Source organism: Cinclus cinclus, chromosome 5, assembly GCF_963662255.1.
Source record: "Cinclus cinclus chromosome 5, bCinCin1.1, whole genome shotgun sequence".
NCBI classification, from domain to species: Eukaryota; Metazoa; Chordata; class Aves; order Passeriformes; family Cinclidae; genus Cinclus; species Cinclus cinclus.
Window position 1 is genome coordinate 51461255 of NC_085050.1, and position 72089 is coordinate 51533343.

The 72089-nt window shown below is 38.0% G+C and overlaps 1 protein-coding gene across 1 annotated transcript; it reads left to right on the forward strand.

Annotated features, from left to right (window-relative positions):
• The first annotated feature begins 14759 nt into the window (after positions 1–14759).
• On the forward strand, positions 14760–52198 carry TACR3 (tachykinin receptor 3). The gene is given in 6 exon segments (XM_062493809.1): positions 14760–14850; positions 15091–15547; positions 29528–29716; positions 31441–31591; positions 48756–48952; positions 51883–52198. Coding segments are annotated over 6 exon segments (1401 nt in total).
• The last annotated feature ends 19891 nt before the right edge of the window (positions 52199–72089 follow it).

Here is a 72089-nt window from a genome sequence, read left to right on the forward strand (position 1 = left end):
CAAGCACAGCCAATTAGACACCATGATAAACTTTTTTAACATCAAAATAGGATGTTTCTGCTCTATGTTTCTCACTGGTCTCAGGCAGCTATTTTCATAATATTCATAATTTAGAGAAAAAAAATATTGCCACCTTTTACAAAAGACAGTAAAGTAGCTTGACTAACATTTAATAAAAGTTTGACTATTATTAATAAGAGCTTGGTGGTGGAAAGTCCTTCTTTGAAATTAATTCTGCTACTCTTCCAGAGGCTTGCTTTAGTAGACAGCAGTTACACAGTGAGCTCTGTCCTTTGTACTTCTATATATCTATCAGCTGCTTCTTCCTCAAAACTAGCACCTTTACATTTCCTCAGCTCTCCTTCTCTCTAATTAGCACAAATCTTACAGGTGTCGTGAAAGAGCTGGAAATGCTGCCTTCAGAAAGGAAATGCCACACACAAGTCACTATAAGAGCAGTGGGGAACCCTCCCAGACTTCACGATTTATTCACAGATGTCCGTATCAGTGGCTTTGAAAAGAATGACTAGGGTGTGTTTTCCCAAGGTATAAAAACAGACTAACAAAACTAGAACATTTCATCACCAGAAATGTAGTACTCTCTTCCAAGAAGACCCTGTATACCTCAGTTTAGATGCTTTTGAGATTATCTGGATAACTGCTCATGATTTTGTTAATTCTGGGCTCATATGCAGACAAAAGCTCCTGAGCAGTTGCTTACAGTTTTGTTGGTTTCCACTGGACCAGCTGGGCTGATAAAAGGCTCACTTCAGCTGTTCTAAATCAAAATTCAGACCCAAATGCCTGAAAGGAATGCCCTTACTGAACTGCAAATACTGTCACTCTCCTGAAAATATCACTAACTCTTATTAATGTTTGAAAATACATAATTTTCCCTCTTCAGTGTTTTCCATTGACTCCCCCAACATCTCTTGCAAAATGTCAAGCATTCTTCTTCAATGACAGTATATATTTTTATAGTTTTCTATGTCTTATTGCTGTATTACTTAATTGATTGTTTTCTTAAAAAGAAACTGTATTGACCTTTAAGAATTAGGTATGACAGACATAAATGTAAACAGCCTCCTGCCCTTCTGAAGCAAATGCCATTTTTTTCCCTTGTCATTTAGGCTGTCTTCAGTTTTCTTTTGTCAGTGTAATTCTTAGATTCTTATCCCAAGAGAATAACAGTTACACAGTCAAGGTGTTTCTGCCACAGACTTTGTTTTTCAGATAAAAGGCAGAGTAAAAGATGAAATTAATCAACCAGCCCAATTATCACAGAATCAAAGTTGGAAAATACCTCTAGTATCAAGTCCAATAGTTAACCCAACACCACTAAGTCACCACTAAGCTACGTCCCCAAGTGCTACATCTACCTGTCTTGCAAATACCTCCAGAGTTAGGAGTTAGCAATTCCATCACTTCCCTGGGCAACCTGTTCCAATGCTTGAAGAAATTTTTCTTAATATCAAACCTAAACCTCCCCTTGTTCAAGTTGAGGCCATGTCCTCTTGTCAAATCGCCTGCTGCTTGGGAGAAGATAATGACCCCCCACCTATCTACAGCCTCTTTCAGGCAGCTGTAGAGTGATAAGGTTCCCTTTGCCTGAGCCTCCTCCTCTCCAGGCTAAACAGCCCCAGCCCCCTCAGCCACTTCTCACAGGACTTGTGCTCCAGACCCTTCCCCAGCTCCACCGCCCTTCTCTGGACATGCTCCAGAACCTCAATGTCCTTCTTGTAGTGAGTGGCTCAGAACTGAACAGAGAATTTGAAATGTGGCTTCCCCATCCTTCTGGCCACAGACACAAGCCAGGATGCCATTGGCCTTCTTGGTCCCCTGGGCACAGCTGGCTCCTGTTCAGCCCCTGCTGACTGGCACCCCCAGGTCCTTTTCCCTGGACAGCTTCCCAGCCACTCTGTCCCCTGCCTGAGGCACTGCCTGGGGCTGCTGTGACCCAAGGGCAGGACTCGGCACTTGGCCTTGTTGAACATCACACAACTGGCCTTGGCCCATGATCCAGCCTGCCCAGATCCCCTGCAGAGCCTTCCCATCCTCTAGCAGATTGATATTCCTACCCAACTTAGTGTTGTCTACAAACTCGGTTGGGGTGCACTCAATCCCCTCATCCAGTTTTTGAACAAAGATATTAAACAAGACTGGCCCAAATACTGAGCCCTGGTAGGAAACACCACTAGTGACCTCCTTTGTCATAATTAACAAGGGACTAACTGTATATTCTGCCCCTTTTATTTCTATGTTAATTTTGCCAAGTAAAGGGTACATTTATTCATTCTAATCCATGCCCCTACCAGTTTGGAGACATATTACTTAAAACTGTTGCTTGCTTTCCATCTACCATAACACATATTCCTTATAGAGAAATTATGCATTTTACTCATGATGATCATCCTCCAGAAACTTTAAACTAACAACTAAAGGCCGAGTTGGGGTTGTTCAGCCTGGAGAAGGCTCCAGGAACACCTTATATCAGCCTTCAAGTGCTTAAAAGGGGCTTCCAGGAAAGCAAGAGAGAATGCTTCAGACTAAGAGGGTAGGTTTAGATTGGATACTTAGCAGAAACCTTCGAACGTGAGGGTGACAAAGACCTGGAAGAGGTGGCCCAAAAAAGCTGCAGATACCCCACCCCTGGCAGTGTTCAAGGCCAGGCTGGATGGTGCTTTGAGCAACCTGGTCAAGTGGGTGTCCCCACCAATGGTGGGAGGTTGGTATTAATTGACCTTTAAGATCCCTTTAAACCCAAGCCATTCTATGATTATTCAGTAGTCTTCTTCTACATTTTGTACTCCCTATAATTCTGAAAGGCACTGGTAAAATTGCTATCTAAAGCCTACTAAGAATCTAATTTAAAAATTCATCCCAACTAGAAAAATCTTACAGGATTTAGAAGAAATCATCTTATTTTTGTATACAGTAAAAAAACTAGCAGCATGTTAATATGGAGCGATACTTTTCTACAGGTTTTGACAGTTTATTGATGTTCCTTTTGTTTTTTTAAAGTCCTACAGGAATCCTATATTTTCTCCTAATAATCCAAGAAAATACAAACAGGTGAAGCCATGTTACTGACTCAATTATAAATGACCAATTCATCATACAACAAAAACCTGCCCTTTCCTATCTCATTAGCTGATACACAGGTAATTCTAAAAGAAATTAATTGACAGGCACCCCAGCCTTCTTATACCAGGACAATTCCTGTGCCTCACTTATCCTAGTCTATGATTTACCCCAAGGGATGGCTGCTTCAAAGATTTCTACAGCCAGACTACTATCCACTCTCTCTGGCCACCCATTCTTTGCAATTCTCTAACACAAGGACAATCATATCAAGAAGCCAGAAGTTAGGATTCTGCTCTTGGAGGGCAAAATTTCTCCAGTGAAAATCCTTCTCATTTGCCTTCTGGTTTCTCAGGGTGTGTTTACAGCTCTTCAAATTGCCTTCTGCAAGACTTCTTTTATATTACTTTAATGAAAGAAATTTTACATCTTGTAAATAACAACACAGCATGTATAGAAAGAGCCTTTACTACCAAAAGAGTCATTAACTTTCACAGAATAAAGAGCTTTTCCCTGTGGCTATGGGCCCACCATGTTAGGCTTTAAATTGCTGCTTGACTCTTAGAAAGCATTGGCTTATAGCAACCAAAATTCACGTATTAACTATTTATATTAACTACAAGAAAGGGTACAAGAACAAAACACAATTATACTGCTCCATTAATATACAATGCAACTATAAACATTCAGATAAAAAGATGCAGGTAACTATAAGATTTGCAGAGAAAGGCAACAATATTTAACAGAAATGAGGTTTATGGTATAGTTCATAATTGGGAAAGTTTAAAAATATTACTAATCCTCTGCTTGCAAGAGAAATGCATCTAATACATCTTAACAGGATTTGGAGAATATAGAGAATGGCTATTTTTTGAGTTTTATAAATGGCAGTATTAGGAAGAATCCAAAGAAATTATCAGGCCACAAATTTAAGAGACAAGATAGAATACCTTTACAGGGCTGGATATTATTTACTTTTGATCTACCAAAAGTATAAATAAAACCCCCTTTTTCTAGGTCTCATAATGACTACTAAGAATGGTACCCCAGATCTGATCTCTTCAGTAAGTTCCCAGGACATCATAGAACAAAAAGTTGAATGGCACACCAGGGCAAAGACCGTAATACACTTCTTCAGTTCTTTATATCTCTGACATAGAAAGCTACAGCTGATCATTGTCATGTAGAGGGTTCAGCTTTATCCATCTTTGTACTGGAAAAGACCTGGTGGCCAGCTCTTCACCCAGAAGCCCACCTTTCAAGAGTCATCCTGTACCTACCTGGAACAACTGAGGCCTTTTTACTGGATAAAAAAAACCCAGCAGCATCATTCTATTTGAAACCCTCAGTGGCTGTTGAATAACATTTTAATTGCAGCAGAAATTCAGGACAGTAATTTACCTCCTGAGTCTCCTTTCTTTTAAAAATTGACGGTTTTAATCTCTACATCTAGTATCACATTCTTTGCCAACCAGAAAATACTATATATAGATTTCAGAATTAGAACTTTTGGATACATGTGCTTTTCAAGACTTAACATCACAGGATTGAAGAAGAGACTTCCACTGGAACAATTGCTCAGTGAAGCCAATGGTAAAGCTACAAAAGCCTATTCATATGTATACATATAGACGTATATATATATATATATATATATATATATAAAGCAGCACCTCAGCACGGGATTTGGAACTAGGGCTGGTAACAATTTATAATGATAAAATACATCATAGATGCATCTAAGAGTCTATGATTCCACCACAGACAAAAGATGCAGAGTATATGTAGCAGAAAAGATGATGTCAGTTTTCTATGCTGGGAGATGATTTAATGGATTAGATGATTAATTGCATTAGCAAAGCATCTTGCAAAAAAACAAAGCCTCTGGGACAAAGAGCCATTCTGACAGGAAAGAGTTCAGCACAAAGGTGACAACATACATTGATTAGCATATCAATATGAATTTGTCAATCATATAAACCTGCAATGCCAGGTTGCACTTTGCTTTACAAAAAGAACAGTTTGCTCTTTTCAAACAAGAGGTGACAGCAGAGAAAAACACACTTGACTGCTGCAGATTGATGGCATTTGTGGTGAGGGAGTTGCAACTGGATAAAGAAAATCCTTTTTTTATATCCATATTATCAAAACACAATTTCCTGACATTATGATTTTGGTAAAGAGATGCCATAAGCTGGATGGTACGCAAAAAAAAAAAAAAAAAAATTAAAAATAAAATAAACAAAATACCAGCCTCCAGCATGCAGCCATAAGAAATTCCAGTGTATACTTTAGTCCTGAATTAAGACAAAAATATCAACACGGAGCTGGAGATTTTTCCCAAGTGGAAATTCTCAAAAGGTTAGACTTAAAAAAAAAATAAAAAACAAACAATGAAAACCTCACCCCCATGCAATATGCTTTGCAGTATTTCACAAAAGAAACAATTTCAACAGTCTGCAAGTCAAATTCTTTCATTTCAAGTCTGGAGACATGAGAAGCAGCTGGAATCTGTGGTAATGGAGGATGAATAAAATTCTGCTGCTGAAAGACAAGGGTCTAAACAAGGCTGCTTTGTGCTGACAGATAAAACTGCATCTATCAGTATGGATGCCTGTCGGAATTCATCATTATATAAGCCTTAATATAATCACAGACAAAAGCAGTGTTTCAGTCCTTCCTCCTATCCCTCATCACCCAAACAATTTGGTTCAGTTTCCAATTATCTTCAATGCTTTCTTTCCAATCACCTATTCCAATCTGCTATTCAGTGATTTTTCTTTTACCCTTTAGTCCTTTCTTTGGATTCTTTCTCTCCAGTTTTCTCTCTTTCTGTAGTGAATGTAAATTGTTTTTAGTAGCTGTCATTGTCTACTTCCACAGGTTCAGACTCCAACTGCCCCTTGCTTTTCCTTCTTGGGCATCCCACATACTAACTCAATAAGGAACAAGAACATGAAGGAAAAACATTGTTTTGCAGAGGGAACATTGGTTCATCTTTCTGAGACAGCAGTATTTCATTAGGGCAATTTGTACGCCAGCCCAAGATTTCCCTGTCTTTATCATCCATAAGAGAGGATGTGTACTCTACAGCAGGAGAGATGGAGGGCCCTTTCTCCACCAGATAAATCTGGAAATAAATCCATTAGATAACACTCCGAATACATGAAGTCAGACACAAGAAATTAGTTTCTTCAGCCTATAAATGCTACCTCTACACATTATTCCTACCACTACAAATTCTACTTGATAAAATTAGATTATCTGAACAATTAAGGGAGACAACAAACATTTTATCAACACCTACCATCTGGTTTTAAAAGAGCAGAAGATTTATAAAGTAGCTTCAATCCCCAGTGCTTGCTACATGAAAATAAATTATTTTCAGACAATAGCCTGAAGGGAATGTAAGAGATTTAATAGAAAGATTTTTTTTTTTCTGTCTGCCTCAGGAAAGGTAAGGAAGACTTACATTTTAATTTTTACAATTCCAGTTCCCTGACCTCCTTTTATTGTCTTTTTATCAGCTACTGTCTTTTAAGAGCCATTGCATCAGGCAAGGGTATTTTTTAAATAAAAAAACATCTGTTTTTTAAAAAAAAATCTGTTTTTCTACAGTGAGGTTTAATTTGTAAGTTTAAAATTCTGTAAAACTCCTTTTCATTTGTCATTTGTTGGAGTTAAACATCATATTCAACCATAGGACACAAAAATTATCTTCAAAACATCCTTGTCTGTATTTCTTTATGTGAACAGGGGTGTGCACATGTGTGAAAAATTCAGGCTGTGAGCCTTCTCCTTTGCTGCTTACCTATACAGGAAAGGCTGTTCATCTTTATTTTAAAAGAAATCCAGTAAAGCTAGAAAGGATTTTTAGCGAGATATTGTTACCTGCTGCCAACTCTTTACCATTCTTTAAAGAATGGTATTCTTTAGAGAGAACAATGTTGTTGCCAAATCAATATGGTTCAAGAAATCACCAGAGGATCAAATACCATCACTGTTAACACATTGTCATGTTACAGGTGTAGACACACTGTCACTCCACCTGCCTTGAATCTGGAATCAAGAAAGCAAGCAGTAGCAAGGCTACTATTTTTTTTATCATTTCCACATAAAAGTTGGTTTTTTTTGGTCTAAAACCAGCAATGAGGATCAGAAGTAGCTTGTTACATGAGAGTTAATAATTGTAAAAGAACATGATGACAATAAATCCAAGTACTTTCTATCGTGGTCAGAAGTTATTAGTCACCAAATATAAATGCTAATTCTTGGAGCCAAATAATTAAGATGCATTCTTTACAAATTATATTTAGTTACTACATTTTGCTTTCATGCCTCTCCCTCTTTGCAACTGCTTGTTCAAAACTCATCTAGTGATATAGGTCATATCCACAAAAAATAAATTAGCCTAAGCCATTTCACCTCAGAAAATTAATTGCCTTCCTTTCCGTTGCCTTACAATACCTCTGGAACTTGCTGAATTATTGAGAAAGGTTAGGTCACTTGAACTCTTGTTCTCACTTAAATAATCTCTTTCAACATGAATATAGAAAATCAAATTAATAGGAACTCCATTGTAAATATATGTCATAGCAGAAATAAGATAGCGCAATAGTTTGCAGAAAAGGTGCAAGAGACTGAATGACTTCTTGAAGCCACAAATTGAATTTCACTGATATGGCAATAGTTGCTTTTCCCTTTCATTCCAATTCCAAAGGAAGAAGAAAGAGAAACAGAACCTTAATATTAGGGAGAAGGAAAAAAAAGCCACATTTTGCAACAGATAAACTTTCGGTAAAAAATACTAGTTCTTAAGACACAATAATTTCCATAATAAGCTCCATAAAAGTTTACGTAGGTGGTTCATATGGGATTTTGGACAAATAAATGAATTATTTTGCTGAACACCAGCTAACTAGCAGAACTTTTGGCTTAAGAAACTCTACAGTTTAGAAATAGAAGGTGTATGACAAAATGTCATAAGAATACCACAATCCTTGTTTGACAATCAGTTTTGACAGTTGTTTCTTTTCCACTGACAGTCACACAGGCAAATGCACAAGATATAAAAAGACATTGTCACCATTTAGGCTACAACAGTGGTTTAGGATGTGGAAAAGCCAAGTTCAGATCTCCTTTCCACTTTTATCTCAGATTAAGAACTTGATTCTAAAAAACGCAGGGCACAAATCAGATTGTAGATGTGAAATGTAGAACAGAACACAAGTGGGTTTGCATATTTGAGAGAACAGCTGAAAATATTTTCATTTTATCCTTTACTTTCCAAGCAAAATAGATAGTATTTCAAGACAAAAGTTTGCTATGTTGCCAAAGGATTCCTCCTATATTTATTACACATTGGCAGATACACTTTTTCTGAATTAGAAAATTGAATTTAGACACGCAATTACTAAATTCACTTTACTGCGATCCTGCTCTAGCATGTAAAATAATTTTTGGTCAAAAGTCATAAGAACATAGTAATATCATGTGTAAATTTATACATTTTTTCTTTTTTTTTTTCTTGTACAACAAAGAGCAACCATTTCTATGCTGACAGAATGCAGTTTCATACAAACATTCCAATTAGTATTCTAAAGTAGATGAGATGATTTTATTTTTTTTTTTTTTTTAGAAATACTCTCTAGACAGCATTTTAAATCTGTGAATTGCCTGTAGTGCTCAATATGAAGACCAAACCTTAAAAATTTTATTTTAGTTAAGGAAAAAAAAAATAGAACATTCTCTTGATAACACAATGATAATACAATATCTCCTGTTATTAAAAGCCAAGTCAAAAAGCCTATCTGTTTTACTTTACAGGTAACAGTGAAACACAGATGTGTCTATAAATAACACAGGTAGAGATATTGGAAAATCTTATTTTCTGATTTTACTCAGCACTGAATTACTGCAGTTCCATTTGTGCCTTTTCAACTTGCTCAAGACCTTAAAATATGCATTTTATTCTGTAAGAGTATGTATGTAAATATATTGTATGAGATATATGCGTATAACAGAGTAAGTAGCTTCAAGAATCAGAAAAGTCACAAAAAAAATCCCCCCTAATTTGGATGTTTGTAAGGAAACAAATTGCTGGAAAGAGCCCTGTAGGAGACAGAGGAAATAGTTTTGCCAGTGGGCGTCTTTTTGACTGACTTCAGTGGACTTGCAATTTCAGATGGCTACAGCAGCTACCCATTAATTTCAAAGCTGTAGGTTCTGAACCAGCAAGACCCAGTCAAACACATTCTGACTTATGCATAATTCTGTTGTAAAATGTAACTCATACAAAATTTATTAAAGCAATTTAAAAGAAGAGAAGAATATGGGCACACGTGTACTAGTGCACACACAGAAGTCAGATGCTAATTCATCTCGCCTATGATATTAGACAGGAACTTGAGAGGTAGGAGAAAGATGAAAAGGAAGAGGTGCCTGGATTTACAATTGCAAAGATATTGTCTCCCACTAGAGAAAATAGAGACTTTACAGCAGCTAAGGAAAAAAGAAGTATCAGTGAAGGTTCCCCACTAATTTGTGTCAAGGATTGTCATAAAGAATGCAAAAAGGAAAACAGTAATAGCAGGAAAGAAGACTAATCACAATAACCCAAGAAAATATTTATTATACCATGGTCCATTTCACTTTGCCTTTATCTCCTCTCCAGATATACTGCTATCAGGTAGAAGAACCACTTGAATCAATCCACTTAATTTCTTCCAAAAAATTGCTAGTATCACATGCTGTATAATGTATTTTCCTCTCAAAGCCCTAGCTGACCAGGAAAGCAAATGAATAAGAATTACTTTTCACAGAATGACTGTGTCCTACAATTACATTTTGGCACAGGCACTGCACAGTGCCAGCAATTTAGCACTTTCAGTCATGTCCTATTTGTAGCAGCTAAAGAACAGAGGGATAAGTCATGCTGATGACCATAGAAAACACATATATTTAGCCTTTCAGAAGGACCAGAAGATCAAACTCTCAATGGCTGAAGAAATCTTTCATGAAGTAAAAAAAGTCTTCTCCTACAAAATAATTTTAGTATTATCTGAAATTCAAAATAGTCTTCATTTTTATTTATTGTTTATTTCTCATAACTCATCTCTAGATACACTGAGTTTTACTTTATTCTACAACTAATTCCAGTGAAGTTGCATCTCAGCTTCATACTCCAGAAGAAAACTTGTCTCTAATCAGTTCTTTGGCTTTGATTTTCCTCACCCTTTAGCCATGATGAAGAGCCAGACACTATATTTCTGGTTTTGGCTTCTCCCCTTTGCTGCAACATCCTTACTTCCATGCTTGTGAAGCTGCTAAACATCCTACTGAGTCATTTGCAGTTAGTGACAGGAATAAAACTTTTGCCTTCATAAACAATTATCAGAAACCAAGTTAAAACTGAGTTTTCCAGCTGTGTTTTAAGTTATACAAATAAAAGCAAACTGTTCAGAATCTAGCACTGTCATGACAGCAGCACAATGCAAACACATAGCCATGATAAATAGGACAGTGCTGAGCATCCTTAAATTGTGTAAATTCTGCTGCCCTAGCTAAACCTTTTCATTACTGACTGATGAATGGAAACTACAAAAACTGAAGAATTAAAAAAAGCTCCTGCTGAAGGATCATTTCTTTCAGCTGGGCACTGGAGGAAGGAGGCAGAGAAAGAGGTTATTAGGCTAAGCCTAATCAAACAAGCAAATCCAAAACCAAAAGCAAATTTCACAATGCCCTGTTCTACATACAAAAGAAAGGACAGAGGACAGGCCTTGTGAAATAACTTAATGATGCAGTTATCACTTACACTAAATAGACATACTACGCAGGCTACTATTTTACCACAAATCCCTACTTGTGCAATAATGATGATATTCTTTGTCTCCCATTCCCATAGAACACAGAAAAATCTAGTGGATGGACAATTTCCAACAAAAACTTCAAGTACACCAGAAGACCTGTAGAAAATTAAATCATAATCTCATAAATAGCTAAAAAATAGTAACTTCTAAAACGACCTTCTAGTCAAGATGCTAATCAGGAGCTTAGCTTCCACAGTGGCTAAGTAGGAGCCAGCTAAGCTGGAACTGTGAAAAACTATATACCACAAAGGAAGAAGTAGAGACAATCACAGCTACTTTTCTGTTCATGCTTCAGGTATTTCTTTTAGATTTCCTAGTGTTTCTGTGAAGCTGGGAATGGGGAGCTGCAAATAGTAACAAGTTTAACCACAGTTTAAAAGTACAACATGCTTTTTACACAAGCACAAAGTAGCAGTCAGTGGAAAAGCAAAGGAGGAAATTATCATCAGGAAATAGCAGATGACCAGAAGAAAGTCATTCTAAAAATGAGTAGCCTACAGAGTGGAAAATTAAACACTCCCACTGCAAATATGCATAAGCTGGAATGGACAAAATTTAACAAAAGAAATCACATACCTGTAACAGTTCTGGTAGAAAACAACAGCACAGTTACCCTCTATTGTCTATGAGAGACTGAATAAAAACACAGATCCTTGTCTTTTGTGCTACTGCTTTGCATAAGGTGCATCCCAGTCAAGCAGATTATGCTCCTTAGAAGTTATTAATACAATGTTTTCACCAAAGTTGCTGTGGAACCTTTTTGAGAAACTCAATGCTGATGGCCTTCAACTGACTAAACTTCAATCAATACATGTGTAATCAATACAAATTTTGATGGAGAAGCACAGCTGACATCACTATATATGTGAATTTCCTCTATAGATAAGATCCAATTAATGACTGTCTGCCTAACATCTTTTCTTATTTAGTTAAGTAAAAAGTTAGCAAGGCTGATCACCTTATTTTTTTGCTGTAGCCTTTTGGATCGGGGAGAATCTGGTTTTGCTCCAGTTGACTGTACTAAACTACTTCTCTGTGGTTTCAGTAAAAATGAAAGCCAGAACACAGAGAATTTATTCCAGCAAATTTTTACAGTCATCTCCAAAAGGAGTCATAAATATTCCCCATGGGAGAATGATCCAGCTGCCTAACATTTGTCCCGTGCTGCTCAGTTTTCCACTTCTCAAAACAAAATAACTCCAGGTAGTCAGCTACCTTTTCTTCCAGAATCAGATACTTGCTGCAGGCTGATAAAATCCATCTTACTGAGCATAAAAAAATCTAGGTTGTCCTTTAATGCTAATGGTACCCCACAATTTTTCTTCTCATGTATGGGGGAGACGGGTTGGGAAAAGCATAGTGTATAGAAATTTCCATACAGAAATCCCTTATTTCCTCAGGGTACCTCTGAAGAGGAAGACAGAATCAATTACACTTTGATTTCCACACTGCAAAACTGACACTTCTATGTTAGTGGCCTGTCTGACATTTCAGAAACAGACAACAAAAAGCTTCCTGATTTGTGTTTAAAGTAAGTCTCAAGGACTCAGTTTACCTATACTTCTGGAATAAGGCGATGTTGCCTTGTACTGTCTTCTCTTGCTGTGACTAGGAATGCACTGCAACAAATTCCCTTGGGGACGTAGATGATTAGGGAAAGACATATGGGAATGGTCTCTCCTGAACACCTGGTGAGCAGTGGCAAGCAATTTTTCATGACAAAGATAGAACAAGCTTCATTCCAGAACAAGAAATTAGGCTTCTGCTTTCAAACTCAAAATCCGGCCCCTAGTTTGCAGCACTAGGGGATATTGCACATTTTTCAGGGAGACCTGAGACAGAATTTATACATGTGACCAGAATGTGATTCCATGAACTACAGCAAGTGGTTCAAACACAGATCCTTTATGTTCCTATACAGGGGAAGTTACCACAGTGCTCTACAGGACTCTACTCCTGAATGTTTGGACTACTGCACACTTCTCAGTACTGTGTGCTAGAAATAAGGTACCTGGTCTCTGCTAAAATGAAGGAAAAGGAATAATAGAGCTGAGGTTGGGAGAGCTGGATGGAAGCAACAGAAGCATATGGGACACTTGTGAACTGGTATGTGAATGTGAAAAACACATCCACTTAGTAAAAGGATGGAGTCTGGAGTTCCTAGTTTGGGCATAAAGGTGGAAAGCTACAGCGCACAGGGTTAGGTTTGTACTCTGTGGCTTACAGCCATAAGAAAATCTTGAGTGAAGCTGGTGGAATCAAGAGCTGAGTGTCCAACTCTCTGCTGTAACTAGTCAGTCCATTGTTCCTCACTCTCTGGAACCACTGTTTGAATTTTTTCATCTCTCACACTCACAGAGATTCTCTACCATGCCTTTCTTCAAGCTCACCTCCAGGGAGAGGAAGAAAGAAGAGGTAGGTGCAAGATCTCGAATTCAAAATGGAACTGTGAGATTAACTCCAGTGACTTTCCTATTACAGTGAACTGCAGTGCATGGGTAGGTTCCAGATATGCTGTAGCACCAGGTGATTTATAGCAGAGCTTCTGTGGCTTTCGGCAAAGCTTCTAAGCCTGATGTGGGCAGCTGCATGCACGGGGTAAGTTGGTAAAAGCTTATACAGAAACACCCACAATTACATTCACTCAAATTAAAACTGCAATGGAGACCTGAAAATTAAAGTGCAGGCACTGATTCCACAAGGTAAATACATCAGGGAGGAAGTGGTACACAGGAGTATTTAATTTTTGAAGCTTTTGTTTAAAAAGTACTGAATGTGTCAGTGGTGATAGGGATATCAAATAGCTCCTGCTGCTGCGATACAATTGAAACCTCTGCTGATGAGAAGTAGTAGCTCTAAATTGTTGAAACACGAAAGATTGGCACTAAAACACATTTTCCCCCTTAAGACTGCAGCCTATTGAATAACAAAGGTTTGTTAGCAGAAGCCCCTTGCAATCAACCCTTGCATAAAACATGCATTCCTAATGCCAGCTGTTGTTAACATACTAACAAGAAAACTGATTTTGAATGTGAAAACATCGGATGTTAGATTTCCTCATTTGCCCTTTTCTATCATTATAGAAATCACTGCATATTAAAATATTGGTTGCTCAAAATAATAATAGTACTAAGTGTGAAATACATGCAAATCAGGAAAAAGAACTAAAATATTTTTCCAAAGACACAACAAAAACAAATCCCTAATATTCTGCCTACAACTAGGGACACCTATGTTTAGGGCTGCATACTTTTTCAGTAAAAATCAGTAACTGCTGAACATGCAAACGACTTTATAAGTCTTGATATCTATTATGTATTACAGAATGAAAAGTGACATTAGAGAGCAGCAGAATGTATTTGTTTGTCTGAAAGAGTCACTATCATAAATCCATAAGTAACAGAATGGTTTAAAGGAAAGTGTGTACTAAATGAAAAGAGAGCAGCAAAAAAAGCAGCTCTGAATTGATTTGGAATAAATTCATCTGGAAAGAGCTTCAATAAAAAAGGCAGCCTCAGTCCTGGGAATTTCTGATTAGCCCTGCAAATACAGGGCAAAAAGACTATTTTAAAAAGGAAGCACAATAATGAAACTTCAAGCAAGACAATATAAAACAAATCTATCAACATAAATGAGATGAGAATTCATTTTCCCTGTGATGCTTTCCACAGCTCCTGAAAGTGCCTGCTACTGAAAACGAATGAAATAAAAGGGGAGGGAGAGCAGAGGGAGAGGTGTTAGCTTACCAGCCGATGGAGCTTATTGCTCCACTCCCTTTGTGACGCTGGGAACTCACAAGCCTATAAAATGTGCCTTGGCTCCCAGTCCCCTTCTCCTTAAGCAAAATCAAAAGCAAGAGGCTGTACAGAGGAGAAACAGGATACTGTTCTACTCCGAGGTAGCTCCCCTGACATGTCTGTTAGAGCATTTCTAACAGTTTGAACAGCATAGCCAAAGATTTTTTTCTGGCAGAGCTCTCCTTCCCAGTACCTGCTGTGCTGCCTTACTTCCCCTTTTCCCCCTTCCCTCTTCTTATCTGTTTGTGGGGATTTTGGAGGGTTGGGAGAGGGAGGTGGGAGAGGTACATCATTCCTGGAAGAGAGGAGAGAAACACCCAAGAGGACTTCAGTCCCCACAGGCAAGTGGAACATGAGCATGAGTAGCAGGTGGAACGTGAGCCTTGCTGAAGCAGGCGATCCCTGGGGACAGGCTCTGGAAGCACCAGCTGCAAACGCTTCTGCCCCTGTAACCTCCTCAGCAGGCAACTTCTCCAATCAGTTCGTACAACCTTCTTGGCGCATTGCCCTGTGGTCTCTGGCTTATGGTGGCGTGGTGGCAGTGGCCGTTTTTGGAAATCTTATTGTCATCTGGATTATCCTGGCACACAAGCGCATGAGGACAGTGACAAATTACTTCCTGGTGAATCTGGCCTTCTCTGATGCATCCATGGCTGCTTTCAATACTCTCATCAACTTCATCTATGCGCTGCACAGCGAGTGGTACTTTGGAGAGGCTTACTGCCGCTTCCACAACTTCTTCCCAATCACAGCCGTCTTCGCCAGCATCTACTCCATGACAGCGATCGCTGTGGACAGGTGAGAAAAAAGTTTAGGAGGGAGAGATTGAGATCAGATTCTCTGTCAAAATAAAATACAGATATAACAATCATAGTGATGAGCTGAAAAGACCTCAATAGTTCATTCACTGTGCTCCTCTGTGTTTCTTTAGGATCTCTCCCTAACACACTTTTTCTCCTGGTCTTTGGTCTTTCTCCTTCAGTCTTCCATTATTTTTATTCTTCTGCTCTCTTTTATAACAAACATTTCCTCTCTCTGACTTCAGCTGTTTTCTGTGCTCCATCTTTCAATACATATTCTGTAACAGCAACTCAGGGTTTTGCTTCCCACTGTGAAAACAGTCTGTCTCTCAGCCAGGCATCTAATATATACTGATAAGGAGTTGTAGAGATTGTGTGTAAAGGGAGAGGATTTCAAATTTCCCTCTTCTCTGTATTTCTGCAGATGGCAGAAGCATTTGCCTCCTCTTCAGAAATCACTTCAGACCCTGTTTTTAATAGCTTTTCTCACAGTCAGCTCTGAGATGCTTTGTGCCTGCTGATTTTAACTAATGAGACTATTTACATTGCCATCTGTGCATATCTGGAGGGCTGATAAGAACATAGTTTCAAAGTGCTCGGGTGTTTTTTTCTGATTTCTTGAAGCAAAATAAAGCTTTGTGATTGTCAAAGAAAAAAGGTCAGGGAAAAACTTTACCTTTGTACTCCTCACAATAATGGAATAAGACAGATGTAGCATCCATGCAGCAAAGGGGATACATAGCTGCCAGGTTTCCTACACAGATGAACTGAAGGACTCTGTTTCTCAGACAGCGCTGTGAGAAAGAAAATGTATGTTTCTTTTTTATTGTTTTCACACTTGCTGTGCTGGAGAGATAACTTACTGATTTTTTTTTAATTTTATTTAAAAAAAAAATAGATTGATTTATATTTCAGGTCTTTTATTCCTTTTGGCAATGCACTGAAATTACTCACTGAACTCCTTTCTACATATTCAAATCACATTATACATCTTTGCTGAATTGACTTGTCAGTGCTGCAGTATTTTCAAGTGATGCTAGTTACAATTTTCTGAGGTTCAGTCTACCTTCTGAAATGTTATTTGTCATTTCCAGGTACAAAGACTGGGAAACATTGTTGTGCCTTTTGTGCTTGTGGACAGGTTCATAATATTACTTTTCTGTTTGCCCTAATAATTGCAAGTTTTTGGTGGCATTGTCAGCTAGATGCATTTCTGTTCTGTAAAGCTAGAAATGAAAGAGCAAATGAGATTCTTGGCAACTCTTCTACTTTTCTGTTCTGGGGATGGGAGAAGACATGAAGAAATCATTACACTTTCCTCCAGTGATGTATCTTTTCAACTGTTAATCCCCATTAAAAATTGAGAAGATAGTGCAACGCCAGTGCTACAAGCTTTGACCAGGCAAAGATTTCATTCATTGTTTTTCTGAGTTTTGCTTAAGATTCTCATCTAGCTTGAGGTTTTCAGAAACAAAAAAGGGCTTTAGTTGAAGTATTTAACAGTTGGAGCTGCATATTTAATAGTTTCTGCTGCAGTTCATCAAGTCATTAGCTGAGCAGTTACTTGGATGCTCTGAGAAATGTTTTATTTCATTTTTCCAAACAAAATTATCCACAGAGATGTAGTACTTTACTCTGGCAGTTCCTACATTTATGCTACGAAACTGGGAACAAAAATTAATGCAGTTCCTTAGGAATCCAAACTGCATTTCTAGAGTGAGAGAAAACAATTTTGCTCCGCACTGACTAAAGTGCAATGGACAGATACATATATTGGAAATGTTTTCCTTGGTTTAACAATGCAAAATGCTGGTGCTCAGAAGTAAGTAACTACTGTTACTCTGATCTAGTTCTTTTCTCAAAATCCCCTGAAGAAATCACAATTTGCACCCCATTACATCCTCCAGGTTCACCTGCCATCAAAGGCAAATTAAAATCTTCCCAATGAACAATGCCACAGCTATGTTTAGGTGAGCTCTCTGTAGTACCATGCAGCATCAGGTAAAATAAACAGAAGAGCAGCCTATCCCTCCTTCCCTATTCTCACTGCTATTCCTTTTTCTTTTATTCCAAATCACACCTGTTGCATTCAGTGCCTTTAAACATTCCCTGGCTACCTCTGCAAAACAATTCTGCCAAGTTAAGGAAATCTAAGGGTCAAAATGGATCCCAAGCAATGTCCTTGGATGTACAGACTGCCCTGTTCCAGGCAAAGATCTGCTGGGTGGATGTATTAAAAAACTTTGGTTCCCATTTGCCTTTAGTAAAAATTCAGCCATTTTAACCCACTAAATACATCCTTACACATTCTTTTAACTAAAATATTTAAAACAACAAAAGCTACAAATTAGGATAAACCTGCTGAGGGAATTGAAATGATAGGATCAGATGATTTTCCTTCAGAAATTGTTGCCATCCCAAAATACTAAAGGTCGTGGATTGTAAACCACTAAAAAGTATGTTGCAATATGCTCCACTGGTTGCTTTAGAGCATCTAAATGTTCATAGAGTATAAATGTGTGACTGTCAACCTGGACATCACTGAGCAGAGGTCATGGGCAGTACATGTTTCCTTTCACATCTGATTCTGTAGGACATTCTAAGTTGTGTGAATTGTGAGATTACAGGATTGACACAGAGTTTTGTGGACTAGGCACTTCCTGCAGTGGGAGTGAGCTGCATCTGGAGCTGAGGATGAAAGATCTGAGACTGGATATCCTGGTCATTGAACACAGACTCAAATTTGTATGGGGTTATTCACACTTCTAACCATCCCTTCTGGGTGGGTTTTCTTCCCCCTGCTTTCTCCTTCTTTTCCAATAGGCTGCTTGCAGTCTACTGCAGAGATGCCACAGGTAGCTTGAACTGAGTTGTTTCAGGCACCAGAGGCAGCACAGATTTTATACTGCTTCAAGGGCATTAATTCCTGAATTCTTCTGTAGCTTGTGCTGCACAGTTGCACAGTTACATTGCTTCCAGTGCAACAGTTCCTTTAGCTACATTATGGGGATAAATTGGTAAACAGTTCAAGATAAACTAAATAGGAGATAATTCTGGAGCCTATATGCCCTTGTCACTGACCAGTGCATGATCCTAAAGGGTCCACCCATGATCCTAAACTCCACCTGTGATCATGGCAATACAGTGTATGACTGCAGTATGGCTCTTGGACATACTAATGACAGTAGATTACACAGAATTTAGGCCATCCAGCCATTGAAGACCTGCTGTCCTTTCCTGTGAGACCTTAGCATGCAAAAAACGTGGTTCAGGGTATGCCAGCAATTAATTTTGAGTCCCAAGATTGCTTCATTATAAAACCATTACTTTGTGTAGGCCTAAAAATTCTCTGCAGATACCTAATGGTTACACTGGAAGTTTGGGGGTGTAGCAATATAGCACAAAATAACATGCCTTCAGTAGGGCATTTAGTACTATGCAATTTTTTCCTGTTTTTAGCACATTTACTTTTACATTACTTTCTCAGTTACTTTTCTCTCTGCAATTCCATAATAATTTTCTCATATTAATAAATGTAACTCTTTGTAAAAGCAACTCCTCTGGATTTAAAAGTATTCTAATTGCAGTGGTGAGTAGTTGTTGATCCTATTTATATCTTACCATTTCTTTCTAGTATGCCAGCAAGTTTTTGGTATTTTAAGGAAAAAACCCATTTGTTTTATTTAATATGACTCTGTATTTAATATTCAGTTATCTTTCTCCTCTTGCACAGTCTCCTCTCGTTTTTATGAACCTTAGTATTACTTTGTTTCTAGCATACATATGTATGTCCTTATTCAATACCTGTCATTCCAGTTTCCCACCTTATTTTCTCACTTGTTATATCTCTACAAAAGCACACATATACTGGGTCAGTTTTCTTTTTTTCTGTGACATTGTTCAGTTACTGATGGCTGTTAATAATCCCTCTATACTCTCAAACTCCAGCAAAAGTAGCATGATACAAGCTTGTAACAGAAGACAGATATGAGACATAAATACATGATTCACCTTATAAAATAAAACCCAAACTCATCATACGTACACACACTCACATCCTCAAAATATCACTCTTCGATCTCTCCAGGTGTATTATGTAACACCAGTTATTGTCATAAAATAGTACCACAAGCCCTATAAATTAATGTCACTGAAATATTGAAGTAGGCAGTTGGCACACTGAAAAACGTCTTATCTTTCCAGTAGAATACATTTTGGTATCAGTCTCTGCCTGATTTCCCATTCCTGGGACAAACTGCTCAAGGCCTTCATGCACCATAAACATTTTAAACTGATATTCCTTCCAAACTATCTATTATTTGACTGTTATTAAATATCTGTTACCCACCTTGTATGCTCAGAAATACTAAAGTACAGGGAAATGTGTATGTGTAAAAATGATCACAAACATTTCTACCAGGCTGAGATATGGAGTGCACAGGGCATGACCCTGTGTTTTGGTCATATGGTAGTAATGTCAGCAGAAAATGCACATCAAGAAGATCTATTGGTACTTGCATCCTTGAACATGAGCCTGGCACCGAGTGTTTTGTGCTTGGCTCACTGGTGAACAGAGGAGGCTGAAGCAGTGGCAGACAGGAAACCTGCAATGCCCAGCCAGCTGACAGACCCGGAACAGAGCTCAGCTCAAACAGAACTGCAGCCTTTGGCCCCTATCTCATTCCCTCTTCGTCAGATTGAGATGTCTCAAAGCAAATGGTTTTCATATAAAAGAAGTGAGAATTTGCACTGAAGACTTGTGACAGAGAGATGAACATCAGAACAAGAAATACAAGAAAGGAGATTGAGTTTTTTTCAGTTGCTTGTGCTTCACAGGCTAGAGATCTTCCCGTCATACCTGAGAATATTTTCACCAGAAGAAATGGATAGCGCTTGTGTCCATTTTTTTCCCATAAGAGGCCACTTTACTGTTAGCTGGCTCTTCCTAAAGCCTTCAGTGCCGCATAACTACAGAAAACACTAGCTGCCATACTCCACTACCACACTAAAGTGCAGTACTAATGGATGACTTGAAAATCACGACTTCAGGAATCAGCCTTGGTCACTGCATATCATGAAGGGGAAAAATTCAATATATACTTCAGAAATCATCACTATGATTTCTATTCTTACTTTGCTAGCAAAAATATGGAATTCAAAGAGGAAAGTATTTGAAAGTGATATTTGAAAATGAAATTTGAAAATGAAGCTCATCTTATTTGTGGGTTCCAGTATCTGGGCTGCCCTCTGAAAAATACTAGTTCTCAGAACTGGAGAGAAAGCTCAATAGGAGGGCATAAAGGGTTCAAATACCAAAAGCTGAAACACGAAGGACTCTCTGTCATCTGGGGGTCTAAATATATTTTTTTGGATTTGACAATTCCCTTTCTTTCTTTCCTAGTAAAGAGGTGAAATCATTTCTGCAGAACCTTTTGATGCAATGGCTACAGGATTCAGCATGCAGAGGCCTGGGGAAAAGAACCTTTTCTTGCAATGGTACAATTTCACTGGGCAAAAAATAGAGGATTTTTTGCAGTTTTGGTGAAAAATCACATCACAGTTACATTATTAATAATGTACTGGGGCCGTCTGGGAAAAAAATACGGGTGTAAAAGTTATTTTTTTCCTTTTGCTTTGTACTGAGTAAATACTCTATTTAATAAGCTGCTTTCAAAAGGTGCTGTAAAATAGAGGTTGATATACCAATATCTTGAGAAATATAAGCAACATTTACAACAGCAACAAGCCCTGTCTTGTTCCAGACAGGAAATATCCAATAAATTTGAAACCTACATTCAAACAGGAAGTTCATTATAGACAGAGTCTTAGCCTTAAAATACATGCTCTTATTTATAATTTAATGAAAGCTATTAAAATATGTCCTGTGGTTTACTATGCAATGTAGCCTGTGGTACTTTTAAAAGTTAGTTAAGGGTTGGGGTGATGAGTTTTTTGGGGAGAGAAGTTTGTTTTATTTGTTTATTTTCTTAAATATTATTGCCTAAATGCATGTTTTTCTGACTAATTTACCAACCAGGAGAGAAAGTTGTATCATTCACATATTTGGGATTCCCTAAAATAAAATTATTTCAAAATAACTGCAGAAACAAGAAGGAAGCCATCCAGATGACAGTGGTTTTATGCAGCTGGAGCTGTTTCTACTGGCTTTGCACTGATACTGGTCCTCGACAGCCCAGGTAGACAATATGAAAAGGAGATACAGAAACCTTCCTGTCAGGGGAAGTCAGTCTGTCATTTTATGAGACAGACCGAAGAAAAGTCTTATCCCTTTTCCATCAATAGACATAGGTAGAGAATGCATTGCATTAAATCAATTACATACTCACAAAAACCTAGCTCATTGTCAGTTACCAGGTCCTCCTCAAGTAGAAAGCATTGTTTATGAGAGCTCAGCCATACTGAAGACTTTCAATATTACTTGGTTTAGGTTTTAGTTAAGAGGTTAGTCTAGCAAGACATTGGAAGCTACTCCTGATTTCAGAAAAACTTCAGTGTTTTCCCCTGCTCAAAGCACGACTAGCCATTCACCCAGAGCAACACACATTCCTCTGGGTAAATCAAGGCCAAGTTATACCCCTGGGATACTGCCCACTGATCTCTCAAATGTGCAATGTGTTCTTCTGTCATGTTGTCACACACCTCCTTTATGGTGTTAGCTTTAAGGTGAACACGGCACAACAGACCCTTCAGGGCACCAAAACCAGTCTTTCTCAACAGTGAGTTATAGTCCTATAGAAACGCTCACTCTTCCTGCAGAGAAAATCAGACTAAATAAATTAATACAAACCAGTCCCAGAAAAGGAGCTTTGCTCTAGTAAGTAGCAGAGAGCGATTAAAGAATACAAAGGTTAATGGTTTAGTTTTCATCATACAAAAAAAGCCTTTAAAATCTCAGTTCATTCCATCACCTTTATTCTATTCTGTATAGCTTACCTTTCTGAGGATTTTGCACAGCAATTTTCTAAATAAGGGCAGGGAATCATAGCAATTTCCCTAGGTTTTTTAAATACCAGTTGATTCTAAATACTAAGTCTCAAAATCAGCTTCTGTCTTGAGGGAATAACACCTTCTGTGTATTCATGAAAGAAGGATGCTCTGCTGTCTCCTGTTGACAAACCACTTACATGCAAGCATTATGATTTTTCTCTCTTCCTCTGTCAAGTTCCAATTTCATGTTACAATCAGGGATGATTACATTTTTCCCCATGTGAGTTTATAAACACACTGTAAACAGGTGAAACAAATCAGTTAGGATGATTAAAGGCTTCCAACTGTGTCTCCAGATGGGCATTTGTAAGATCCAATTCTGAACATCATTTTGTTTTAATAACATCTTGTGTATTTTTGCCACAATTTTCTAAATGATGTGGTAAAGATGAAAGGTTTTCCTGGCTGTATTAGCCAGTGTATACTATTTTACAAAAAGACAAATTAGGTTTATTTTTTTTTTATCTTTTCTATTGTTGGAACCACAATACACAAACTTCATAAGCTTTTATAGTATGCAGCAGCTATTTGGCTCATGTTACTTGAAAACTGTAAGAGAGATACATGATTATGCTGCTACTAAAACTACTGGCTTAAAGAGTTTATCATTGTTATTCAAAAGAAGACTGTCTCTATTTTTGTTTCAGAGAAAACAGGTTTTCTTGATTTGGTGAACCCAAGACATGAGAAGAATCTAAATTGTAGACTCTAGACAAACAGAGCAGTTCAGAAGGGAACTGGATCTGTTCTGACCCCGGCAGCTAAGAAAAGAGTGCAGCAGCAAGTACACCATGATGCACCAGCCATTATACCATGCAGCCTAAATGATTTCTCATTAAGCTCAATGTAAAGTCTCTTGCTGACTTCATTAATAATCAGTTAGGGACAAAGATCACTACAAGATAAAGCTGTAAGAGATGTGATGACAGTAGGATGTAATATGGTCACAAAACAAAATCATGTGCTAATGATGTGCATATGAAACCTAAAAATGCTTTAGAGTCATACACAGAAGAACATGGTGCAGTTGTTGAGCAATCCACATGACTGGAAGCACTGGCTTGAGACTCTAGCTGCACATATTTCCATCCCTACATTTCTAAATCACAGAATCACTCGGTTGGAAGAGACCTCCAAGATCACAAAGTCCAACCCATGCCCTAACACCTCAACTAAACCATGGCACCGAGTGCCACATCCAGTCTTTTTCTAACACATCCAGGGATGACGACTCTACCACCTCCCCAGGCAGACAATTCCAGTACTTTATCACTCTTTCTGTAAAAAAACCCTTTTCCTAATATCCAACCTGTATTTCCCTTGGCACAGCTTAAGACTGTGTCCTCTTGTTCTGTCGGTTGCTGCCTGGAGAAAGAGACCAACCCCCACCTGACTAAAGCCACCTTCCAGGAAGTTGTAAAGAGTGATAAGGTCATCCCTGAGTCTCCTTTTCTCCAGGCTAAACAACCCCAGCTCCCTCAGTTGTTCCTCACAGGTCTTGTGTTCCAAGCCCCTCACCAGCCTCGTTGCCTCCTCTGGATGTGATCGTCTCAATGTCCTTCCTAATTTGGGGGGCTCAGAACTGGACACAGCACTCAAGGTGTGACCTCACCAGTGCCGAGTGCAGGGGAAGAATGACCTCCCTGCTCCTGCTGGCCACACTATTCCTGATCCAGGCCAGGCTGCCATTGCCCTTCTTGGCCATCAGGCACACTGCTGGCTCACGTTCAGTCAGCTGTTGATCAGTACCCCCAGGTCTCTTTCTGCCTGGGCATTGTGCAGCCACACCGTCCCCAGCCTGTAACACTGCAGGGGGTTATTGTGCCCAAAATGCAGGACTCGGCACTTGGACTTTGTAAACCTCACCTTATTGGACTCTGCCCGTCCATCCAACCATTCCAGGTCTCTCTGCAGAGCCCTCCTCCCTTCCAACAGACCAACACACACTCCCAGCTTAGTGTGGTCTACACATTTACTAATGAAAGACTCAGTACCCTCATCCATGTCACCAATAAAAATACAGAACAGGACTGGCCCCAGCACAGACCCCTGGGGGACACCACTGGTGAGTGGCTGCCAGCTGGATGCAGCACCATTCACCACCACTCTCTGGGCCTGGCCACCCACCCACTTCTTAACCCAGCCAAGAGCGCTCCTGTCCAAGCCGTGGGCTACAGCTTTTCCAGCTTATTCCATCTTACAGTTATTTTCCAAGTACAATGTTTTGTTGGGTGGGGTAATAATGATTTTTGCTTGTTGTGATAAATGAGTATAATGAATTAATTCTTTACAGCAATGTATATTTTACATCTCTGCTTTTTTTGTGTGCAATAAGCTATCTGTGGCACTATCAGCAGCTTCCACTGGAGTGAGAAAGCATTAGAAGTCACATCTTTAGATTAAACCACCTGAGTGGGAGTTCAGAGGTTTTATTCAGCAGGGAGTCACTGTGCAAGCATGATGACAGAATGAACAGTTAATGTCCAAAGACTGCAAAGGAAATTGGCACAGCACCCCACTGAAAAAATGTCTGTGAGGCTCCAGAATGCTTTTCAGTGGTGTAACAAGCCTTCAGTTGCTTGTAGCCATTAGAAACCCTTCTTCTCAATGCCTACCATCTTTTACTGTCCTTGGAGATGAGGAGTGGAGAGGTACAAGGTCTACATATAAATATCACAGAACATGGTGAACCTACAAGGGTTTCTGCATTTGTCACTGGCTTCAGAACAACTGCATAAATTTTGGGCACTACAACATAAAAATGACATTAATCTACCCAGAGAGCACCTAGGGGAGGACCACAAGGCTGGTCAAAGGTCTGGAGAAGCCTCATGAGGAGTGGCTGAGATCACTTAGCTTGTTCAGCCTAGAGAAGAGGAAACTGAAGGGAGATCTCACTGCAGTCTTTAAACATCCTCACAAGGGAAAGCAGATGGACAAGCACTGATTTCTTCACTCTCCTGACCAGTGACAGGACCTGGGAGAACAGCATGAAGCTGAATCAGGGGAAGCTTAGGTCAGGTATCAGGAAAAGATTTTTCACCCAGAGGGCACTGGAACAGGCTCCCCTGGGAAGTGGGCACAGTACAAGCTTTTCTCAGTTCATGAAGTGTTTGGATAATGCTCTCAGGCACATGATGTGATTCCTGGGGATGGTCCTGTGCAGGGTCAGGAGTTGGACTCAATGATCGTCATAGGTTGCTTCCTACTTAGCTTATGCTATGATTCTGTTATGAAGTTCAGACTGTTTGAAAGAACTGTGGAGTGGCAGAACAGTCTATAAGACAGACAACATCGGAGCATCCAGGAAGTCCTGCTGTTCCCCTTGAATGCTGTTTATGGTTGGCTGATTACAGAGAAAAAAACTCTCTGGGATAAAACTTTCTCCCGTACACCTGCAGAAGCAGAAGGGCTTTCCACCACACATCCACACTGCAAAAATGCTCTGGTTTTATACCAATCCCACTTACCTTGTAATCCCTGCTATGCTACAACTGACTTCTGTCATGTCTTTTGCTCTTACATGACCCCCAGTTTCCTTTCTTATTCTCTACTCTCTCAACACAATTTCTATATGTTGTTATTCTACAATTCTCCTTTCTCTGTTTCTCCTATTAGTTTCTTTTTTTTCTCTTTTCACTTCTATTTTTTTTTCATTCAGCAAACTACCCCTCAGACTCTGTTCTTTTGCTAGATCCTATGTCTCATCGTTCTCCCTTTCACACCTGGCCTACTCAAACACTTCTATTATTTCTACACCATGTTCAGCACCATTCAGTGCACTATTCAGACAGCATGTCTACTCTTTCCCCTTGTAACTGGGATTTTACCATCCCTAATATATGTAAGGATGTAATACAGAGTAAAAAAATTAGCCATAATGACAGACCATGAAGTATGACAGACACCTGTCAGTTACAGGGAATTGTAATATACAGGGGCAATGCACTCATCATACATACACATTATCCCATCCTTAGCCTCCTTACCTCGCTGTTTTTCTGAGCAACACCTAAGCATGGAACCTCTAGCCTGTGCTAGCAGGAGCTTTCATTCCTGCTGGAAACACCCTTGCTGAATGGAGAGAGAGCAAAAGCAAGAGCCAACTGAAAAATTAGCTTCTGTTACTTCAGATTGAGCCTAAAGAGATAGACAAACTCCTCTTTGATACCTGTAATGGCAAGATAACATTTACAGCAAACAAAATCATAAGCAGGAACATGTGTGTCTCCTTTGGAAATGACAACTAACAGTGCAGGAAGAACTCAGTTCTTTTCAAGGCTTCTTTTGGCCATAGAGATAATATTCAGATTCTGTTCAAACATGGAGGTAGATTTTGACCTGAAATGAAGGGTCATTCTACATTTTCTACTTTACTTACTTGTGGCAATGACAGCTTCTCCAAGAAAACACTACCAAACATGTATGACAAATCTGAGTGAATGTAAAAATTGCAGTTACAAAGTAATATCTCACTATGTTAATTAAGCAATTTTGTTTCTAAGAAAAGCCATTTAGAGAACTTAGAGAACACACTGTAATTGTTAGTGTACTGGCAAAGTAGAATAACTTAAATTTGTTATCAAAGGCTCTGTAACAGAGCTGTCAATACTCTCTTCAGCTATACCTATCCTGCACAAAGATAGTATTTAGGGAATAGCCGAAGTTCCCCTACTTCCTTCCCATTTTATTCTTTAGAATTACTGCCTGCTACATATTTGTAATGGATCTTGTGCAATAGCTAGGCTGTCAGTTTATCACTCAAATTTGAACTTCAAAGATAAATAGCCTGCTTTTCATCTGATCCTTGTCCTTTAACTTACCTTACTCAGACAGCCAATTGTTAAAATTTCCATCAGTACAGCTGTATGAGTCATTTCACCCAAACAATCCATGTCTTTAAAGGGCAGACTGGGAGATAAAACAACCAAATTTTATCTCTGGCAACAAGAACTACTGTTGGTATCTACTGGGAGTAAGAATAATATAACTGGGAATAAGAATAATGTGAATGTAACAGAAATCTGACAATAGCACATAAAATAATAGCAATGTGCAATCTGAAGGAAAGTATGCAATTTGAAGGAATAATTCCAGGTGAAAAGGAGATGCCTTAAGAGTCTCACAAGCATGTGAAAATGCTTATTTGTTTACAGCTTATCACTTACTACAACATCATCAAACATTTGGACAGTGCTGGCACAAAAGCCGGCTCAATTTGAAAGACAGGGCTCATAATTATAAACCAGACTTCTTTACCAAGCAGTACTTTTTGGAGGAGAAATGAGCTACGTGGTAGAGAGTGACAATCCAATTACTGTTCTCAAGAAACAGAAAACACCCAGCACTCAAATAAAAGTATTTCATAGTATGCAATACCAAAAGCACCAGTTTAGCTAAAATAAAAATAAAAAAACAAACAAAACAAAACAAAACAAACAAAAAACAAAAAACAAAAACAAACCTAACCAAACCAAACCAAAAAAAAAACAAAAAACAAAAACAAACCTAACCAAACCAAACCAAAAAAAGGGCACATGAAAGAGAGGGGAACTGTGAAGAAAAAATATCAAAGTGCAGTAAAAACAAAAAAATAACAAACTTGAAATTCTAGATATGGAAATAGATGATTCAGAACTGAAGCTGTTTTAGATCACTCACTGTGTTTCTGATAGTATTTGGATGTTTCAAGATATTAGGGCAGTTATCATGCCCACTAGAGAAGGCATAGCACTATTATGACCAATGTTGGATTTATCACACATTTTATCATTAATTATAAACTGAGATAGCTTTGCTAAAACAAACATCTGTTCTGTAATTACTCACCTGTCATGCATAAAATTTCCAAAAAAATAAGATTATCTTGAGTGAAATTTGTGTACCACAGCAGGTAAATATGGATGCAGAAGATTCCTGCACAAATTCTTATCAGGAACATTATCTTACAAATACTATTATTGTCTTGTGGCTAATGTCTGTACCTAAGAATCTTGGGCAAGTCTGCCAAGAACCTAGATGTGTACTGTAACAATTAAAATACATCACTCCTCCCTTAATCTGAAATAAGTAAGTGTCTTTTAATTGCAGCAAACACAATATATTCATCAAAAAATTATTGATATAAGTTTTCTGTCTCACTTGTTCCTTGTATTTGTAACAGAGATCAAAAGAACAAAACAAACCTTGTTTTCCTATTACTGTCTGTCTGTCTATATGCTTTCTCTCATTGATTTTTTTTCCTAAGCACTTACATTGTAATTACGTACACTAAACTTTTTATTATTTTTTTGTATGCTCTTCTAAGGTTACCAGCATACATGAATTGCCAATACAATTATGGGGCAGCAAAAAGAATGCTATCCTACCTAGGAACACAGGAACTGAGAAGGCACATGAGATGTTTTCTTGCCTCATATATTTATTTCCCTTAGTGCTTTTACCAGTTCTAAACTGGCTCTTCAATCAGTCTCTGTACAAATCAGTTGCTCTGGTGTTCTTTGGCAGACAATCTGAAGTCAGTCTATCTCTCCTGAAATAAATACATGCGGACTTATAAGATTCCTGTAGCTTTGGGACAGGTGACTAATAATGCTGACAGCTTGGCTGTAAATTTTCCTTTTAGAAATAAATGCTGTATGACCCAGGAGAGTAACAGAGGATCCAGCTGCACTGTTGCTTTTTAATCAGGCTGTATAGTTACAGAATGGTCTAACTCTTAGCAAAATATTTTCTCTACTGATATACATATGATTAACTGTGTGTCCCATGGCTGCAAAATAATATCCAATGAACCTTCTTCCAGGCACTGCCTTCACTGGAGCTGAACCACACAAAGAGCACAGTGACATCAGAACTGAAGACAAATATCTGCTTTTACACTTCTCTTTTATCGTAAACTTTGGCTGATGCCAGATACATATGAATCTCTGAAGATTTCTTACACAGATGTTTTTGCTTTCTTTTACAGATACATGGCCATTATTGATCCCTTGAAACCTAGGCTCTCTGCAACTGCTACCAAGGTGGTCATTGGGAGCATATGGATTTTGGCATTCCTGTTGGCCTTTCCCCAGTGCCTATACTCCATAACCAAGGTGATGCCTGGGAGAACTCTTTGCTATGTAGCATGGCCAGGTGGTCCAAAACAGCATTTTACGTAAGCTTTTGTTCTTTTAAACTTGTGCATAGTGGTGTCTAGACTTGCAATGGACTTGGCAAAATCTCTAGTGTTGTACAGATCTCCTACACACAGAATAACTAACAGCTTTAATCACTGAGAAACACAGAGCCAGTTTTCTAAGTAAGGATGATAAAGCATTATATGTGATAAACAGAACAAATTCATTCTCTTCCACACCTCTGAGTGTGCTCCCTCCTGTGCTGCACTTTTACCATCATTGCTCAACCTAAGATGGCTACTTTTATACAGAGAGAGATGGCCAGAATTGGGAACATAACATGCAATTCAAAGCAAGCTTCCTCTTCATCCTAACCAGAAAAAACAAGAATTTCTAGTCTCTCCTTAGAATCATTTAGTTTGGAAAAAACCTCTAAGGTCATCAAGTCCAACAACTAGCCTTACACTACCAAGTCCACCACTACACCACATCACTAAGTGCCACATCTATGTGTTTTAAACACATCAAGGGATGCTGAATCAATTGCTCCTCTGGGCAGCCTGTACCGATGCTTGACAACACTTCTCATGAAAAACATTTTTCTAATATTCAGTCTAAACCTCCCCTGGCACAGCCTGAAGCCATTTCTTCTTTTGCAACTAGTGAGAAGAAACAAACATCCACCTCACTACAATCTCCTTTCATGCAATTGTAGATAATGAGAAGGCTCTAACCAGATTTTTTTCTCTAGATCTCTTCATGGGAGGGCTGAATTTTATCACTTCATTCTGTTACAATATCACAATTACTTATCTGAGATATCAGTCCAAAAGAAAAAACTGAATAACCTGTAACTGGTTCTTCTTTCTGAAAGTGAGACTGTCAGTCAATTAACTTAAATATATCCTATTTGTCCCTCTGGTAGAATTAGGAATAAGGGGCTACTTAAGCATCTGTCCTTTCATGTCTTCACTGATATTTAAGAAAAACATTGTGTTCAAGGCTGAAAGCCTGTGTAACCATCTAGAATCAAATTTGACCTTTTGCTCTTTTTGAGGCAGGTGAAAGAAGTCCTGGTCATATGTAATTTTTATCACTTTAGGAGACATACACAGACATTTCTCTTTAGGGCAGGAAGGTCACACTCAGTGACAGCTGAGGATTCTTCACTCATCATTCTCACTAGGATTTTATCTGAAGTTGGCATTTAACCAGGAACTAACAGGAGGCAAAAGAAATTATCTTTGTTTTCCCAGTGCTTACATCAGCAGTGGTGACTATACTGCACACTGTGTTGATCTGTGTGGAACAGATCTGCCATATGAACAACAGTGGGTAACTGGTCTCTTATCAGGGTCTTTGCATCAATATATCACTAAAATACTTATTTTCCTCTTTCATTTATGGTCCAGACTAGAGCTCCAAATGCCCTCAGGATACCTGGCTGGGCAATTAAATTAATCTAGTTATGGACAAACATACCTTATTCTGCAGTCACTAATCATGGTAACTGTAAGAGTCATTCATAATATATACTAGAGGAGACTCAGCATTAGACACACCACAAAGCACTTGCATTAAAATGTACATAACTTTGCAGTGCAATTCAAGACTTTCAAAAAGACACTGAAAACACCAGGGACTAGCCAGTTAATATAAAACATGCTTTGTGCTAAAGTAGCAGTCTTGACTTCTAGCAGCCCATTCCATCACTATAGCTCCTCTGAAAGCACTTAACCACCTTAATACCTTTTCATTGCAGGTATCATGTTATTGTGATTGTGCTGGTCTACTGCTTTCCACTGCTTGTCATGGGCATCACTTATTCCATGGTGGGAATTACCCTCTGGGGAGGAGAAATACCAGGCGACACATCCAACAAATATCATGAGCAGCTCAAAGCTAAGAGAAAGGTACTGTCCCAGTAAATCCCACTAAGTGAATACTTACAAAATCACCTGCAATTATGTGGACACATATCACAGTAATTTCTTTCAGAAACACCAAATCACTTGAAATAACAGTAATGAGAGATCTCCTTCAATACAAAATTTGATTAACTTCAACAAGTTGTCTTCCTGTTTCAGGCTGTTCTTTTTGTATCTTTCATGTTTGTCATTAAATAATGGAAACATTTGGGTTTTAACTTCTTGCTCCACATGTAGCAGCACATACTGTGTCTGCTATGTGGAAACTAAGGTAAAATGTTTAGCCTTCACAGAGTTAAGATACTGCGTTTTGAACAATGGGCTAGCAAACCATTAGCTCGTTAGGTAGGTTCTCATCCTACTGAAACAAAAGTGAATCTTGCTGCAATTCTCAGGTGATATTTGAGATAAGCACTGTTCAGCCTGTTTGTAATAAATAAATTAGATTGTTGAACAGTATTTTTTTGTGAGACATGCAAACAAGTTTTCTTAGATTTTTTTTTTCAATCTCTTTCACTGTAGATATTAAACTAACTAGACCTAGGATTGCTTATGAACTGAGTATTTGAATTTCCCCAGTTCAGTTTTCCTAATGTTGTAGTGCAGTGAAGGTTTCTTTCCTATAATATTCTTTCTCTTAGCCTAACTTTCATTATTTAATAAGGTGGCCTTCTGCTTTTTATTTCTGACAAGCTTTTTTTTTATCCAAAAACATATTTAACCTTTCAGATTTGAACAAATGGTACCCTAATATGAACTTCTAATCCACAATTGTGAGCACATTTTAAGTTGCTCAGTTTGCTTCCAGATACTGTACGTTAGAACAGTGGAATATGCTGCTGTGCTGCAGCAATAGCAGAGTGGGGCACACTGGGTCTTGAGACAATACGAAATCTCCTGCAAATTCTGAAGAACACTAACATTTTCATTTCTTTCAAAACACTGTAGAAATCACTTTCTGTAACAGATACAATTCACAAAAGCAAATGTGGAAAGGAAATTATTAAATTATTGCAGAACCAGGACAAGCCAGAACTTCAGGACCTGTTATCATAATGACTAAGTAAAATATTCATCTTGTGACACAGAAACTAGAGGTCTCTGGCTTTTACTATATGATATAGAGGGCCCAATTAAATCCCTTGAATACTTTAAAAACAGCACCTGTTTAGAATTCTAAATATATACAAGAGACAAGGAAGAACACCCTTAATTAAAGGATTTTAAATGTGAGAGTATGGGAATGCATACCTTCAAGACATGCAACAAGGGAATTAAATTATGTGCAGATATATTATAACTGCATCAGTGACTTTATGGGTAGAGCTCCATGACAGCACTTTAGCTACACTGCTGTGCTCTCCAGCAGGATTTATGAAAAGACTGGTATTTGGAAATATGAATCATAATTGGTTATTCATGGAGAGGAACTAACAGACTGGAATCCAAATAAAGCCATAACTCAGCCTGCCCCTGATAACAGAGCTAATACTTTGCCTTTTTCAGGCAAAGAAATAATCTGTTTGTCTTGCTATTTAGTATATAGGTCTAGACATATATCTAGACATATGGATAATCTGTGCACTTACAGTGAAGGAGAAATACAAAATAGCCGACTATGTTTTGCCTGACTATATCAGGCAATGTTGCAATATTTGCAACAGTGCAAAGGTGTCTGATTAGGGTTGTTTGAAACAGTATTTAATATTAAGAAGGTGGTGAACACTTTATGTAAGAACTTCAAAAGAAACAATATTTGCCAACAAAAGATTTGAAGCCTGAGAAAGTTGTTAGTAGCTCAACAGAACTCATCATTTCATATATATGATTCGGCAATAGAGTCCTGAATCCTCCTGAAGCCGACGTTAAGGCATTAAGGGATGAAGGATTCAAAGAACTTCACAGTGCACAAGGTAGGCTGGGCAACACAAAGTCATACTTAGTATCTTTAAGGTCAAAGAAAAAATATTTAGAAATTCAGGAATGGATGCTACTTTTGCTTTCTTTTTTTTTCTTTTTTTTTTTTTTAACAGACAGCTCAAATATCTCAGGGAGTGACCCATTCAAATATGCCTGACATCAGTCTTTTGAACTTCTGAACATTTGCTACATGCAGAGACTTTGCAGATATTACCCCTTCTTCTTAAAGCTCCTGGTATGAGACTGACTGATGTTCAGATGAACATCATTTATTCTCCTGCAATTCCATTTTCACAGTACGGAATTATAGTCTCAATGGTGTCACACATAACAAGTTTATACAAGTGTCTCATAATGTTACTATAAGATTTACTAGGTCAAAACGTTCTTTCCATTCATTGCAAACACTTGCTCTCAAATGTCGTCTCCACATCCTGTTTTTGCTATCAAACAAGTTCCAAATGCTCTTGCAGCTTTACTTAGCCCATAAGAGGGAATAATCATGTACTGCAATTTTATTTTCTTATTTATTTTTAAATTTTAAATTAAATTTTATATACATTTATTTGTGATAACAGAAGACAGAAGCCATCTTTGCCATAGGGTACTGCAACTGGGAAAATCAGTTAGTATTGTTTTTATCAAGAGATACAGTTGTCATACAATTGCTTTCTGACAAAAAAAGAACATTTATCCCAACAGAAGATGCCTGGCCACAACGGGAAGAATACAGAGGAACAGAAAATGTTCTCCTTAACTTCTGTATTTCCTTTACTGTTCCTTTTACTTATGACTGTTATCTTTGTGATAATATATCACCAGGCATGTTTTTCAGTAACTTTAATTCCTCTTATGCTTCTGCCTAACACAGCTTGACATATCATCTCAACTCCTTTTAGCAATGAAGACTGATTAAAAGCCACATGGTTTCAATGTAATTTTTTTTCCTCAAATATGAGTATAAAACAAGAAAAGAAAGCTCCATATGCATGCTAGCGAATCTGAGTCTCTGTGAGAACTCCTGTATGAACACTTCACACATATTTCTCTGGTTTGTTCTCTTTTTCTTTCCCCTCTTTTTCATAGATTTACACAAAGTCCAAGGAGGGGCAGCTAAAAAGTACCAAAGAACTTATCAAGAGATTAAAATGGCCTGAACTTTTTAGTTTGGAGACAAGAAGGCTAAGGGACAAGATTACAGGGTTTAGCAAAACACAAAGGTGGTGGATAAAGTGACTGAAGAACTGCTGCTCACCAAACCCTGAAATGCAAGAACTAATAGGAGACCAGCATAAGTCTGGTAGAAGAGAGAGCACTTTAAGAAAGGGTAATTTAAAAGTTGGTTGAGGGCATCTGAGATGTTCTACTGCCAGATGCTTATGATCTCAGAGGATTCAGAAAGGTTTTAGGCAAATTAACAAAACCATAAATTCATAAATCACAGAGTTTTAAGATTGGAAAATACCTCCAAGATCAACGATTCCAACCTCTGACCAGTCTCCCCTATCAACCAGGCCACAACACTAAGTGCCATGTTCATTCATTTCTTGAATACTTTCACATATAGTGACTCCACCACTTCCCTGGGAACCTTTTCCAGTGGCTGACAACCCTTTCAGTGAAGAAATGCTTCCTGGTGTCTCCCTAATGTCCAAGTAGATACTGAAATTCTCCCTAATATCCAAGTTAATACTGAAAGGATGAATCAGAGACACACTCCTCTTTAACACAATCTTGGGTGCTGGGGCAGTATTAGGAAAATAGAATGTCCAGGTTCATAGGATTTCCATAAAGAGCACCTTGTACTGCCTCTGAGACAGAATAGTAGGATAGATGGGCAACTGTCTGATTCAAAAGGAACTGTCCTATGTGTTTATGCTCCTGTTTTTACATAGCAGTGCAGCTACAGAAAACCTCCTGACATCTCACTGGCTTTCAGTGCAACAAAAAATGCAGATTTTCCTTTTTTATTTCTTCACTACATATGAATAAATGGCATGAAAACACATAAATACATATTTTATACCACACTTTACAAAGAAAAGCACTAGTTAGAAATAATTATACTTTTGCTGGCATTAAAAGGTAGCCAACCAAGTCAGACAAAAAAAAAGATTAATTATTTCTCTATGGAGTAGTTTATTGCAGAGCAGAGGCAGGAAAAGAAAGAAAAAAGGAAAAGGAAAAAAAATAGCAAGATAGTAAAAACCTAAAACATTGCAGTCCAGCTTTAAAACTCTTGAAATACTGAATTATGGGCTAACATAGATTTGAAAAAAACAAGATATTTATATTACATTCATAATATAAAGCTTATTCAACATAAATAGATCATAAGAATATTACATTATGAACTCACATATGATAACCACTAATTAAGTCAGAAATCAAAGATTTTTCTAGTTAACAAGCAACCACTGAGTCTAGACTGACAGACTAGGGATAGATACTGCTCCATTCATAAAATCTTTTGTGAAAGTTTGCATCCAGCCATGTGAAACAAAATGTTTTGACACTCTGGCTCCAAGGGTTTGTCCTGCATGTGACTTTCCATACCATCTTGAAACTTCAGTTTTAGCCTACATATTTGTTCAGACTTCTTCAAGACTGGAAAGTAATTGCTTCCTCGTGGGACTGCATCAGCACATGGTAAGTTTAAAATCTTCCCAGTTATTTAAGCAATCCATCTTCTCCTGGCTTTTACCAGCATGACAATGAACACTGCAATCTCCACTAACTTATACGCCATTTTCAAAATGAGATAATGGAATAGAAGTTTAATACAGAAAAAAGTAAATATAACTCAATTATCCTAAATTCAATTAAAAACACCTCTTGCAATTAACTACTCCATACAAACTTGTACTACAGACTTCAAGGGAAAACCAAATCTTCACAGCTGATGCCCTTATCTACATTGAATCATCACCTGTTACTAGTTTTTAAAAGTCAGACAGTAAGAAACACAGAATTTTTAAAACTTTTCTCGGATAATTGTTTGCTAAGGCTGCACATATGTAAAAATATTCACTAGACATGTTTAGATGTGCAAAGAGAGCCAAATCCTAGAACACACTGTATGTAGGGTGAAAGCATCTGGACTACAGATCACCCAAACCTACCATGCAACAGCAGTTTGCTGAAGAGAACTTACATTGCCATTGTGCCTTTCCCCTCTTTATTTATTCATGGGGCATGAGTGTTTCCACCTTGAAGATTAGTTTGTGCTTGTGCACCACGGACAGAAATGACTGCCATAGTGGTGTTGGAGCATTTTGCTCACACACTGACCAGGTGCCCATTCCAGAAAGGTGCAAACATATACAAATGGCCATGGGCACTTTCCCCTGGGAAGGCAACTTTTCCTTTTAGCTGATCTTACATTCAGTATAAGGGAGGGATATGTGAAACAACCTATCCATCCTCTTGTGGGGTGATGAAGTGCACAAGCTCAGTTTGCTATGAATACTGTGTATCTCCTGACAAAAATAGGGGCCTGTATAATTTTTTGGTCCATCCATAGTCATCTTCTGTAAATGGGTCTACTTTGACTTTGCAGAGACTGACAATGAAAACAAAATGCAAAACAGAATAAATAAATAAATACTAGAGGAGAACTAACATAGAAGATTAAGCTGGAGAAATAAATACTATTTTAAGAAGAGGTGATCTCACTGATCTAACGGTCATAGCACTCTGGCTTAAATTATAATGGTGTGGGTGGCCTTATTGCTTGAGTAGATGAAATTTCATACAGCTACAGTTAAATTATTATTTATCCAAAATGCTGATGCAGTGTGAGCACCTTGCTGGCCAAAGTTCTGTAGTGACTGAAAAACACAGGCGTACTTCAGTGCAGCCACGCTCACAAATTTAGCAATCATTGTTCAGCACATTCAAAAAGAAAAAAGACTTAGTAATATGAGGTTGAAGAACAACTTACATCAGTTAGCACCACTTCTGCACACTCCACTGCTCTGTTATCAGCCAACAATCAAGAGAAACAGAGATGCTTCTTAAAGATTGCAGTCTTTACATAGAAATGCCTGGTGATTAATTCCTCAGGCAACTGAAGGTGTAACAAATGCACCAAAGTTGCAGCTTGTTATGCTAATACACTATGTTTCCTCTATGTGAAATACAATGAGGTCACCAAAAAGTTTCTGAAGTGATTAGTCCAACTTTATGATCCCATACTTTTAAGTCAGTTCCCTCAGAGGTTATAATCATGTAGTCATATATCTCAGACTTTATGAAACTACTCTGGAAATTAAATATTTTTGAAGATTTTTGTATCAATAAGCCCATGGAAAGTTTTAAACATCAACTTCATCCGTGACTGTGTTTTACTATGTTGTATTTCTTACTTAATGTAAAGGAAAAAAAAAAACAAATAAACCAGGAAGAGGGAATTCTCAAATGATTTTAAAGGCTCTTCAGAAAACAAACTCATCCCTTGTTTGCCAGACACTGGAAGATGTTGAACTGTGTCCAGTGCTTTCTCCACTTATTCACTGAGTGTCAGTTTGTGTCTTTCAATATTGAAATGTTAAATGAAAACAGGATAGGAACCAGCCTTCAGGCCTGCCACCAAAGACAGCTGTAACAGAATTCCTCTGGTATCATCTTAAACCTCCATCTTCTAAAAAATCTCACCAATCCTAGAGTTTTCCAGGCTAAATTCCTTTACAGACAGCTCTATTTATGACATTATTTTCAGTTAGCTTAATTAATTACTTAACATCCCTTACTGGTATCACCTCTACAGATGTCTTTTTACATCCATTTCTTCTCTCAGTCTTTGTTTACATTTGTTACATCAATGAAGTAAGTGCTTCTGATCTTCTTTTATGTAACATCTTTATATAACATCTTTATGAAACAAATGACCAAAACCAGACAAGGAATGCCAGCAATGAAGTGTCACCATGGTCCTGCACAGGGATCACTCCCTGTTCTCCACTGAGAATGCCTCATCTGGAATATCCTAATATCTCATTTTTTCCTTCCATTAAACAGATGACCTGGTCATGCTATAATGAGTCAATAACATCTGCCTCTTCTTCATTTGTTCACAACAGCCAAACAAATCCACAGCAGGTAATTTTATTAGTCCTTAACTAAGCAAGCCCCAGAATTTTTCTGAGTATGATCCTACATATGGAAGTACAGAGAAAAACAACCCATCAAAACTAGCATAGTACCAGTCCAGCAGTTCCGATCTGCTCTGTGACATCTGTCGCTGCCACCACCCCACCTAGGGACACAACTACTTCTGGTACCTTACAAAGTATATGACCAGCTCTGCGAAACTGCATTTCTGCTCCCAGTTCTTCCACATCCCAGTCCTTTCTCCACCTTGCTTCTCTAGCAGCAAAGCTGTTCAGAAATGTCCTGTCATCAAACTTATGACATGCCTACATTTTGCTGTACAAAGCTCCTCAGTAAATACATCAAATGAGGCAGATCTCAAGACTGATACTTAGACAATATATCCCAGACTGGACAGAGATCAGTATTAAATACTTTCTAAAATATTTTTTTTTTTCTCAGCTACCTTTCCAGTGCAGTATTTCCCAAATCAGGCTCAGTAGTGAAATGTAACAGGTAAAATTACATACAAAAATTAATAACTAGAGATAGGCTTCCTCTCATTCAGGGCTCATCTTACTATGATATCCTCAACTCTCACTATTTATGAGAAATATGAAATAGCCTTGTTAATATGGTAGATGCAAACCAATCCTACTTAAGCTAGAGCCTGACTTAACAAACTGTCAAACGTGCCTAAAATTGGTTTGTAACCCTTTAGATGAAGTTAGTTACCCAAGGAGATGTGACATGATGCTTAGTATGCTTCTTACAGAGCACAGATGCTTACCCTGCCTGCTGCTCTTCCCCATGGCTTCCCCTGCATGTGTGAGTCAGGACTGGCCATGAAGAAGGTTACTGGACCAGCCTACAAGATGTTAGTGTTCCACTAACATTTTGAGCAGTTCTTCCATAACCGTAAAGACAAATGCCCTGCCAGACTCACCAGATTTCTATTAACACAATAGTCAAAGTCTCTACTTGTAAGTAATTGCTATTACAGCTAAAAGTTTGCAAAATAGGAATTTCTTAAAGCTTATTTTCTCCTGAGTTTAAGAAAAACTTCAAAACGTTAATGAGGGTCAGAATATCATATGAACATCTTTCTGGTGAAAATACTAGCAGAATAAGAGATCTTTTCCTATTTTGATCAGTAATACATTCCCATAGTTATCAAAAATCTCCACAAGAAGAGATACAGAGTACTGACAGGAAAGCCCATTTTTGGCATTTTCATTAACCAGCAATTAATTCCTGCACAATCATTACATTAATTACAATGTATGAGCCCCTCCCTAAACACACACACAAAGAGGGACCTTCTTTCCAGTAGGATGAGGCAGAATAACCAATAATCTTTGGTCTTAAGTGTCAAAAATTTTGGTTAAATTCTTTCTATTACCAAGTATATGGACTGAACACCTACTGAAAATGTATAGAATGAACAAAGTAATTATTAATGTTGCAAATCACGATTTTTATTTCACAGTCTCACTCTTCACATGCTTAGAAACTGCCTAGGGAAAGACTTAGGCATAAGGTACAGGGAAATTACTGTCATTGCATGTTAAACCCAAAATACGTTTTACAGAGCTATTTTATGGTCTCAGAGCTTCAGAAAAAAAGAGTTCACCTGTCCTCCTTTTCAGGATTCTTTTTCCTAGCAATTTGTTCTCTTTTCAACGATCAGTCCATAATTTTGAACAAGATTTCCTACTGAGGAAAAAATAAAGTCATTCCTCCTCTTGATCATTCTCTGAACATGACTGACACAGTGAAATATAACAAAATTACTGGTAGCTGCTCTTCTCTGCTCTCTATCTACAAATAGCTACACAACACTCAGCAGAAGTACCAGATTCCATTCATTACCTCAAGTTCCTAAAACTCAGCCATGAACTATGAACAAACATCTTTCCACACCCATCGTCCATGCTTCAAGCAGCAATCACAGAGAAGTAAAAGCAGAATAAATACTTAAAACAGCTTTATACTGTGCATAAATTTGCAGTTTAAGTATTTACTTGCAAACTGATGGAAGTTTTCTGGTCAATACCGTTTTAACAGCTGGCAACATCTCCTGGTCAGAGGCAGATTTAAGAGATTGGTTCTGTATGGTCAGTAATTGTGAACTTGCAGTTGCTGTGATGTATCTTCTTGTTATTTCAATATTTTTGATCACTGTTGGCAGAAAAATTCTGTGAAATATAAAGTCCAGGCACAGTCCTGGGGCAAAAATTTCTGCTTACTAATGCCTCATATTTTTAAGAATGGAAGTAACACTCATTAGGTTAGCAGACAAAAAATTTCAACAATGATTCATTCCAATGTTAGTGAGCTCAGTGTGTTTTTCAAATGCATTGCTAAATTCAACTACAGCTGTTCCTTAGTAATAGAACTAAGATACCTATGAGAAGGACAAACGAGAACCAAGTGTCTCTTTTTCAACATTCAGATTTTTGGCATGGAGATTATGATCTCCATGTTGCAAACTATGCTGGGTTTTTAAAGACAGACTTAATTTTGTCTGTGCAGTGTCTCCCAAGTTCAAGTTTGGGACCTGACCCTCCAGACCAACAACCTTAAAATCCCACGCTCAGGACAAATCTGCATTCCTTCCCATTATGCTATTGTGCCAAAATTCTGGAGAAATGTAGTAAACATTCAAATGGCTTCTAATTATATAAATCACTTATTTAACTCCCCTGGATGAATAAGCTGGAAATAAAACAATTTTTAAATTAGTCTTTCCCTATGAAATAAGAGCCTGTGCTCCTATTTTGAAGATAACCAAAGCTTCCTGTTATAGTTTTGGTTTGCCAATTGTGATAGATTTACCTTTTGTTGTGAAATAGAATTAGGAGTAAAAGCAAAGCGGGCCTAAAACCTAACAGGGGATAAAGAAAAACTATATTAACAACACAAAGAAAAATAATAGTAATAAATTCAGAATAGATCTTCAGACCACTCCCTCTTTCCCCTTTGTCGCATCATAACAACATACACAGACACTTCAGTCAATTCCTTACTTAAATAATCTTTTACAGTTCACTTTAGGGAGAGGAGTTTCTTCTTGTTTAGCTATAAGGATCTTTTTCAAAAGAGGAAATAACCAGTTCTCTTCTGACTTCACTTCTTTCATGAATAGCAGCTGCCCGGGATCTGCCATCATGAATCTCCTCCCACTTCACAGCCTTCCCAGAGCTGGGTTGTGGCTCATGTTAAAGTCATGGGGTGTTACTTTTAAGGATGAGCTGCTCAAAGGCAGAAGTTCTCTTCAGCTCACTTCTCTCTGAAATGGGTGCCAAGGCCGCGTGTCCATGGCTTTCCTCCGGCGCTGCCCGCCCCCAGCTCCAGCCGCAGCCCGGGGGTTCTCCCTCTGCCCTGCCCAGCACACAAAGCCCTGGGGGCTCTCCCGAACCGGGCCCGGCTGCCTCCCCCCAGCCCGTGAGGGCGGCCGGGCGGGCTCGGCCACCCCAGGGCTGCTCCGAGCCGGGGCAGGGCAGGGCAGGGCAGGGCCCCCCGAGCCACGGACACACCGGGAAAAGGGCCAGGATCCCAGCGATGGGCTCGGCTTCTTTTGGTTATCGGGGCTCCCGGTTGGAAACGGGGCCCGGCAGCCTCCCGAGCCCAGCCCATGAGAGGGACCCGGGCCGGGTCGGTGTTACCTTGGGAGAGCATGGAAAGGCAAGAGAGCTTTCCTGGGGTTTACTTGCTTCAAATGTGATCCACGGAGCGAACCGACTTTTCCAATCGGTTTCTCAGGCTGTCAACAACTAAACCAGCCTCCAATTGGTCCCATCAATTCACAGAGGAAGTTCTCATGGAGAAAAACTTCATAGTATCCTTTCCCCTCAGGTGCTTTCAAGGTAAAACCAACACAGTTCCCATCTCATTTTAGGTTCAGAAGGGCAGTTTTCATTTTAAGGAGCTCACATAAAGTAAAACACAGGTAGAATAGTTTGCAACTTTTGCATAATTCACTGGCATAATTTATCATAGCATTAGTTGTTTATTGCAGTGTCCAATATATAAGATCTAGTTTTCAAAAGAGAACCACTGTGTGCCATTCCTTCAGAAGTCTTATACGGAAAATTAATGTCAACATTGAGCCCAAAACAAGGATTAAAGGTTCCAGAACACTTTCTGAATTGTGTCAGAAAGTAGACTTCAGAATTAACTACCCCTATTAGCAAAACAAAAGAAGATATGATTATTTTATTTACCCCAACAACAAATCTCATATTTGGTTGAGGCACGGAAATGAATTTTGCCCCATCATTCATTCCAGGTAAGGAAGAAAAGTATTGCAAAATAATTGGTGGTATGAATCTTAAGTATAAAAGCACTAGATCAGCTTTTTCATTTTTTTCCAGAACTGGATTGTCAGGTGGATAATCAAGCCCAATAATGCCAATCCCACTACAGCCACTCAGAGTCATACTCTAAAGAACATAAGCTTCTTATGCTCCTCAACGCTTAAGATCAAGACAATGATACAAGGCTACCTACCTTTACTTATTGTCCAGCCTACAGAAAAAAAAAAAATATCTTGATTTGAGCAGCAGACATTAGCATATTGTCTAATATCCAACAATCTCTTGTGAGAAATTGAGATACCTCTTCTTAGATAAAGTAACATAAAACTTGTGGAAACTTTTCCTCCTTGCCCCCCATCAGATGCTTGCAAAATCATGCATTCTCAAGGAAAATAAAACTCTGAGCAAATTACCCCTTTTTTGCAATGGAACAGGTATTTCTTGACACACTGAGATAAACTCAAAGTCACTGTCAAACCTGTGTTCTGTAAAAATGGCAGTAGTTAAGACCACTCATAAAAAAATGTCAGAATAGCTTTGATTTGAAGGGAGTCCCACATTTTAGCCATTTGGAAGAAAACAAACTAATTAAAAACTACTTCACACAAGAAGAGAATATATTTTTGAACTTTAGAGCTTAGCTAACAAAGTAAGTTATTATGAATTCTGTTTGCAACAAGGGACTATGCAAACTGAAATGAAAAACAGCTTCTTTATTGCAAGAAACTGAGAAAAGGAAATGGAAAGTGCAGGTCAGAAGACTAAAATTATCTGGAGCACTGGAATTGGCAAATACTTTACCTGGTTGAAAAAACTTCCAAGCTCTCTCATACTTTCTCCTCCTAAATGTGCATGTCCTTGAGCTATTAAGAATTCGCCCTTTCCAATGGACTGAAAGAGTACAGAAAATCCCTGAGTTCGTCAAAGCACTTGGTACCTTAGAAGTAATTTCTGTCTCTGTACTATTGCCAGTAGAATTACTTTTGAATCCTAACTTTCTTGCAGAAGAGAGATACTTTACTCCAAATCAGCATTGCGGAGAAGCAAAGGCATATTGGTGTTTCTTTCTCTCTGGTACTTCATGCATAAGAGTCATGAATGACCCCAAGACTGGGAAGTGGGTTTACTGGCAGCATCCCAACATGCTGGGAGAAACACTTTGTGAAATATTAGAGTGGCATTTTAATTCTCCCAAAAGAGCACATGGCGAAAGTTATGATTCCAGGGATTATCTTTTAACTGTGTTTGGCTGTATTCATAAATAAATAACATCCAGGAGAGGGTAAACAAAGACATTCTTACACTCCACGGGCTCCTAAATAATTTGCTTCTCATTTATATCTGCATAACACCCAGGAGAAGTTCTGCAAGTAATTAAATTGTTCTGTGTGATATAAGTGCAAATGAAATCAAAAGCCAAATTCCTGTACTTGTAGAAGCAGCAGTATCAAAGATGACTTAGAAAGGCAATAAGGAGCTGCAGAGAAGATTGAAAAGGAAATGATTGCATGGTCCAAGTCTTGTCTGCTGGCAAATCCATGTCTTGCAATGTGAATTGCTATATTCCTTCAGCAGCAACTGAGTCTCTCAGAAAAGTGTATGTTATTCGAAATCTTTCAAGAGCTGCTCCCAATGCTACATCCTAAATCAGACTACTTTTCTAGTGATTCTTCATGCAAAATAAAAACAGGGCAGAAAAATAAATGTACTTGCTGGTTTTCCTGAGTATAGCAAAATATGTTAGTTCCTCTTCACTTTTACTGTTCCAAATGTTTTAAAGCAAAGGCAAACTTGCAAACTCCAATTCTGATTAACTTACATTGATTTTGCTCTTCTAAATACATTTTGTTCTTATTACATTGATTAATAAAAGAATGCTTCTTACCCAGACAGCAAGGATTTAAAGGAATGGACAAGACCACAAAACACATAAATTAACTTTCTTTCCTAGACATAGTTTTTCTTAGACATAGGCAGCAGTGCATCAATATCAGCAGAAGAGGCTGATGAAAATCAATGTATAAAATACTTTGATTTTCCATTTACAAATCTAGCCTCAAGACTTGCATGAAGGTTGCACAACTGGGACACTCAGTACAACTCATTTAACAAAAGTATTGCCTAGAACAGAAAAAACCCTCTTTCCTCCAGTCCTGCTGCCCACAATACACACAGAGGGAGATTGAACAGAACACCAGCGGAGAACGGTACCACTGGGAAAAAAGATTTTCACTGCAATTCACATTTTGGAAAGCTCCATGATGAAATGGTGGCAGGAACAGAGCTAGACTTCAAGCTACTGAATTCAGTAATTTTCTTGCTTTAAAAATGTTTCTTAATACACAAGAGCAAGCCCTTAATAATGAATTCTATGCAACTCAGAATGGAAGGAAAAGCTACTAAAAAATGGTAGCATCTCAAAAAAGTGAAACGGAACAGGCCTATTAAAAAGAACTCTTTTTTTCAGTCACATGTTTAAGTAGTCAAAAAACAACCCGCACACTGAAGCTGTGTTTTATACTCTGCAGTTGAACCTGTAAAGTGTCACTGGGTTTTCTTTAGTGAAACACCACAGTGTACTGGGAAAAGAAAATCAAGTTTCTGTGGTAAATTCATACTAGGCCTGTTTAATTTATTTTCTCTTGTTGGTTTATGGGCACTTGTTCATCAGAATTTATCCCAAGTAAACTCAAGGTGCCCTGGATTTATAGACCTTGAAGTCACTTTCCAGTCACAGTTATTGATGTAAGCAAGAAATGAAACTTTATACTGGAAAGACCAACATTAGAGACAAGAACCACAGCTATAAACTGCAAGGTATGGCCTTGCACAGTGTGTCTCTCTCTGAAAAGGACATTGGGAATAATCTCCTTCCATCTCTTCTGATTCTTTTTTCCCCTCCATTTCTGCCAACACACAGTCATTCTTAGATAATGAAATGAGAACAGACTAGGGCTTTTTGATTCCTCTCACAACTTGTGTTTGACTTCAAATTTAACCTTAATTGTCTTGTGTTTCCAACAATTTCAACCACACAGACCTGCAACATCTCACTTATCTTCTCCTAGGAAGTATGTCAATAACTGCACTGTACTATATAAATACTCAAAATGACATGCAAGCCTCAATGATTAAGAATGTAATGTGCTTCACTGTCTGTCATTCAAGTGACTTGTTACTTCACAAATTAAATCAAACACTAAAGTCCCTTTAAATCATCTGTAGCTCGTTTGACTATTTGCTTCAGAAATTTCTGTTTTCAGGAGGATGATGATGACAATGGACTTCCAGACAGATACAGCAATAAGAAAACCGTATACTAATCTCACTCTTTAAATAGGTGAGTATTTTGTTTTAAACAAAAGCGTAACCTTTTGTTTAAAACAAAGAGGAAAAAAATCCAGTTCTCTGGTGGTGATTTGGCATTTTTCATTTCAAAACTTAAAAAAAGTTAAAACATTCAAAAACAGAACTAAATTGCCTGAAATTGTGACACGAAAAATTGTGGATTTTCTTTGCAGGGTGAAAGTTAATTTTGGATTTCTGGTCCCTCGAAGAAAACCTGAAATATTGTATTTAATAGTAATTTAAACAAACCACACCTTTTTTGTACAGCTTTTGAAAGTTTTTTAGCTTTAGCAGACCTTTAAGTAGACACTGGAAGCATGGCTTGCCTTGCCCTTCAATGAAACACAGAAAACTAGACAATGGACATTTGGATGTCAGAAAAGAGACAACTTTATTTTACAAAAAAATTAACATAATTGAGTTTGCCAAACAGGCAACCTGGACTCTTTCCATGATTTCTAGCATCTCTGAGGCATGAGTGACACAGTGTTCAACCAGATTAAGCGACATTAGTTGCTGGTAAGCTCTACTATTTTGGTTCTCAAGCACTGCACAGATGAAATGTACACTGTAAATACAGATTTCCCTGTTTACACTTTGAAATTTTGGACACAAAAAATCCTTTCATTCAGTACCTATGATATTGCAATGATGACTAACTCTAGTAACAATTTCACATGCATAGCTGGTACTGCAAGACTTGCTAATTAAATATCAAGGTAAGTAATTAGACTCTCAAGTCTTCTGAAATTACAGAAGTCTTGAAAGGTGCTGAGGTAACACTTATCATTCCTGATAGAATATAAAAAACACATAAAACCTATAAAAACACAGCAATAAGCAAAATGCACCTGTAAATCAGCGACAGGGAGCTTAAGATTAAGTTCTACATAGTAAAACTATGGAGTTAAGGCTTCTATCTGTACCATGTGTGCAAGGCAGAGGTGGAAATTCTCATCAGAACAGTGGAAGTTATGTTGAAAGCAGTGAAATAGCAATGCTCTTTAATGACAGACTGATTTGACAACATATTTTTATGCGTCACTTCACATACATAGTTTACTCCAGAAATGTCTGTCCACATAAAATCATAACCTCTTCCCCCACCCCAAAAAATGGCATATATAGTCCCATAAACTCCTATATATGCCTAGATGTAGACACACCGTTGGTGTGTTGCCTTCCTTTATAATAATACTGATCTTCCTGATCACAGGATGATTTATAGTTAACTGATAAAAAGTGTGTCAGTAGAACCAACTATTATTAATGTTGTATTTGTGGCCAGATGCCTCTTTTTTTATCTTTAAGTGATGATCAGTGCATATATATCAGCAATAATAAGTATTCTTATAAGCAAAATCTTGCACATTACAGTCCTATCCAGCAGGAAAGACTATTAATTGGAGCCAGTTATTAAATGAAAAATTGCTCTATGTTTCCCATAGGAAAATGTAATGCAAGTTAAGGAGGACACCATGACATTTATATGTAAAATGATTTGTGTTAGTTGGAATTTTATAAAAACATTAACCAAAGACATGTAAGTATGGCAAATTCCAGCTCTTTGGATTTTTTCCCCTGGTACAACTAGAAACAGCATGAAATGGCACCTTGTACAGAGAAAATAAAGGAACTGTTCACTGAGATCCCTGTTATTCCTCAGTATTCACAAGTACAAATGAACAAGAGACTTCCCAGCATAGATCTATCATGTCCAGTTTCATTTTAGCTACAGAAAGAAAACCTTTGGTGCAAACATGTGACATATCGTGCTGAAAACAGTAGCTGGACTAATATTTGACATAGCTGAAAAGAGAAAGATGGGAGTGAAAATTTTGCAAGAGTTGTAAGCTTTCTTCATGTGTTTGGAGCACAAAGCAGAGCTCTTCTTCATTTGTGCTTACTGGAAACTATGGCAGCTAACAGATGTTGTGATGCCTGCAGAAAACAACAAATAAGGATCACCACCCAAGGGAATTGTTAGGCTCTGAAATTACACAGGATGCTGCAGTTGCTCATTTCCTACAACCTAGTGTTATTCAAATCCCATCTAAAAACTGGGAACAAGAAATACACTTGCAGACCACAAGAAAAATAGATACCAAGGTCAATAAAAGTCCAAAATGAAGCATCTGAATAAAACACTCTGTAACCTTATGACATGATTAGATGTCCAGAAAAGAAGTGATATTTTAGATAGCCAAATATAAGTAAGCAAATACATTACTTGCAAAAATCAATACAAATAAAGCCAGGGAATATTTTCATGCTATTTTTCTTAGGAAAAAAGAGGATCTCCAGTCAAGGAAAAAATAATTAAGAGAGTCGTATTCAAAGGAAAAAACTATACAAAAGCATATTCAGCTTTCCTTTGACTAACTTTAAGAATTAATTACAAGAAAATTATTAATGCTGTTGAAATGCTAGTCCAAATAAAAAAGGCTAAATATCATTATTACTTCTTTCAGGTGGTAAAAATGATGATTGTGGTTGTGCTGACATTTGCTGTCTGCTGGCTACCCTACCACATTTACTTCATAATTACTGGGATCTATCAACAATTAAATCGGTGGAAATACATTCAGCAAATCTATTTAGCCAGCTTTTGGCTTGCCATGAGCTCTACAATGTACAATCCCATTATCTACTGCTGTCTTAATAAGAGGTAAGAAAGAGGTTAATAAGAGGTTATGAAATGAGGTGCTTAACTTCACCAAGAATATAAGTGGCTTAAATAAAATTTTCACCTAAATAGTTTTCAGTTAGTGGGAAAGAAAAGAAAATGCAAAAAACCTCTCCTTTCTTTTGGTTTCTACTTGAAAAGAATCCCCAAAAACCCAAAGGTGGACTTCAGTAAATATTTTGGTCTACTTAAAACTTCTGAGCAAAATTCAGTTTTCAGAAACCAGTCCTTACCATGTCCACTTACAAAATGAAAAGAAAAAAAAAAAAAAAAAAAACCAAAACAAACAAAAAAACCCCCACAAAACAAACTACAGCGGTTTAATGATTTTTGGTTTCCAAAATGTTAAAATAAACAAGATGCTAATTAGTGATTTAGAGTGCAAGCTGTATGTTCACTAATTTGGTTTTGCTGGAAGAATGTCATACAAAATGTGATTTACTGTGTTTTGTATATCCCAACATTAGATTGCTACTGTGCTCCAAAATCAATGACAGGCTGAGAAATATTATACAAATGTTTATATTCTCATTACTTAATACTAAATTACAGTATTGTTTGATAGCAACAAAATTTCGCTCTGAATTTCAAAGGTACTGCACCTGTTGAGTTTGGTGACATTCTACAGATATTTACTACTCTGACTCTCCTGCACTGCAGAATGGACTCAAGTCTTTCAACTTACAGGTCCAGGATCTACACAAACATCATCCTGGCCATCCTATTTGCCAGCATTTCTTCTAGTATTACTGAATAAAGATCACCAAGGACAATTAATTATTTCACCAACTCAGTCAGTATGAATCAATATTGAACAAATGATCTTAAATACTATTTCAAATCTCTTCTGACTTAGCAGCCAGTGGCAAGTTTAATTACTGTCAAACTTTATACCAAGTGCAAAGTATTTCTAAACCCCCACTAAAGATCACACAGTACCTGACAAAAGGAGTCTAATAAAAAATGAAGAAATCCCAAAGACTTTTTATTGGTGTAAAAACACTGGTGTCTTCCTCCTTGATGAGGAAAAATTACGATGATTAGCATTCATGATCTTTTACAAAGACAAGGTAATGATTAAATTCATAGAGCCTTCTGCCTCTTCACCATTTACAGCCGTTTAAAGATGAGGTAAAATGTTAGCATGCCAGAACAAAACCATAACTCAAATGGCAAATTTTCCATTAATTTCAACAGAAACCAGATTTCAGTAAGTGTCCAGTGTCTGCAAAATCAAAGGCAAGGAAGAATGAGGCCTCATATTTTTCAATTATTACTGTAAAACTTCTAAACCAATCCCATTTTCCTTAAAAACTTTTTATGGCACAGTTACAAAAGTATTCATAAAATATTCTCTCTGATGTGGCTTATGTTGATACTTGCAAACTGCAAAATTAAGTGTCTGGATTAAAGAATACAGGCAAAGAAAAATTAATGTTTTGAGACATACTAAAGGTTACCGTGTTCAGAATTTGATACAAGAATGAAATCCCGGTGATGGTTTTCTTATAATTAAGTTCCATATTGAAATGAAGATACCAGAATGTCTGCTTCCTTTTCATTAAGTAGGAAAATAGAGCTTGTTGCTGGGAGTCAGATCAATTCATGCCTCTGCTAGATGTAGTATCAGAGTTAGAACATCTATTCCCAGCCTCATCTTCCAGGCTAATTAGGATATTACGTATCTAGATAACAAGAACATTATTTCAATATGAAGAAACATGCCCTGAATTAGAAAGAGGATGGAAGGTGCCAAGAAAAGTAAAACAGTTTAAAGATGTTTTGGTTTTACAATTTCTATCACTAAATCCATTTCCATCACAGGCTATTTCAGTATTTTTCCAAACTATGGACAGTATTTTTACAAAATATGGACTGCATGTAAAGAGAGAATGCTACATAGCAATTACCTGCTCAGGTGTCATCAAGTGAGAATTCCATGGCAAAGTTAAAAATTTGGGGAAGGAAAAGTCACTTCTGTTAACTTTAACTGAACACTTTATCTGAATTTTTACCTGCAGTCATCACTGTGGTAGTTGAACCATTGCACCCAAAAAACTTACAGACAGGATGAACAGCAGAGCTGACAGTTAAAGCAAGAGAAGCAAGACAGGTGAGAAATTCCAATAACTTTAGGTCTAGATGAAAAGGGGTCATTTTTCCACTTATACACAGACACATAGGGAATTGATTTTCCAATATATTAAACTTTTATTCTGGAAATGCATACACGCAAAAAATAGCAGTGGTCTTTATGGTGAATCCCTGCATCTGTTTGAGTACTGCAAACACTGATGCTCTAAAGCCTCAAAATGCCTGTTTGTATATTGCTCACATTCAGACTTCAACTTTCTAGGGTCCTCTTAATTATTAACAATTATTTTCCAAATATTTCACATGAAAAATTGTAAGTCATTACACCATTCCCATATAAGCATAGAGAGAAACACAGAAGGGATATTGAAATTTGGAAACTGGGATAGCATTTTAGAGAAAAGTTTCTGCAAAGAAACTTTTTACGAAGTTTCTTGCTGGAAAAAAAGATGAAAATATAGGTGCAGATTTCATTAGAGGTTAAATCAAAACAATTTCTGTGAAGACAGTTCTATGAAACTTGGTGTTTGTTTACTTTGCATGGGCAAAGGACAGGAAATTAATTATAAGGAAAATACCACTGTTAAAATGCAGGGAAAGCATACAGAAAAACAGAAATCGAAATGAGTTGTCACCACTACCCCTTTTGCCCTACTCAGACTTCACTCAAGAAACTCCCACTGACTTCACCACACCTATGCCTAGGGGCAGGATAATTGGCCAAGTCAGTGTCCTGCCAGCACTGTGTATGTTTTCAGATGAAGGCCTGGGGCTGGTTCTTGCAAGCACAGGCTTTCCCCAGGCTTCTTTTCTCCTAGGTTCCGAGCTGGCTTCAAGCGAGCTTTTCGCTGGTGCCCCTTCATTGAGGTGTCCAGCTATGACGAGCTGGAGCTAAAGGTAGCCAGGTTTCACCCCACCCGGCAAAGCAGCCTCTATGCTGTGTCCAGGATGGACTCCAGCATGACAGTGGTGTTTGACACTAATGATGGAGACAGCATACACGTCAGCCGTAAGAAAAAAGCAGCTCCAAGGGACCTGAACTTCAGTGGTTGTTCACAGAGGAATTCCAGGACTGTCTCCACGGCCTCAAGCCTCATCAGTTCACTGCACACATCAGCAGATGCTTATTCCTAATCATTTAGTGTTGCTGGAAGGACAACACTGGACAATGTTCTCCTGCTTTGGGACTTGGTATTCATACCACAGGAAAGCAAAACAGATTCCCCTAACAAACCGTAGCTATAAATATTGTGAGACTTTTGGGAATCTCTTACTTTGCTTGCTTTGAAGAGAAAGAGGAATTTGAAGACATAAGTATGTTTCAGTCCAAAAGCATAGTTGCACCTTATGCACAACAGTGTTTGTAGGGATTATCCAAAATAAACCAATGGCATAAAAACTTCGTTTCAGTTGTCTCTGACCTGTGGCATTGATATTTGACTTACTGAAATGTAACAGGCTCCTTTACTTACTGAAGCAGAAATGTACAGTGTTTTCCATTATGAGTGAATTAATTCTAAAGTAAGAGAATTACATGAGATTTGATTACAAAAATGTATTTATAATGGATGCCTAATGAGCCCCAAGTCTATTAAGCTATTTTACAATTTAGCCTCATTCCCAGACAAATGGATAAAATTAAGTTCACGTGAATGCAGTTCAGCTCTGTCTGCAACAGTGTAATTTGCAAACACATATGAGAACAGGAGAAGATACTAAGTTAAATTCTACCAAAGTTTGCATAATAGTAAACATAAGATTCTAATGGGATCTGTACTTCCAGGGGAATATATTGCGTTGATAAATGTCTCATAGCTTTGTATCATAATACTAAGGGTAAGGTCTATCTCCAGTGACCTTATCAGAATCTTTCTGATTGACTTCAGAAAAGCCAAAAGATTTCAAACTGGAGATTCATATTTGAAAAAAACACCACTGTGACAATGGACTCTTCTCTGCAGAAGATAAAGTAACAAGACTCACAATGAGAAACTTCCACTGTGGAAAAAAACTATTTGGGCTCTTTTCACAAATTTTCCATAGTTCAATGCATGCAAAAATACTCCTGTGCCTGCCTCTGAAAATATGCTAGGCATTCTTACACAGACATGTTCCCACTGAATTCACACAAAATCTACTTACCATCACTGTTGCAGAGAAAGCTGAATGTAACAAAAAATAAAGACCAGAGAGCAGCCTTTGTTTTAGTTATATGACTGTGTCATATAATAGTTGCATGGATAGACTGGTTACATGAATGTTTGCTGTCAAACAGTTAATAAAAGCATAAGCAAGAGTGAGAATGTCTTTTTGAGTTAGCACAGGACAGTGTATATCCGGCTGAACCAAACACAGTACCAAAGCTGAGCAACTGATAAAGAGAAGTTTGAAGAGAGAAAGGCTTGAGCTGGCTTTAGTCCACATTCCTTCCCAGTGACTGGAGATGATCAGCATTGTGACAGTGAGCATATCAAACAAGACTAGTAAAACAATAATGATGTTTGTATTGTGATTAATGTATATTAGTCATTGTTATGTTCTGCTAAATGCAACTTGTATAGTGATTTCCGTGCACTGTGGTATCACTTACTAAATCAAAATCCCGCGTAAGGTAAAATATCTTCAAATACATTAACCTGATACATTAAACTCTTCATGTGTGGAATAACTAAAGAACCTGGTCACAGAGTATTGTACTCTTATAAAAATGTACTACAATTCCAGACTCGTGCTTTTTCTATCTATGGTCTGATCTTAAATCCACTGAAACAAACAGCTCTGTTCATTAATGACTTTCCTTTTAAACATTAGCCCATGCCTTTCAACAGTCTGTTTCTCTTAAAAAACAAGTATTTTCCAACACTGCAATTGTTGTACTCTCACTTCTTGTTTGCTTTTTTTTGAAGTGTATAGCAATCCAGCAAGTGTCATGCAATGCCTATAAAATATGCCTATAAAATACTCTGTTCTAAGAACTTAAAAATCTTCACGGTTTTTTTTAAGAACTGTGTTCAGAAGATCCAGGATAGCTACACAAACAAAAAAATGACCCTAAGTATATTAACCTGATAGTGATGTGCTACAAACATATGCTGTGAAATCCTCTGTCTTCTCACGTAACACTTCTGAGAAACACATAGAAAAAAATGTATACTTGTTAAATATAAACAGTCTTTTCTAACTATGGCTATTACAAAATCAGCATTGACAAATGTCTTGGTTTTAAATGTAGAGTATAAATTTGAAAAAGCTGTATATAAAAACCAGCAGCATAAATGTATAAATCATCATCTTCATGCAACTTTTATTCTTCATTGACAAATATCAAGAAAGCAATGGTGGCTTCCTCATACTTGTACATCTAGTGAAACAATTTCACTTTAAGAGTTTTATGGTATGGCCTCCTGGACAACTAATCCAATGATAATCTTGCTATATTTTGGTGGGCTAGAGGTATTAAAAACACCCTCATCATTCCTGTAGTTCTTTGAAGTTACAGGGTGTTTGTGTATAACAAATGAAGAAATCTGTGCCTGTAATCACAGCATTGCTTCAACAAAACATTAGTGATACATAGTGCAAATCAATCTCTGTGTCTCAGCCCCCAAGAACATGCAGGGCTACACAGTTAAACAAGTAACACAGTAAAAGCTGTGACTGACAGCAGCTTCCATATGAATTACTATTTCTGAACAAACGTTTTCAGCAAGTACCCTGATCACTTCAAGATTCCTCACAGGCCTCCTGACTCCCCTCACCGAATGCAGAAGAAATCAGGTCATCCTCAGTTTGTGCCAACAGGAGTGCTCAAAGTAGCAGTGGTCATGCAGAGCATGTGCTCTTGGTGTGATTGCTGGCGCAGCACTGTCTCATGTCTGCAACCTTCAATCCGTATTCTTTAATTTTGCTAGGAGTGAGTTAAGGAAAACAGACAGATACAGAGCTAGCTTCTTACCAAGAAGTGGACAAAAATACTCCAAAACAGCTGCAATTAAATATCATCAGAAAAGGTCTTCTGATCTTGAAATCTTCTGAAATGTTAGTCCTTCTAAGTATAACAGTTCGTAGTACTTCAGCCCAGGCTCCTGCCTCTAAAACCTACACATGACAAAGAGATATCATTGCTCCCTGAACTGCCGTTTTGCAGGGAGATTCCCTTGGTAGAGAACTTCCTGTGTTTAACTTTCACATCACCAAAGACAATTAGCAGCTTCAGTTTACTCTGTCATTCCCTTGACATTGAATAAACTTGTAAAAAACAAAACAAAAAAACCAACAAAACAAAACAAAAACCTTCAACAGGTAAACACAACTATTTAAACAATTTAAAAAACCCCTTCATTTCTTCCCTCAAGTCTTTGTGGTGGTGTATTCTTCTCCCCACAGTCTTCCCTGGAACCACTCTACCTCAGGAATCTCCACTGGGCCTTGGCCTTTGTGTGATGAGTTGGATGGTTGAGCTTCCCTTGACCATATGGGAACTCTTGCGTAGTGAAGCTGGGAACATCCCTGAGATGAAGGACATGATGGACAAGATCACAGTCACTCCCCCACTCACAGCCTTGGGACTTTCCCTAAACCATAACCCAAGGGGAATAATACCAGTGGGGCTGGAGTTTTGAGAACAATTTGAAATCGTATTGGAAACAATTTGGAATTGTTCTGGCAACTCCAGTTATTACTGATCTGAGGATGGAAATTTTACAGATTATATCTTGCTACTTATAAACAGGGGTACTAAGTGAGGCCTTTTGACCTTCCCTGGACTTTAGTGGGATGCACCAGCCTCTCCCTTTGAGTGAGATGGCTCTCAGAGCTTGCAAACTCTCATGTTTGTGTGAAAGCTAATGACAGGGCAGAGACTGCTGAAGTCTCACTCCTTGAGCCTCAACCCACATCCACTGAGAAAAGCCAAGGCACTCAGCACAAGTATTTGACTGAAATCAGAGGGAATTTTTCACAGGTACTTCTGTACACGCTTCATTATGTCTGTGTGCTGGCATGTGTGAGAACTGATTTAAATACTCTATAGCAAGTATAGCATAAATAGTCTTCTTTCCAGTTCACTTACAGTACATTGTCAAGGTTGGGAGGCACTGGCAGACCTGCACAGCATGAGCTATTTGCAGCATGTTTACATCTGTTAACTAAATGCGTCACTGAGGAAGGTCACTGATCAATACCAACATATATTTTGAAAAATAACATACAGAAGGAGCAGATAGAAATAAAAGAAAAAGAGAGAGAGAAAAAAAAGAGCAAAATAGGTTTTAGAAGTTGGTGCTTTATCTAAATAAAAACATTCAGGTATTTTGGAAGTGGATGTTTCTCTTTTAATAGTGGGGAATTTTTTTTCACTCCAGTGAAGAAGAACCTATTTCACTGGCATAAATTACAAAACTTTTCAGGCTGTGCCCACCAGCATACAGAATTTAGAGAAACTCTTATTCCTTTTGTACTTATCTCAAGGCTTCTGAAGTGCCTATTTCAAGTAGAAATTTACCACTGAACTTCCTCCTCCAACTGAAGATGAGTTTAAATTTAGAGTACTAAATACTATGGGCTGTTTGTTAAAGAATACCTCCCAAGATTACTACAAAAGATGCAGGAGACACTACTGAAGATATACCCTTGTTTACAAACATCCTGTGAGTACCCTGTATTAAACAATGCATTCAGTTCAATTTGTGTCTTCCTGTTCATGAGCAGATTGAAGTGGTTCTACGTTCATAAATCAAAATTATCTGTTGAGACCAGTCAAAGATAATTCTTTCTCAGTCCATGAGCAGTAGCTGTGGGTATTTAAATACAAATTGTATTTAGATGGGTTCATGTGTCACATTGGATACAGTTACTGGCTAACTGAATTGCTTCTCTCCCATCTATAAAACTGAAACATGCATATTGCATTACAACTGGAATCAGACTTCCCAAAGCAAAGGGCTAAGCTTACAAATACCAAACCCATCTGTTATGAGTACTCAGCATCTGGAGTCACTATTCCAAAGTTTCACAACGAGTTTTTCATTGCAATGTTTGTGATGCAAACAGAAAAAGGGATACCATGAACAGTCACATGAATTGTACTTCCCAAGCACCCTTACTATGAAAACACATTGCCCAGCTTGCTTGGATTTACTCAACTTAGATTTTAAGAAACCCAAACCCAACCAACTAATAATTTAATCAGTAGGTATTCACCAATCAAATCCTACAAATTTGCCAACACTTGAAGAGCTCAGCAGCTCTTCTACAACATTGCCCATAAATTCAAGCACAAATGAAAGTAACTAATTAAGTCTGTATATACTATACACATCAAGACTTCAGGTAAGCTCCTTCTCGAATGCAAGGCAAAACTTCCTGGACATCATATCCAGATTTGCAGATGTTCTGCCAGATGAGATCTGCCCAAGGACAGGGAAATGTTCCAGCATCAAAGGACTTCATAAAGCAGTTCAGTCAGCAGCTCTTTCCTGTTTGCAATACTGAAATCTGTACCTTGCATGACAGCTGAAAAACTTAACACAGCCAGCAACACCTCCAAGATCAAAGGTGCAGCTTTGCTTGACCTGAAGCTCTACTCAGTAGGACCTTACACTAAGCAAAGTAAGCTTTTATTCAGAAGTTTGTTTTAATATATTCACAGCCTTCCTTCATTTGATTGAGTTTGGAGCCTTGAAAACATTTAGTCAAATGCATCACCAAGAAGGCATAGGCCAGGTGAGGTGGCCCACAAGGATAAGTTCTCTTGAGGACTGGAAACTTCAACAAAGCAGAAAAGAAGTGATCATATAAACATTATTATCTTCATTTTTAATCCTGTGTATGCCCTGCACCACAGCATCCTCATGGCTACTAAGTAATGGGATTGCTGTCACCTAGCCAGGCTACTGTGTATGGGGTAGCTGGACCAGTAATAAAAGAGGAAGGAGAAAGTAGACAAACAACTTACCCCTGGTCACAAAACTCTTTTTCATAGCTTCTTAGACATGTAATTACCCTAAAACTAATAGAATATAGAGATACTTCAGAGCTAGCAGCAGATAAGCTTAGGTACAAAAAGTAGACTAGATAGCAGAGACTATCAACATAGAGCTCTGGGGCTAAATGGGGGCTAAAACCTACCTTGAAATTACCAAACTATCAGAAGTAAACTTTCTGGTGCTGGCATTTGGCTGGACCATTTCTACTTATCCCGAATCATATATATCCCACTCATAGTACATGTAGCTACTTCCACATTCCAAAGCAACTATTATCCTACTGCCTACCAAGGGAAGGGAAAAAGAAAAAAAAAATCAGTCTAACCATCTGCCTCAAAAAAGGAAATGGTAGAAACTCTTCACACTCCCTACACACCTCCCATCTTACTGCCATAACATGATCTTTGGCAGCCTCTCCTTGTTTCAACCCAGGAGAAGCCTGACCCTAAGGCCATGAAGGAGCTGTGGTGCAACTTGACAGAATTCCCAACATGGCTACACAGCTGCAAGCTCTGACAAAGAGCTGCACACACCTTATCGCAACATAGACCTAAATACCTGAAAGAGCCAGCAATGATAATCCTAATTGGTTTCTACCAAATTATCCCATTTGCCTCTACTGCCATAATATTACAGTGAAATACCAGGGTGCGTGTTTTACAGAAATTCTTTGAAATAGAACAAATAATGCACACATACACACACAAGTTCCAGGGAAGGAAAATGACCCTGAATGAAATCCACAAGTTTCATCCACAGAAAAGAACTATGCAATTCCCCAGTGCACCTTGAACTGTTAGCACTGGTTCTGGGGCCCACTGACAGAGCTCAGATTCTTGCAAGAATTTTTAAGTAGTATAATAAATACCCAACAGGAGATCAGAAATGAGACATTGGGACAACCAAATAGTTGATTGCTAATAATCTTCCCACCTTCTTCGACTGGCAGGTGAGTATTAAAACAGAAACCCATGTGGAGGAGTAGGAGGTTGATATGATAGAGGAAAGTGTACTAATCATATAATTGTGATATACAGCTTTGAGGGGATCTGGATGACCATTTGCCTGATCAATTTAATGTGATCTTGAGCCTGAAATGCATGTTCTTATTGTACTGAAAAACTTTGCCTGGGAACTGATAATTGCATAAGGGCCTTATCTCTTTTGAGGCCTCTGAGGAGGTGAAAAAGGAACTTGGAGTTCAGGTACCAAAATACTCAGGAGCCATTGGCTTAAGAGGTAACTGAAAACCATAAAAAAAAAAAAAAAAAAAAAAAAAAAAAAAAAAAAAAAAAAAAAAAAAACCCAAACAAACAAAAAAAACCCACCTCCTCTTACACAGGGCACTACATTCTGGATATATTAGAACATGTTTTAATTGAAAAAGCCCTGCTAATATTACTCTGTCTTTCTAATCACTGCAAAAGTTCTTAATAATTATGGTCAAACACTAAATTAACTTTGCTAAAAAGGTAGAGTGGGTATCAGGGCTGTTAACTCTGCAAGGTCCACAGTTCCTACCTGAACCTAAGGGCAGAGAAAAATGGAACAGAATAGATTAGAATAAGAAGCTATCTTTTGCCTGACAGACGTGAATTGGAAATTTTGAAAAGTCTTGCCTCTGGAGAGATGTTCACTGGTGCTGGGGAACACCAGCAGCAGCAATTCTAACATACAGCTTAGGGCACAGAAGAAGGAGCCTGTACGCTGATGGTCTGCAGAGCATTAAATCATCCCTTCTCCCAGTTTGTGCAATGCCTTGTCTTTCTTTTGGGTTTTGGGTTTTTTATATGTGATATAGTTCCTCCTCAAACTAAAAAGAAACTTCATCTGCTCTCTCTTCATGGGGCATATTTAATCAGACTGAAGAGGAAGGCACAGAATTTTGTTGTCTATGCTGGGTTATATATCAGTCAACCTACAAAGAAGCAGCATAACTGTCCTGAGAGCAGCTGGCACTTTTAAAAACTGAGCATCGGCTGAATGCTTTTAAAAACCCAGGACTGGGAACACAGATTAAATTAGCATATGTAAGTAACTTCTGATAAGTTTTCGGTAAGACTTGACTATGACATGATGAATCAAAAATGGATTTTGCTCTCTTCTACCATAGCTTCACTGAATGCTTCACAAAATCACACTACTGCATCACAAGATACTGATGAAATTCAATCCCTTGAAAATATTTGGAGTCTGAAATCTTTCTCCAGTAGATTAAATAGTGTTAGAGCTGTCAGTTTCATCATCAGCTTCTGCCCATATTTGTAAATTCCACTTATTTTCTCTTGCTCCTCTAACAAGATATTATGACTATTATGTATAGCCTGTACTCTTAAGACAGCCTGGAAATGGTCCCATTGAATTACTGTGACCTCCATAAGAAAAGTGTGTTAGAGTTAGGCCACTAAAGCTGAGAAATACTAGTCTCCAGCTCTTCCTCCTCCTTTGTTAGGAGGCTTGTCCCAAATTCTGGAAAGGTGATAACTAGGTTTGTTCATAACCCTTAAGATGAGAATTGAGAATTGCAGAAAATGCTTTGGCACTAAAGAAAAAAACTTTACTCTGTAACACAGATTCAAAGCAGCAAATGTCAGCTCAATATTATAGTAATGTATTAAATAATTAACATAAATGCTTTTTAATAATACCCTTAGAAATAGCTGATTATTCATTTTATTTCACAGAATTTCGGGGGTGGGGAGAGAAGAAGAGATAATGGGAAAAAGAAAAATAACAGAAAAAAAAGTTGATTAATCTTGCCTATTCTGAGAGAAAGCAGTCAGTCTCTAAGCTATAGAAATCATTAAATGTATATTTTTAAAGCTCAGCATTTTCCTTAATGAACACACCCTAAAAGTAAAATAGAGGGGAATGTGGGAAGAAGGCAAAGGTAATTCCTTTCAACTTGCTTTCCCACAAATGTTAAGAGAGCTTTTTTTAAACTTTTTTATTTCTTGACAGCAGATAATCTGTGGCCTTTTACTATCAAAGTACAAACATGTCTGTACCATTCTAATATGACAAAGCAATAGTTCCTTTAATATATCAAACTGTGTATCTGAGGAAGGCACTGAGTAAACATGGCACTGCAAACTGTGACAGAACATGGAGAGGTCTCATCTCCTAGATACTGGTATGATAAAATAAATTCTTATTTTATAATCCTAATATATAAACACTGTAGCTACTTCTCTTACATTAGTAATACAATACTAGGTTCTTGCCATGGAGTAAGATCCACTGTGCTGCGTATCTCACACAACAGAAAACAAACCACTGCATCAATGTGCTTAGAAGTAAAATGTAACATAAAGAGTGACTTGCAGACAAAAAAAAGGTTTGCTAATAATATTAATCAACTTGATTAGGAAAGGCTCTCAGAATGTCTCCTGGTTCTCTCAGTAGAAAAGTCCAATGCCTCCCTCCTGGCTAGGTTAACACAGAATTCTCAAGATGGTCTAATGGTACTTGGGACCAAATATGGTATTCTTTTCCACTGCATGCAACAAAGTTAATTAAATCACACAAGGTTCACTCTGATACAACTGAGAAAAATTGACTCACATATTTTCATTATAATGTTTCATTTGTATTCATTCAGGTAGAAAGAAGACAAACCATTATTTTTCTTAGCTTTGCACCTAACACATCCATTAACACAGAAATTGAGAACTTGTTAAAATTATAGAGTTATAAATGACACAATTTGTCAACGTCATAGAATATACTGACTTGCAAGAGACCCACTAGATTTATCAAAGTCTAACCACTGGTCCTGTACTGGACAGCCCCAAGAATCACACCAGGTGCCCGAGAGCATTATTCAAATGCTACTTGAACTCTAAGGCTTCTTGCTGGAATCACTTCCCTGGGGAGCCCAGTGCCCAACCACTATCTAGTGAAAAACCTTTTCCTAATATCTAATTGTTTGACTTTCTGGGCTGCAAGTTCACACTGTTGGATCATGTCCAGCCACTCACCCACCAGTACCCCAAGTCATTCTCAGCAGGGCTGATCTCAGTCTGTTCGTCCCCAGCCTGTGTTGGTACCAGGGGTTGCTCTGACCCCGGTGCAGCACCTCACACTTGGTCTTGCTAAATCACACAAGATTCCCATTGACCCACTTCTCCAGCTTGTTCAGGTCCCTCTGGATGGCATCCCATCCTTCAGGTGTGGCAACCGCACCACTCAGCCTGGTGTCATCTGCAAATTTGCTAAAGCTGCACTAAACCCCTTCATCTACTTCATTAATGACGATTTGAAATAACTCTGGTCCCAGTACAGACACCTGAGGGACATCACTTGTCACTAATATCCATTGGAACTCTGAGCCATTGACCACTACCCTCTGGATGTAACCATCCAAACACTTTGGGATTCATCTGAAAGTTAACTCAAAGTCCAAAGTCCACCTCTCTCCAATTTAGAGAGAATGATGTTGTGGGGAATCATGTCATGTTTATGGAAGTCTAGAAAAATGAAATCTGTAGCCTCTCCTTGTCCACTGACATAGTCATAGAGTTGGTCACTGTGTTGGTCGGGCAGGACTCACCCTTATGGAAGTGAAAGAAAAAAAGCACTTCTAGTATCCAAACATTTAAGAGACCTGAGGTATTTTCAAAGCTATTCAAGTTATTTAATTTACTCAATGTAAGAGAAAAAGCCTTTCCTGCTGTGCAACAGTGGGTGTTTGCAAAGAAATCTTAGAATTACAAGAAATGTAACAGTCAGAGTCTGTTTCCAGAACCTCATGACTTGTGAAAGCAAGGTGCACCATGTTGGTAAAATAAAATCCTTACCCTGTGGACATAGAGCACATCCAACAGCGGCAGCAGGCTGCACAGAAGTCTTTGACATCTGCTAGAAGAATTTTGTCTTTCTTTCATCCTAAGTACCTTGGAACTACTAGCTTTTAATGATCTTGTTTACTTTATTGACACAGGTTTTATGATCTGTCGCTAGTGATTTTTTTTCCTCCACAACTATCTGATCTTTATCTTTCAGTTCTTAACTAATCTATCATGCATGGAAATCTTGACTGCACAGCAACACAGCCACAATCTTTCAAAAGTACAAATCCTTCTTCCTAACTGCATAAAAGCAACAACTTGTAATAGGCACAATCACTGAAAAAGACAAAATCATTTTAGAAACTGAATGTATTAAAAAGCAAGAGCTGCTTTTTATATATTCTAAAAGCTATTAATAGGGTTTATTCTACAATTAGTGTACAGTGTTGTGAGTTCAGGATTTCATTGGTATTATTAAGAAAATACAGAGCTTCTCAAAGTACCCATGGTACCACACCTGACATGGAACAGCACTTTAGTGAGTTGAGTGATGTGGACTTACTACAGCTGAACAGAATTTCCCACCACTAGCTGGAACTTATTTGTTTCTCCCTAGCTGAGAAACCAAAGGCTGAAACAAAGGGTCTAAACCATCACACAGTTTCTCTTCTCTATTTGAGTCATTTAGTTCACACCAAGCAAGGTCTTTTCACACTATAGAAGAGCATCCTTCTCTTTCTCTGAAATACTGAGAAATTCTGATTCCTGACAAAGTCAAAAGAGATGCTTTTAAAGCAGTTCATCATCTTGCCCAAGATGCTTGACACTGCACGTACTAGATCTTATAATGCTGTAAGTTGGGACATTATGAAGTGAAGATGAAAAAGAGCACATTTCAGATCAATGTCTTTTTTGCAAATATGACGTAAATGCACAGAAAACAAGCTATTACCTCAATGACAGCTATATACTCAAAAATCACAACTTAGTTGCTTCAGCCTCTGTGAAACAGGCTTCAGACGCATGTGTCAGAAAATGGAATTCAGGGAACTGGTTGTACTTTATTCTTATCCACGCAATTGTTAGTCTGCAAATGTATTTAAATAGAAATAGGCTTGACTGAGAGGGTTTTTTAAAATATATATTAAAGTCTATGAAATGGCTCTCTGAATGACTGTCGTAAGTGGAACATTCTGTTCCAGGAGAAGGAAAAAACCTCCACAGTAAACCTCCACATCATGTGATAAAAGCCTCAGCAACACAGTAAGAAGCAAAGACAAACATCTAATTTAATGCTACAAACATATGTATATATCTGTATGTGTATTAAATTATGCAGAACATAAGCTTGGCACAAACCATATAGAATAAACGGTGGAGACTGTATTGAGCCTGAATATGACAGAGTTATTTTTCCCCACAGCTGCCCTCACAGTGCTACGATTTGAATTCATGGCTAGGAAGGAGTTGATAGCATACCAGTGAGTAGGTAAAAATCATGGAAACCACTATATTGCTCAAGACAAGGCAGAAAGTTCTCTTAACAGAAACATGAAACATGTAAGCTGAACAGTGTAATGCACATTCTCTGAGCAACTCAGGGACTGAAATGGATCGATGACAGGCACAAAGGAAAAAAGCTAACAAAACCATCACTGAAAATTATTCTTGGGCAGGTATCTCATAAAATGTACACACCTGTAGTGGTTTTGGTTATATAAACCACCACAACATTCCATCATTACCAGAACAAGTAGTACAGCAATCACTCACTCCCCTTGTGTACCAGGAGTTATTAGTTGACACCTTATATGTCTGGGACATACTAGTCTTTCTAACAAGCATCATAGAAAGCACATATTCAGCCTTAGCTATTCCCTTGCTATTGCTGGTGTTCACCATTGAGGCCAGGGCAACATTCCACAAAACAAAAAAAAGCCAAAGAAGTTATTGTTAGAGAATATTATGTGGCAGAAAACCTTACAATTACAATGCAACTGAAAGAACATTAAAAAAAACATAGGGATCAAATCACAAACCAGCTTAGGGAAGAAGAAAATACCTCCATGGAATCAGACACTTAGATTTTGTCATGTTTTTAAGAGTACTTCAACTCAACTACAAGCTAAGTGTGTGTGCCCATGTAAGTATTTGGGCATGTACCTGGGTTCCCTGAGACACCATCAAGAAGCTCCATACCTAACTAGACTGTCATTGTCCTTCTTTCTATTGCAACCAAATTTTTTTCATCTTGGTAAATTTGGGACAGAATTTAAGAACAAATTCTAAAAGTCAATCCTTTCCCCCTTAGGAACTGGTGAAACTTACACAATCTTTAATTAAAATTACCTACTCCAGGCATATGCAGAAGCTGCATAAGCCTCCAACCAGAAACTTCAGTGGCACCCATTAAAAGTTTTGTCGTAAGTTTTGTTTTAGCAAGTACTTTCGCATAACATTTGATTAAAGTAGTACAAGAAACATCAGACCTTGTAGGTGTGCATTACCTTCACAGACATCCATAAGTTCAAATGTGCAAGATGACAGACCAAGAAATCTGACACCACAAAGCTTGTAGGTGAGACTGAGTCCTACAATCCATTCTTCCCACCAACATGTTCACCCTCTGCTCTTCATCAGTCCCCCTGCAAACTTACTACTCTGTGGGAAAGAATATATTGGTGGGCTCCATAGGAACAAGTACTGTAGTGTCACCTTTTTGATATCAAAAAGATGACACTAAAGATGACCACTTCTGGTTTTCTATCACAGAAATGTGTCTACATTTTCAATGCGATTACTTTTCTAGAAAAAAAAGTTATTTCTTGCAACACATTTTACAATATTTTTACTACCATCCTTTAAAGAATTAGAAGTCACAGAAAAGAAACAGAGAAGACTGTTATTTGTTCTGTCATATGATACTTCTGAGGTAAGCACAGATCTTCCTTAGCTTTTGCAGTTGGTCTGTTTCATTACACCTCATTTATAAAGACATTCACAGGGGTTTACAGTAGTAGCCCTTCCTTAAAAATTAAATTCAGTTTCCAATTATGTATTATTTTCTCCTTCATTTATGAATAACTTTTAGTTTTGTTTTTTAATTCCACTTTTCTCCTTGTATGTCTAGTTTCTTTGTCCAGTAGTAAATTACTGTATTTATGTTTGTTTGTCACTACCAAATAAAAGAAAGGTAGAGAATAATGGAGCAGGAAGTATTCTGTGCACTGGTCTTCTGAGACCTGACCTCAACTAGAGCACAAGTCATAGCACAGTCTCTAAAATGCACAGGCATGGGTGACAAACACCATTGCAGTAATATAGAGCAGTGCTCCTAAGACAGTAAGCCAAGCACTAATGCCCTCCCCATCTTTATGCACTTGCACTTCATGGTGCATTCAGTTTTGCATTGCTGTCAGTACAAAGTCTCATAGGCAGACCTGTTGTTATATAGAATATTTTGGAGGAAATTAAGCTAACTCTTGTCTTTAAATGTCTAAGAGCTTTTGTGGAATATAACAAGACAGATGTCCTACAAACTTATTATACCAATTATTTAATCTCATTTCTAACAAAACTCTAGGCGGAATTTCAATTTCTACAAAAAAATACACACACATGTAGTGGTTTGTTTTCTAAAAGTAAATTATGCTTCTGCAAATTAAGAAAAACTATGTCTACAGTGATGAGGGGGTTTTATAATCAAACATGTCACAGACTATTTGATCTGTCATCAAGCTGTTCTCATTATTTTGCAACAGGTGAAACAGACAGGAGTTAGATTTGACAGTGGTTTACTCACTGAGATGTCTTTAATTGTTAATGTGATAGATTTCAAACTCTCATTGATGGTTGCTAAAATATCATACAGAAGTCAGCACTGAACTTGTAGGTGTGTTCTGCTGTTCCATTACTACCACTGGAAAACTTCACATCTTTAAATATTTACCTTAACATCAGCTCAACACAACTTGCAGCAACAGAAAGCTATGCTTGAATCCTTAATATCATTAATTTATTGGCTAATGCTACAGCAAAAACACACTGTTGTAAAAAGCAGTAACAAAAATAGCAGTGTCCAGGACAGCCATTCTATTGTGATAAATAAACAGACTAAGTAAACTGTTGGACCACACTGAGCAATGCAGAGACACAACTGTATCAAGCAGAATGTGAAGCGAAAGCATACACACCATGAAGATAATAAAAGAAAATGGGAACACTCTTGAGAGTAAGAACTGTAGCTGAACTGTCCTTCCCCATCAATATGTATTCCCATTTTTACTAGCATTTTTTGCTTTTCACCTACCCAGTAGGGTGCCTGTCTCCAGAACTCGGCAGATGAAAGAGACTGAACTTATCTTCACTATAAGCTAGACAGTTAGAGAAGACATTTGGTGCCCAAAGGCTGATTCAGATGATCCCAGTAGGTCTTATATGGCTCTCATCAATGGCGTGCACTTGCTCACTCCTTTAAAAAACTTTCCACTATCTACATTACTGAAGTCTACCCCATACTCATATCTGAGTATCATAAAAAGACACTGACAGAAAGCTTACATGGCACCTGAGCTATGTATAAAGTGGTACCTGTACAGCAACTTCCATAAAATCCATGTAGGAATAATGCCACCTCTTCCTGTGGGAAGTGAAATATTCCAAACAGGGAAGACACAATTAAGGTTTGTTTCCTATTTTTCATACACCAGACAGAAAGAGCAGATGCTTTAAATCTGCTAAACTTTTGATTTTTAGAAGGTTTGTGTGTCACACATCAAGCTGACCTAGACACGTAAGAAAAAAGATGGTCAGAAAAAAGAAGAATAGTTAAAGATATTGAAGAAAACAGTTTGTGAGAGAGAAGAAGGATGTCTCAGAGACAAGAAGGATGTGTACAGAAGGCAATTTTCTCTCATGCAGATTTCAAAGGGCCATCACTCTGGTGTTTTCCATTAGTGCTAAAAGTTGTACTTATTTTAACTTATTTAGGTAACTGCACTATGACTGTCAAAGAATGAAAGTAATACAACATGGGGTTTCTTTAATGTTTTTTGTCTTTATGCACTTTTGTTTCATGTGAACTAAAACACACAAGAAAAGTGCTTTAACAAGAAAATTCTTCCTTTTAAGTGAAATCAGGGGGTGTGTGTGTATGCATGTGAAGGAGAGCAAAAATTGAGTGAGTAGAAAGACCGATTAAAGACAGAGTAACACTGTAAAGAAGACAGAAGGACAGGTTCCCAGTAGATACAGAGACCAATTCTAGCTACTAATTCCACTGCTGTGCCAAATCACTGTTGCAAAACAAGCAGCTCACTTCATAGGCAACAATAAAGATTTCAAGACAGCTTTGGTCAGACATGCTATATATAAAGGGAAAGGAATTGCACAGGTAAGGAATCTCACCCCTACAAGGATCTGTCTGTATTTGCTCCTTTAGAAGCCAGGAAAACTATTCTTGTTGAAACACACACTTCTGCTGAGTCACGTGTTAAAGCACACATTGATGTTATTCAATAAGGACCCCAAAAATGAAGTGCTACATATCACAGACTGAAACTATCCTTTATTTCCAGTCTTCAGGCTTTCCTATGCCAATATACAGCTTTGTGCTTAGCTATATATGCAACAAATGCACTTGGGATATCTTTCCATGTGAAAATCATTGAACAACTGCATTGAGAAACAGGCAAATATACAGGAACATAAGCATAAAGAAATCCTAGTAAAATCAGCTACCTACAGATTCCCAGACTACATTTCAACATTTCAATACTAAGAAAACATCAGAAGCAGTTCTGGAGCAGAAATCAAAGAAGAAAGTCGGAATACCTGATCTAGTGTCAGTGTTTTCTACGAATTAACTGGCTGCCTCTCTGTAATAGAAATGCAATTGTTTATAATAATAAAAAAAAAAGCTATTCATGTCTCATGGTTACTGGGGGGTGGAAGTGAGAATATAAATGATCTTTCTATCTATTGCAACAAATTCAGCATAGTCTACAGAGGACTTTTAAATTTGTTTTTAAGGTTCATATGAAGATTTTACAACCTTCTCCTGCCTGGATGAATACACAGTCCAGCTTGCAAAAGGAGATTTTTTTTTTTTTCCCCAAACACATTGTTAACAAGAATCTATTTACTCTTCCACATGCTCTTCTTATCTAGCTTTCAGCTATTAGAATTAATGAAAAACTTTTGTCAAATAATTAAAAATTGCAACTTATTATACTACCAAAATCATAGAAAAACAACTATTAGCTAGTCCACAAAAACCTGAACATCAGAAAGTCCTAAACACAGGCAAAATACTAAACAGTTTTGCATTTTTTTCCTCCCCTTGCATTCACTTTTTTTGCTTAAATTTAGTGGATCTTGAGCCAAGAAAAATGAAGATGATTCCTTCTCCACTTTCTGTCAAAAACCACTAACCAACCAAAACATATCTGAAAGTTTAATTTTGTAAAGCTTCTTTTGCTATTCCAATCATATCAAGAAGATCTATGTGGCACTACCAGATAAAATATAAATGGAGCAGCTGACTAGCATAATTTATATGACATATTCAATAACAATAATGATTATTTTACAAAACAATTTTATCATATTTCAAGTACTATCTCCCATGATTTTACTCCATTTCCCCCCCATATGTCAGAGATTCCATATCACTATTCTAAAAGATCAGATTTTCTGTCAGTTTCAATTTCTGGTTGATTCATTCTGTTAGTGGTAAACAGACTGGTAGAATTATAAGGAATTCAAAGTATCACTGTGATAGCACGAACAGATGTAAGGCTGATATGAGAGCAATATCTTGGTAGTTTTGACTCTGAATGTAGAGCAGATGCATGAAACCCAGAATAAATAATAATAGTAGTCACACCAGAGCACAAATTCTGTAAAATTATAACTATGTTGAAGAAGGAGAAAGTAGCCTGACTTACAAAAAAGGAGGAGCCGAGTCCTACTGGATGCATAGCATCCAAGATGAGAGGCTGTGAGGACACAAAGGAATTCTATTCAATTCTTAGCTTGAGGAACAATTTCAGCAAACAATTCCTATTTTTGTGAAAAAGTATTTCCTTGTCTCCCTGCACATGTGTGCATGTGTCTAACCAAGTCTCCACATCTTTACACAGTGGAAAGTAGTGACTCCTGGTTTCTGTTTCCAGACTTGTGATACAGAATACTCTTGTATGCTGATTAATGGTGATCCAAAAGAATAAGATGCAATACAAGATATCCTAGAAGATCTAGATAACTTGTTTTCCAAAGGAATTGAAAGAAAAGTCTTCAAATACTGCCGCAGGAGTGACTGACAATTTTCTAGAAAGTAATTTTACTACCGAATAAAAATATTTAAGAGTTGTAAGAAACCTACACAACAGTAGTAGCTAAAGGACAGGAAATAAAAATGGTAACTCCCAACCAATAAATAACTTGTCTCATTCACACCATATGCTTGGCTTGCACATAAGCATCTATATATATTTAAAAAAAAAAAAAAAAAAAAAAAAGAGGGGTTCTGTCTTTAGACACTTTTATTGCTGGCAGGAAGAGTGGTGAAGGTATCTTCCAAAACAGCAGTAGTAGAGAACTGATAGGAGAGGAAAAGAATTTAAAATAAGTAAAACACAAAAGAAAGCAAATCAAACAAACTCCACACCATAATCAACTAAGCAGGATATATTTGCCAAAGAGAAGTCGGAATCACTGCTGAAAGATTAGTTCCATTAATGAGCAGGTGAGGGAACGGAGATAAAAATAAAAGCCATGGAGCAGCAAACACAGTGTTAAGACAGTTCAAATAGCTCTGTTGTCCAAGGTCAAATCAACAGTTCCCAAGTCACTGTTCCTGTCAACCTGGGATAGCCACTATCTGAATCTTCTTATAGTTACATTGTAAGTTCCATTAAATACCAAGGATTTTCTTTCTCCAGACTTTTCTCCAGGCAAAAAACATCTTTCAGACATGAGACAGAACAAGTAGTCTTTTATACCTAAATCTGGTGTTTGCCATAGTCATTCAGCTGAGTGCACTTTCTTTTCTGCATGGTTGTTAAAATGTCTCCTCCCTACATTTCTTGTATAATCTTTAATCATGGATTTCTACTTCAGAGGTTACTTACCTCTTTCTCAGTTTGGTAGGTTTTTATGCACTAATCATTGAAAAAGACTACAAGGTAGAAAAGAATTCCGGTAAGTCAGTTCACTGTGCGAGTAGTAACCAGTTCTGTGAGTGCTATTCTCAGACTCACTGGCTATATACTTATTCTTGACAAACTGCTTGCTTTTGAAAACCAAAAGCTGGACTATTTTTAAAAACCAATTAACAAAAACCCTGTTGGTGTGCCAGCCCTATACATAACCGCCTATACGTAAAGCCCTGTCTGGTTTGTTCCCAGACCTCTCCCAGTTCAGCATGTAGTCCCCATAGGGCTCATACCCCTCAAGAACAGAGTGTGAAGAAATGATACCAGGTTTAGAGCACAGGCAGGACTACAGTGAGATCAAGAACCACCGACCAGGAGCTGGCAGGGCAGAAATGAGTAAAAGAGATGAGGAAATGGGACTGTAATGAAGCTGGCTGGTGAGTGGCACCATATGAGTGCACAGGTATATCATAAATAACAGGAGGAGCTGACAAGGACAGCCAGAGTAGCTGAGCACTGCCAGGACATATGGGGCAAAAGTTCCTTGAGCTCATCTGTGCAAGATACAACTTGTATTGCCAAGCACTGAGGCTTTGCAGTGCCTTGAGTTACTGTGGTAATCTGCTTCTCTCACCACAAACCACCCATGGAACACAGATAGTGTTGGTCCTTTCGAGCATCACACGAGGCTGGTGGCACTGCAGTCCCCTGTCAGCACTGTGCTGATGTGTTGGGGGTTGGTTCTTTCCCTTTTCTCTCTGTGGAATTTTCCCCATTGTCATGCTAAGGTACCTGTTGACTGGGCCCTGGTGGCAAGGGGGAGGGGAGGGAAGAGGGAAACCCCTCGATATCCAAACATCCAGAAGAGCAGACGGAAGGCTCTGGCTCTCCCCATTTCCCCGCAGAGTTCGGACGAGAAGGACGATCGCTGCCTCAGCTCCATCGCTGCCTCAGCTCCATCCCTGCCATCCCAGCGCCGGGAGCCATCCTCACTGCTGTGGGACCCTGCCCTGCTGCCTTCTCACTGTAACCTGCCACCATCCAGCACTCTGCTGAGCATTGGGACCCACACCGTGAGCAGAGAGCTCTCTCT